Source organism: Saccostrea echinata, unplaced genomic scaffold (assembly GCF_033153115.1).
Source record: "Saccostrea echinata isolate AGI-Se365-2 ecotype Australia unplaced genomic scaffold, CSIRO_AGI_Sech_v1 ptg000002l, whole genome shotgun sequence".
In the NCBI taxonomy this organism is placed as follows: Eukaryota; Metazoa; Mollusca; class Bivalvia; order Ostreida; family Ostreidae; genus Saccostrea; species Saccostrea echinata.
The window spans coordinates 28,448,875-28,509,539 of NW_026889751.1; the positions used below are offsets into that span (position 1 = coordinate 28,448,875).

Here is a 60,665-nt window from a genome sequence, read left to right on the forward strand (position 1 = left end):
ATAAAATAAATTGCATATACATGACTGTACTCATCGTTATTTTCTTTCTTGAATTAAAATACATAATTAAACAGGGAAACCAAAAACATGTGGCTTGATAATTATAAAGACTGAGTTACACCAGTTCTATTACTCCTTAGAAAAGGGAGTTTGGAAGTACTAAAACAACAAAAATCAACAAATAGCAAAAATATTCAAAATTCAACTTCATCAGAGCCATCTTAGGTCACTCCAAAAATAATGAAATATATTTCTATTTTGAGAGGCAAAAGTGGTGAAATAAATAATATTTTGTAGTTCTTCAAATACTGAAACCTTAAAGTTATAACAGTAGTGAGATTTATTAAAATGTCTTACTATGTTAAATTAACAAGAGATTAGGGACTAGTTAGTTTAGAAGTACTTTGATTCGTAGAAGAGACAGGCTAATGGTGAGTTTACAAGTGGTGGAATCTGTGGATAGGGAAATGTAGTTTAGAAATACTGTAATTCATAGAAGAGGCAGGCTCTGTTGGTTTGCAAAGGTAACAATCTTTGCAAAGTTAAAAACATTTGAAGTATCATATTGTTTTGAGTATTTACACACTACGATAAATTTAGATAATATTCAGGAACTTGTCATGCAAAAGACGTGTTATAATATTTGTTCTAAGAACATGGTTGGGTTATAAGGGGCATTAGTAAGCTAAGTAGTACTGAATCAGATAACATGGTTTGCTATGTTTAATAAACGTTACATTTCGTCCCACTGTGTCCCTCAGATGACCTAGTTTTAGTATTATTTGGTCATTTTTTATTTGTGAGCTTTCTATTTGTCTTTAAAATAACAATTCAAATGCTGCACTTCTAATATGTTTTTTTTTTTAAAAGCTTAATAACTAGATTGAATCTCATATTACATCATTATATCCTAATGAGCCATTGTATCGGAATTCGTAATAAGAAGCAATTTATCTTCTATAGCTTTACTTTATTTGAACTATTTAGGTTTTTATAAATAAATTAACACCACATCCCCGACAAAATAACAAGAGTTTGACAAAAGATAACAAAACGATTTTCAGAAATCCTACAACATCTGAATATACTGAAATACTAGAAACAAAAAATTTCTTTACGAAAAAAAGACCTGGTTATATTATTTGAATACAAACGCGAAAAGAGTTATCCGCTGCCATTTTTTTAAAAAAAGAAATTAATTTTAAAACAACAAATACAAAACAAAACACAATTAGACTAGCCACTGTCTTCAATGATCATTGACGACAACATGAAATTTTACGGAAAAGACTAAATTTTTTCCCAAAACATTTATATGCCAAAATGACCAGGGACTTCAAAGAAAACTATATTGTATTTCTTCAGGAGAGAAGAAGGAGAGACTCTACAGTAACTGTGAAATGAAGCATACAGTAATGCATCATGAATATTTTATGTAATTTAAGAATGGAATCGACAAATGAGCTGAAAATAGTAAGGCTTCACATGCAAACTGCCGACCATCTTTTCTATTAAAGTCCCTTCTTAGAGAGAATGTTCTAATAAATCTCCATTACAAAAGAGTGCTAAATCGAAAATAATGCACGCAAACTGCTTGTAGGTTGTGGTAATCAAAACGTCTTTATTACACTCATATGACGTAATGAGGACGTAATTCTAGTCTACTTAATGACAAAGCTTTCCACTGATTATTTTCAGCAAATTGCTCTTTTTCACTTAAACTGCCAAAATAGAGCGAAACATCACAAAATCAACGAAATAACCATATAAACACAGCAAACACTTAACATTAACTAACAGAATTTATATGCTTAAATTGTCACATTCTCTCTGATGGATCATACAGTGTTCCATATTTTAAGAAGATTGGAAACAATTAAATTATGAACACATCAGTCTTGCTTTGGAAATGTTAAAATAGCTATTTTATTTATTAACATTTTCAAAAAGATCTTCATGCAAATTAAGAGGTAAAATCACAAGTTTCTAAATTTGATAAAATATTTAAATGAAAACTAAGCATGGTGCATGTTAGCAAACATTATATGCATTCTTGTACAGGTATATATTTTAATACGATATCTTTTAAATGAATTAAGTTTAAATGGGAAATAAGTAGATAAATTCTACAAGTCTAGTGGAAAAATGTTACAGTTCAATAAAATTATCTTGATAAGAAAAATCATATTTATAATATCTAAAAAAAAAAATTTAAAGAGCAAAAATGTTGGGAGCCCCATCTTTCATCTGGTGACAAAATTTCATAAATCATAATGAAGTATATCGAAAGTTATTCCAGACGGAGGTCAAATATGAAGTAGAAGACCTCGACACTTTGTCAGAATGGATTGTACAATTCTATTAAAATATTTTTAGAAAAATGAGTAGATGAATTCTACAAGTCTAGTGAAAAAGATGTTACGGATCATCAAAATTATCCTGAAGACCTTGACACTTTGTCAGAAAGGAGTAAACGTATGAGGTGGATGCTGAAATTTCATTTTAAACGGTTGTGGGGCAATATGAGAACCATCTATCCTGATGAGTTCAGTAATTCAGGAATTAAAAAAAATCCATTAGATTGATTACACGATCTATATGTACTGGACCAAGCTGACAAAGCAGGTTACAATTAACATAGTCTTTGTTTGTAAGACTAATTATTTCAATTAAATTTTAGAGAAACTTAATTCCCTTTTTCAGGAAGGAATTCTTTAAAATGATGAGAGTTTATACTTATTTTTAATATTCCCAACAATCGAATTGAATTTGAATTACCATAAATATACTGCAGGATTCCTTAATTCTTACAAACACATATACGTAGTGAGTTTTATTAAATGTGCTATTAAGCCCCTTCCTTTACTCTTCACGAACATTAACAGCAATGAAGGAAAAACTTCAAGAGTACAACATACTAGTATTCGAGAAGTGGTGTTAATCAAACGTGGATACTTAAAAACTCCAAGGACTTTTAGAAAATTTGAAATCACAACTTTTTACCAATAGCCAATAAATAGATAAAAACGTACGACATTTTAACACTTTATACAACCATTCCCCACGATGAGTTAAAGACGAGGGGACCTTTTCAACCACCCCCCCCCCAAAAAAAAATCTTACGACTAAGACAAAAATTTTCAATTCTTCAAAACCTATCTTCATTATTCGTATTAGATTAAAAAAAATCTTATATTTGTTTCATGGCATTATAGTGTGAAAAAACGTTCAGAAAAAAAAATATATTACCTTTATTAATCTAAGAAATTAACAGCGTTGTCAAATTTTAATCTTAGTCGTAAAAGTTTTTGTGAAAAGGGCTACAGGCTTTTATTTTTACATCATAGACAATGCCTCTTCAATAAAAAAATGAAACTGGTAAATTTGCATACATTGTCATTGGTTATCTGCAAACTTATTTTAAAAACATTCTGATTCTACAAAGAAGTATTCTGATGTTGACATGAAAAAGATGCCTGAGATTCTCAATGACAATATCTATGTAGTTTTAAGAGATCGGGTCTTCCTAGGTAATAATTGTGCTCCGTTATTAGCAGACCTGTTTTTGTATTTTTATGAAACGGAATTTATTCAAAAACTTCTACTTTAAAGAAGAAATCTTTTTTGTGGCCTTCAATTCGACATTTAGATATATCAACGACGATTTGTCAACTTTTCAACTAATAATATCATTTTCATTCCTATGTTTATTCGATATATCCAATTGAACTCAAAATAAAGACAACACAGAGTATGATACATCTGTTTCATATTCAGAAATTTTACTAGAAAAAGACATTGATGGCAAACTAAGAACGAAACTCAATGATGAATGTGATGATTTCAACTTTGATGTCATCAACTTCCCTTATTCATATAGCAATATACATGTACCATTATCACCTGCGTATGGAGTTTACATCTCGCAGTTGATTCGTTACGCAAAAGCACGTTCTACGCACGAACAATTTCTAAAACGAAGCAGGCTATTGACAAATAAGTTGATGATACAAGGATATCAACAGTCTCGTTTAAATTCTATGGTCGATGCAAATAAAATCTGCCGATGAGTCAAATGCATATGTTGACTGATATTTGCATTAAACTTATAAGGCCATTATTTTCACACTAAATTGTCTAAGGATTTTCCTGTTCACCAAATCATGACAAGGGGCACACGGCGGGTATGACTGTTTGACAGGGAATGCTTACTTTCCATGGCACCTGATCCCACCTCTGCTTTCAGAGGTTTATGTGGGCTCTGCTCACAATTAGACTCTGTAAATGGAATTCTGAGCACTAACACTGTTCGTTATATTCACATTTCAAGAAAAATATTGTAGAAGTGAAAGATTTTAATATTAGTACAATACGTATTCCATCAAGTGAAAGATCCGTTACTTTGGATATTTTTGTTGATGTTGTTAGTAAAAAATATAGATCATATTTGAAATTTTAAAAAAATCCTCAAAATTTGTTATGCACTGATATTGTTTTTATCAACATGTTTTCACATATAAAACCACTGTATGTTAAAGTATGTTCAACATTTGGCATCATGTGAATTTTCAGCAGTATGCTTACTATACGTTTCAATCATATATTGAGCATGTGTCAAAATATGTGTTCAACAAATGCTGAACACATTCATATACAAGACAACTTTTATGAATACCATTGTAAACATATATGTTGAATTTTTTTTATATTGCTCGTGTTTAAAAAATAGGTTGAAAAATTTATATATAAGTTGCTCGTTTTTTATGGTTAACAGGTTTAAATTATGTTTTGATCATATGTCAGACACGTCGCAATTTTACTTGTGAATCTCAATGTTTGTCTGAAAACTATCTTATTTTTGTACTCACACATACAGTTGCTTCCAAATATTGCTCTAAAATTGTCAAGATTTAAAAAATTACATTTTAACGAGCTTAAATTTTCCTTTCATTTATGAAATTCGATGTTTTAATTTTTGGAATTATAATTGAAAAATCTCCTTTGGCTCAGAAAAGATAAATAAACTTAAATCCTATGGTTTTTTTCTATCGAAATATACTCAGCTGAGGTTTATGCTAAATAAAAATTTGTTAGTACAAGAATTCTCAACATTCGTAACTTTAAAATGCAGATTATGAAATAGGTTAATTTTTAATGATTTTTTTAACAGAAAAACAATTGCTGCTGTTTTCAGTGTCGTCCTGTATTCCAGTGCTTGTTCATACATCAAATATTAGCTGTATATTAAGAATATTACACAGCATCAGTCCCAATAAATTGTCATTTTCCCTTCTTTTTTATCAGTTTTAGTGCTCTACTCTTAAATGCACAAACATTGCCTACTTTAATATCTAAATTTACTAGTATCAAATTATATTTCCAATAAAAACAAATTTTTTCTTAAACAAAATTGTAATAATTTTATAATTCTTTAATTTCTAAAAAAAATTTTTTTTTTGGAAAGCTAGTATTAATGTCATCTGATATCTCTACAGAATCTTACCTGAAGCCACGAACATATAAAGTTCCCATAACTGAAACAACACAATAAAGTTGGTCCAAGGTAACATAATGGCTGGTGTCAGGGTGTGACTTTTTCGCGGGCTTTGGGCTGACAATGGTTCCCTATTTTAAGTACCATGATGAGTAGAGAGAGAGCTGGTAGGACTCTCTCGCTTCTGGAGTTACCAATCAATGACCCTGGTATGATTACTCGCTGCTTTAAAGACCGATTCCTGGTGGCTGGGCTGTAAAAGAAAATCTCGGGAAATTGCAGGCTTTAACAATCTTACATGTAATCTCCCTCGAAAGTCTTAAAACGATATAAAACGGAAGCCAAACCTGATCGTAATTTTAGCATGTTATAATACGGTTGACAAAGTATTGCTGACGTATTAAAAGTATGATGAAATATAATGATCACATTAATCTCTTGTTAGCTATGTTGTCTAATCCTTTATTTATTTTTTGTTAATTTTGATATTTTGCTTTAATATACATGTATGCTCAACATTTCCTTCAGATTCAGTGTAGTTTGTAAATGAATAATAATAACTATTGAGATTTTATGAATGTCGGCTACAATGCAGATTGTTCTTTGTGCTATAAATAAAAAAAATGATTCTCTGTTAAATATTAATATTCTGTTCAACAAAGAGAATTTCAAGCGTTGTTGGTAACTATCTCGTACATAAAGGAATCATATGTAACGTCATATGTCGGCTTTGTTTATCAATGTATATTTAGTGCAGTTTTAAGCCTCTCTCTGATGATAGTCTACGTGTTTTTGTAGACTCCTGTACATGTACGTATATGTTTACATAGACTGCTTCCGCAATTACATTGAACATTGTAAATATTAAACCTTTTAATCTAAAGATCTTTACAGAGTTTTGATAGTTCTTTAATAGTTTCTTATACCTACTTAGCTAAATAGAGAAACAAATTATTGGAGATAAAAATCATGTATCTTGAAGTTAAATTTGATTAATTTGAGCTACTTTCTTAATCAAATATAGATTTGGTGTAGCTTGGAATGAGTTTATCAATATCATTTATAATTTAAAACTCTTGAGATCTGGTCTGGCATAACTCCTTGGTGTTTGTTCTAATTTTGCATCTAAGCCTCTAATTTAAACTAAATATATTTAAATTACAGTAAACTTATTTAGAAAAGTTTAAGGAAACACTTTGTATTATAAATGATTTTTGTTTATGATAATTGAAATTCAATTATATTAGAATTTTTTCATATAAACTCAATACAGGCATATGGAAATGAAAAATTGTTTTAGAATTTCACTGACCCATAAATATTATGTATTATCCATGATTTACTGGCACCTTTCTTTTCAAGAACTAACTATTCCTAAAAAAAAAAAGAAAACAGAGATGCAAAATGGGTTCACTAAGTGGTATATTAAATAAATATCAAACTATTGACCATTTCCCCTCAATATTAAGCAGTAGTTGACTGTCATTTTATTTTAGCATTACCTGAAAACGCAAATTTTAAATTTGCAAAGAATATTTTTTAAAGTTAAAGGTAATAAAATTGATCTATTTAAACTAGTTCTTTGGTATTTTTACAAGTGAAAAGTACAAGTCTGATATTGTTGTTTTCACGAACTCAGTTTAAACTTTTAGAACAATTAACTCCGTTTTTTTTTGACCCCACAGTTAGTATAATGAAGAATATTTTCGACCTATTCCTAGGAAATTTATGTTTTTTCTAAGATTTTAATTCATGCATATCTTTACTCTAATCATGTACATTCTTTCTTGCCAAAATTGAAAACAAAAATCGATGACTTTAATCTGGTTTCTTGCGATTAGTCTGTTTATTTTCTTTGATAAAGCACATCAAAATTCACAATATGCTACATGCTTCTATTTACCAATACATGTCAAACTCGTATTTTTCTCGTTTTAATCATTTGATAAATACCGCACAGTGATAGGTAAGTATCCCATTAAACCCAACCCTAAACACGTGACTAACACTCACCCAGTATTTATATCTGTAAATAGAAAGAACAACTTGCTATACAATGTGACTAACACTCAACCAGTATCATATCTAGAAAGAACAATTTGCTATACACTGTGAAGTGAATATATATTCTTCTCAAAACATAATGTCCTCTAGTAGAATATTACTGAATTTTTCATTATTTACTTTTTTCTAATTTAAATAGATAAATTCTTGCACTGACAACAAGTGTTCTAAATCTATCGGTTCAATGTTCTGTTTAAGAGTCATTTTAAACTTGCATCAAGAAAATATGACACCAAATTTAACTGTTAATGATAAAATTCTTACCTTCTTGAATAAAAAAACGAATACAGCTCATATTAAGAAAATGGTCTGCACACATTCTAATCAACACGTTAATGATTTTTTGTACAAATAAAAATATTTACATTAAGGAAAGGTGTACTAATTATGATGAATCAATCCCGCTTTATTTATTCAATGTGGAGTACGTCATTTACAAATTTATTGAAAATATCCATGAAAATCAGAAGAAGTACAAATATATATGAATCAATTTCCTTGTAAAATAACAAATATTGTTTTGGAACATATATTGCTTCTTCCATTAAGGTGAAATGTTACACGAAAATTTTATTTAATGGATGTTTAAGACATATCTTTCGAAACATGGTTTCTGCGTGGAAAGATTGATAATAGCCCTTAATTATTTTGAATTGTATTTTTTCAAAGAAAATGTAAAAATTGTTTTATTTATAAATAAAATGCTTTAGATCTTGAGAGATTTTAACACTAAGTGAAAGAAATGAAAAAAAAAACAAACCAAAAATTCATATAAAAAAATGAAGAGCTAATATTAATCGTTCCATGCTGATTATTTTAATTTCAAATGGAATTCGTATTTCAAATGGAATTCCTTAGAGATCCATTAAATAAGATTTTGATGTGGCATTCCTTCTATTAAACCAATGGCTAGAACAGCTAGATAATTTAAAAGCAACTTTTGCGATTCAATGCACAGAAAGAGTAAACCAGAGAGAGAGAGAGAGAGAGAGAGAGAGAGAGAGAGAGAGAGATTGTTCAAATAAACTGACATTCTTAACATGTGTGTTAACATGATGTTTAAATATCAATCACGTCGGAAGTACATGCATGTATAATAAATGTTTAAAAAAATTGAGTTTTTTTTTTTAATTTTTAGAGAAATTAATATTGATTTTCTTGAATTTATGTTTGAATCAAAGTCACCATAATCCTTACTGACATACATATATGCCGGTTTATGGTTAGATCCAGATCTCCAATATATTGATCTCCGAGTCCTGGCTTCTTCGCCATTTTTCTCACACACCAACTAACCTCAATAAAATCGTAATACAATAATATTGTTTGATTTCCTCTTACAATAAATAAGAAAATCTTACTTACCAAGCTTTTTGGTTTCCTTCTCTCTCTCTCTCTCTCTCTTTCACTCACTCTCTCTCTCTCTCTCTCTAAAGTTCCTGCAAAATCTTAGAATTTAGGCCGTCATTTAAAAATTGTTTAGTTGCCCTCTCCCGACCGACTTTCTAAAAATGGCCCGACTCAAACTTTTTTTAACCTCCAGGAAACAATTATTTTTTTTTTTTATACATTCCGGAAAATAGATTTTAAAAATTCAGCATTGATGTTGAAATTTTCTGGAAAAAAATATTTCTGCGAATGATGAAGCATTTTAAGGCTAAACATTGTAGGCATGTTCTCATTAAGAACTTATAATTGTAAATTAGTGAATGATAATAGATATGAATGCTGAATTATTTCATTTAACGGTTCTTTTTTTTTAAGTGAAACGGTATGGAGCATAACTTGTAGCTGGTAAATGTAAGAGGATAAATAATACATTCATTAATATTTTATCATTCAAGCACTGAAGAACCGTGAGGGACCTAAAATATTGCTATATTATCGATTTAGTTGTTTTCTCAATTAAAGTAATTTAAGAATGAAGCTTATCTGGAATATAAATTAAATTACTTTTTATTAAATACAAACTCTTGAATTACAATTTTACGACGATAACATTACTTGTAACAGTGACGTACTTAGCCAGAGGACTGCCGCATGAAAATCTTGTGTTCCCGAAAGAAAAAGCAGACAATTGACATATGATCAATTGTAACATTACCCAGCCCGAAGAAGGACATTGATCAGCGTATATTTACATTTCAAACTTTCTTATCCTTGACACTCTTTCAAAAATGAGTGTGTTAATTTTTCGTTGATTACAACTGAATGTAAATTTCACAAAGTGAAAGGTCATGTGCCTAATATGCATGTAAATTTCCCGGGCTGCCACTGTGTCTTACGTCAGTGGGCGGGTACTATTGAAATTTTAACATTGAATACTTCGTGAAATATGAAGTTAACGTGAAATATGAAGTTAACGAACAGTTATCAAGGTCAAAAGTCCATTGGAACGATAAAAATTGGGAGCAGAGCAAACACGGTCCTCTAAAAAGACCAGAAGTGGGATTAGGTGCCATGGAGGAGTAAGTATCTCCTGTCGACCGATCACTCCCGACGTGTGCTCCTTGTCATGAATGACAAACGGAAAAATCTATAGACAATTCAGAGTGAAAATAATAGCCTAACAATGTGTATAAAAACGTCAGTCAACATTCGCAGCACCATGATCCCACCTCTCAGAGTCTGAAGTTTTAGATGATTTAGAGGTCCGTGTTTGCTCTGCTCCTGATTCGTATTGTTTAATTGACTGTTCGTTATTTCCATATATTTCATTCGACTAAAGGATAGATTTTATTGGCTAACACGGCCACTGTATGAATCAAAGAATTTGCAACATGTTGACTTTAAACGGGACTGGTGATATCCTTGTATCATCAACATATTTGTCAATAGTTTGCCTCGTTTTAGAAATTGTTTGTACGTAGAGCATGCTCTTGCGTATCGTATCAATTTAGATGATAAGGGTATATTGCTATATAAATAAGGGAAGTTGTCAAAAGAAAAGTTGAAGTCATCAGTTTATCATAAAGTTTTGTTGTGAGATAGCCTTTAATGTCTTTTTCAAGTCTTGATCTCCATAAACTACATAGATGTGTCAATTAGAAACTCAAGCATCTTTTTAATATCAACTTAAAAGTATTTGTATGTACAATCAAAATGTTTTAACAAAATAATTTTGCAAATGACCAGTGACAAGGTATGTAAATTTACGAGTTCCATTTTTATTCAAAAAGCAGCTGTCTATGGTGTTAAAAAGCCTAGAATTTAATTTATCGTGAGGAAAGGTTGTGTAAATTGTTGAAAAGTCATACATTCGTTTTGATGCTATTGTTTTTGGTAAAATTTTGTGATTTCACATTTTCTAAAAGCTCCTTGCAGTTTTTAAGTGTCCACATCTGATTAACACCACTTCTCAAATAAATATTTGTACAGTAGTGCTGAAGTTTCTCCTTTTTTGCTGTTAATATTTTGGTGAGAAGTAAAAACAAGCTTGGTAGGACATTTAATGGAACCCGATATGTATTTTTGTTTGTAAGGATTTTTATGTAGTTTAAGAATCCAGTATAGGTACAGTAATTCGAATTCAATTTGATTGTTGAAAATAGTAAAAAAATGTTTTAAACTGACATAATTATGATTATGAAGAATTTCCTCCTAAGAAAGGAAACTATTAGTTTGTTTATTGTTTAAAGTCTCTCTTGAGATTTTTCACTCATAAGGAGACGCCACCACTTCCCAGTGGAGGGATGCAAATTTAGACTTATACTCGACATCAGGGCCATTGAGAAGTGAGAGATCTTTTTCATGCCAGCACCTTCCTCGGTTTATGTGGACTAGTCTCCACGTCCCGCAAAGGGATTCGAAACCACGACGTGTGGATCAACTCCTTGCGCCGCGAGGTTATAGCAAACGATCTATCTACTGCGCGATATGAGTATAAGTAGGATTACCACTTCCAGAATTAAGTCCGAGTTTCTCTAAATTGCAATTAAAATAATGAGCCCTACGAACAAAGACATATTGTTACCTGTTGTTTTGTGTATTTCAATTCAATTTCACAGCATTTTTTTTTTATCTATATTTACATTTTTATTTCACAAATAAATGTAAATAGGGTAGACTGGGGTAATTTCGACCACTTATGCTGATTTGTGGCTTTCAATCCACAAAACACGACTGTTTTCAAATGTACTAGTTCAAAAAAGATTCAAAGTAATTGAGGTTGATTTTTTCTTCAAATTTTTCTGCTTTAGGAGTTAAAAATGCATAAAAAATAATGAATTGGTTTAAAAATAAGTAAGCATGTTGCATGGGTTAATTTCGACCGGCCTCGGGGTAATTTCGACCACAACAAACATCAAGAAGAAAGATAACTCTTGCAATGCAAGTAAACTTTACCTGTCGCATTTTACTCAAAATTTATGGTCCGAGAAACTATATTGCCTTATTTAGAAAATTTGTGTATCTATCTCTATCTCTCTAAATAAAAAGATTGAATGGATAAGTACTAGTATCCATACAGTAAAGAAATGGGTTGGGTTACATAAGCTTTTCGAATTCAATGCTGTCTTATAGACATATTAATTCTTATTCTTTATTCTAAATTCTGCTTTTCATTCGCCAACTCTATATTTTAAAATTGTGATATATAGTTATGCAAATAGATAAAATTTTCTCAGATTCCACAAATAATTTCTTTGTTATGATTTTTAAATTGTCCAACCCAAAAGGGATTTTATTTAATATCGTCTTTTCACAACCGAATCATTCGAATTGTATATATATGTATTAGGTTTTGAGCATAGCATTAGAATTGCGTATATTTTTCTTCACTAATTTTTACCATATACACATTCATTTGGAATGCGTTGTATTACGTATTTTACGTGTTTTGTTAATTCTTAAGAGATAGATCCTGAGAAATTCGATCAAGTCAATTAAATAAAGATTTACAGAAGCAAAGTCCTCTGAAATCCCCCCCCCCCCCCCGTCCGAAGAAAAACTCAAACTCAAACAAATCATTTCTTTCGTATAACATCATAGTGGGGTTTTTTTTGGTTTCAAGATAGTTGCGGCTCTTTTGGTGTGTTGTTCTAATATTTTGGGTACTATTTGGATTTGTGTACCTGGACTGTGTGATACGATCTTAATACGACTGGTTCGTTGGTTTTCGATAGTCTCAGTCTCATCCGTCAAAGTTTACGCATTCGTTATAATGAAAAAAATTACAAAAACCTGATTTTTTTTTTTTTTTTTTTTTTTTTTTTTTACATATATTTAATATTGCCTGCATCCTCTCTTTTGTTAATTTGACGGGTTTTGAATCTTTTGGATGGCTCTCGTCATGTGATCATTCAAAGCCAGTGCCGACTCCGTGTTCTCTCGCATGCACGTCGATCAGTGATGCATATGTTGATTAATCCGACATATTTTTTTTAAATATAAAATATATAATATATAAAATATAAAATATATAGGTTATTTGTAGATAATATTGTACATATACAGTATAATCTTTTTTTTTTTGAAGATCTAACTCTGCATTGCATTAAACAGCTGTTAAAGACAACTTACACATACAGTGTATTTCAGGATAAGCGGTCGAATTTACCCCGCGTCCTTAAAATCAGTAGGGGTAATTTCGACCAAAATCAAATGGACGTTTCTTGTGCATTTTGAGAGAAATCCAAGATAAATTTGTAAAATTCTGCAACTTAAAGATATTTCAAGAAAAAATAAAACAATTTTAATTTAATTCGTGCTGTAGCCTGTTGAACAAGGTTAAACTTAAAAAGAGGTTGTACGAGTTGTCTCTCTTGCATTTCCTTGATCAAATCAAGCGCACAGAAGAGAGGGACTTCGAACGTCAAACTGGAGACATAAATAATAGTAAAAATATTATTTATATCTCTGATCAAGCAATATTTGCGATGAATAATTATACTAGGAAACACTATTTGAGGAATAGTTTTCTATAATTCCGAATAAATCAAACTTGTCTCAACACTTCCGTAGATCTTTGTGTGGTGTTGTGTTCCTGTGGTCGAAATTAAACGGTGGTCGAAATTACCCTGACTTACCCTATAAGGAATCACTGTTTAGTTTGATGGGTATGCCAGGAATATTAATGACAGTTGCATACTAAAAAGAAAAAAAGAATATACATAACAGGTATATTCGGTAATCGATAGAACTTAAAACAGCTTAGATGAAACACAAAACCAGTCAGCAAGTTTTACATATTTACGTCCTAGTGTTTAAAGGTAAAATGAAAAAAAAAATTACTACATGATACTGTTTGGCGTGTTCTGTCAGATTTTGGTAATTTTCCAGAAATGTTTCATTTTTGCACAAATGAATGATAGAGTACAGGTTGAAATTCATAACGTTGTTCTTTGGGAACAATTTTACCCTATGTTACATTTCGACATTCAGAATCATAAATATACATAAATATGCAAAATAGCAAATCACATTCATTTATTCTTAAGAAATTAAATTTCCGTGGTGTTTTGACCGTGTGTATTTGTGAATTTCTCTGACATATTCTCATACTTGTTTTGTGAATTCAATTGGCATCTTGTGAATTTCTCCTGATGAATACATTTCTGTCTTTTTGTCAGTGGTCTACTTGTTTTGTGAATTTCTCTTTTAATTTGCTAGTTTGCATTTCTTCTGTGAATTTTTCTGTTATTTTGTCAGTGTATATCTTCCTGATTTTGACCTATCAGCCTTTTTTTTCTAAATAGCTGTCGAACCACATGCGCAAATTGCACTAAAAGCAAATCTGATAAATATTTATGCTCCTTTATTAGTGGCTTAATTGACTGTTAGTTTCAACATATACATAATTTCTTTGAAAAGGTAGGAAACAGTTTGTCCTTCTTAAAGTCAGGAAGTTTTTTCTGACCTGTCTTCTTTTACACGCAGTGTTTTCACGATCCATAAAGCAATGATAGTGAAGAAGTATCGCAGCTAAAAGATTAGATTATTTGCTCTTTAAATTCACGATTGTTCTAAATTTCATTGTCAATTTATATCGTTGACCATCCAGGCTTAAAATAGGAAACAGTTAAGAAAGTTATCCACAACATAAAAAGTTAACCATTTCCAAAAAATGTTAAGAAACATTATAAGCCACATAGGATACAAGTTTTCATATCAGTAAGGTATGATTTTTAACCAAATTTTCCCCTTTTAATTCAAAACATATTACTGGCCTTATAAATAGCACCATAACATATTTTATAGGTATTTATAAGATTTGGCAAATTATAATGATGAAGTAAGAGGAAAAGATCTATGTGTAGCCGCGGATTGTCAATCTTCACAAAATGCAATCATGAATGTTGTCGGTAGTCATTTATAACCTGCACATTAAACAAAACACGAGACAGAAGAATGTCCCTTAGATTAATGGTTTAAAAGTGAAGGCCTAAGTTAATATACATGAATGGTATGGTGTTCAAAACATTGCATCTTTTATCGTCCTATAATATGTGTATAATAATCAAAAGAAAAAAAATAAAATAAATTAAAAACAACTGAGATAAACTTGTTTTATTTATCAATTTTAAGGTCAAAAGTTAAAAACAAGGGACATGTAGTTCTTTTTCAGCATAAAACATGATTTATAATGTTTTTTCATTATCCCTCTATTCAGGAAAAACACACTATTTCAGCATACTTCGCTTGGCAAAATTTGATAGAAATTTTCTTTAAGGCAGTCCGATCCTCAGGTTCTGAAAATCAACAGTTATAATAAGTAATTAAAATTATGTAAATGTATTTAGGTATGATATTTCTTCAAAGTTCATCATTAAAGTTAATCATATTATAGAAGGAAATTATCAAATCTAAAATGTGTTTTTCAGGAAATGCGAATAAAGGCACTAACTATTTGCATTTTCTAATTGAAAAATGATCAACAATTAAGTTATTTTACACATGTATTTCAATTGTATTCTAATACATAGTGTAAAAAACTTTTGCTATTATTGCAAGGCTCTAATTTCATATGCTAATAACCATCGGTATCTTAAGCTAGATTATAGGAAATTCGATTTCTCTAAAACTAAGAAAGTATTTATTTTTGTACTTTTGGGGTGAAAATGTCAACATGTTAAACAGTTTCTAAGACTTCAAAGAACCTAGAATCTTATTGCATGATGAAATGAAAATTGTTGCACAAAAAGATTTCAATTCCAAGCTTCGTTTTGAGGCATAATAATTTTGAGAGTTATCGATCCTGGCTGAGGAACGGATATCCTATAGCCAATTATCCAAGTGAGAGTTAACTCTCTTACCTGAGGGTCAATGAACCTTAATGTTTCTCATTTCATTTGCACACACCATAACATTTGTTTTAGCCAGAAAAATTATATTCATATAATGTTAAGACACAGGGCACAATAAATCTATAGATTCGTTAATTGTAAGGACAAGCGGACATTGGTTAGTAAGTGTGGAATTAATATCGACAAGTTTTTATCACCAGGCGGGTTCATCACGTGGTCAATGAAGGGCCTTTGGACGGGGATCATCGATCGATCATGTTTCACCTTACATAACGCACGTGGTGCTTCAGTTTGATTGACAGCTACATACATCAAAAGTGAGCAGGAGTTTCCCCCGAGGAGGTGTTCTCTGAAGAAGCTATAGATAGAAGTTTACAAACAGGTGAGGTGAAGAAATAATAAAATAGATGTTTTCAATTAAAACGAAGAAAAGCATTTGCTTTGTGCAAGAAACTTTACAGAAAGAACACGAACAACATTGCTGACGTTGCATCCTTGACAGGTTTCATAAAAGACGTAATTCTGAGGAGAAAGGAAATAATAAACAAGCTTTATTTTCATCCACTGAGCTGCCACTCCAACTTACTGCGCATTGCTAAAACAATCTACCTGGCACTTTTAGCAGGTGGTTGAGAATAACAGAGTCTTATTCAGGTATTCACTGCATTCAGACATCATTTATCCAATTTTCTTTAAAATTAAAAAAACCTCGAAGACACGATTGAATTTTTTCGATTAAGAGGAAACCTTTGATTTGATACTCGTAAATTTTTGCTTCTGTTGGCAAAAGCATGACAAAGATCGCCGTAGATATTCCTAGACATATTATGCTGGAGCCTTACTGGCAAATTCTCATTTGGTAGGAATAAACACCCCTATTATTTATGACAGAAACAATAATAATTTTATTATTCCTAATCATAATGAGCAGACAAGACATGTCTACGTCCACCATACATGAAACCAAGTAATTGTTTAAGGCAGTGTTCACTGGTTTCTTGAGTAAATTGGTCAATCGGGACACATTCGAAATGTTTTACCGTATAGTGATTGTCTCGACTTAATATGACAAACATCATGTCATTACATTAAACAAATTAGAGTGACGAATCGACGAAGAACGAGAGAACAACTGCCTAGATAAATCTGAAGAAACATTTACCATAAGGATCAAAATTATGTATAGAAATTGAAAGGAAAAAAGAAATTCAGCTGGCAAGTTCACGGAAGGGACAGCCATCATTGACTTTGGTGGACGTTTAAAAATATATGAAATCCCCGGATGTGATGCGTGTCAGCATGACGAAACAATAAGCTCCACGTCTCTGCGATTGTTTGATTTAAAATCTCTTCCCTGTACTCAGACACGAAAGGCACGTCACAGAGAGAGAGAGAGAGAGAGAGAGAGAGAGAGAGAGAGAGAGAGAGAAAGAGAGCGAGAGAGAATCTCTTTCTTTCTTTCTTTGTACTTTGAATTCATTTGAAATAAAAGTTAACATCCCAATCATGTATGGGCGACCATCGTATAGAGAAGCCATTGACTTTTCAGTTGATGGCCGTGTTATGATGTAATTGCCCATTTTTATGTTTTTAGTATCATAGTCCATTAACTCCCTTCAGACGATGTGAGTAGTTGTCTGAACTCGACGCTTTATGGGAATTAAAGTATCAGTTGTTTGTTTTGTCACTGAAGTTTCTCTGTTTCTCTTTATTTCTAGGATTAGAATAATCCTGCGTTATTTTAGCGATTTTGCCTCTAACGATTCGTTGTATTTCTTTTTGAAAGTCTAGAATAAAACAGATAAAATCAAGCGCAAAAATAAAATAATGCTCAGGTTTTACATGGAAATGACTTGTAAACAATTTCACATGACAAGTATGCCAATGAAAACGGTCAACATCATATGACTGAAAGCTTTAATTATGTGCATCTACACACAAGCATAAAGAAACATACTTAAAAAATGCGTATATAATGCATTTAAATTTGATTATATTTAATTCAATTTATTCTATAAACTTAGTTAGGATACTGATAAATAAGTTGATGTTACAGGGATCAGGAAAAAGGGCTCAAATCAGGTGTGACCAGTCGACGGGGGATGCTTACTTCTCCATAGCACCTAATCCCACTTCTGATGTTTTTCCCTGCTTTTAATTTGTGTCGTTAATTAAAATACAAAAATCCAAGTTTTCTTACTATGAATTTCAGATTGTTATATCTTATGTTGTCCAATTCATACATGCACACATTTGATATTAGATGATAAAATTACTTGTATATTTACATATTATTTCCAAATTTTACATCATTGGTATTGAATTTAAGAGATATTCAGCTTCAAAATCTCCAAAATACGTCCTGTAGTAAAGTTCATAGTAAATCAAGTATCAAAGTATTTACTATAGTAAACTATAGTTAACTATATTTCTCTATAGTAAATTTTTGTAAGGCTTGGACTTTTTAGCATGATTATACTTCGTTATCTTCACAATTCACAAATCAATTGTGTAACTCAGGCGGATTAATTATCCCAGTAATCCTTATTTGTATCAACGTAGCAATTTTTCTACTGAACCTCATTGTCCATTTTCATTGAGAAAAAAATCTAATACATGTAGCTTGAAAAAAAATCGAGCATTCCATTGTCATCGTCGTGCACATGCTTTGGAGAACGAGGGCGTTTCCCGATAATTTGATGTTTCTATTCTAATATTTATAGAGGCAATAATGCTTCCCAAAATATTTCTTTCTTTCTTTCTTTTTTCTTTTTTTTTTGAAATTTGCAAAATAAAAGTAAGAGAACATAGCTATACTTGTACATGTAGTATGTATTTGCCTTTTGCAATTCTTGAACAATGATAAAAAAAAATAATGTTTCTATGGTGACACTGTGATTGAAAATTGTGTGAAGCTATGGAGGGGATATTCATTCAAAAATGATTTACAGATGTCAGTAGTGTTAAACACAAAAATCGAACACACTCATGATATTTATCATACAGTACATAGCGATTATACGAGTACTCTGTAAGGCTTTTGACTTTTTCCAATGGTTGTATAAAATGGCTTGTAAATAAATGTTGTATCTGAAAATGATTCATAAAAACTTCGGTCTAAAGGTTGATTTAGGTACTTTATATGCAAGTCAATTGAAAATAGTGTAAAGTTTCCTCTCAGGGGAAATTTTTTGTGTCGATAATTATTGTTCGTCGTATTACGTTAATGCGTGCATCACTCTAGCTTCCAAATAACGCCAACAAAAAATTAATGAATCGTAAATTTTATATCTTTAAAGGATTAATTTTCCTCGATATTATTTGATTTGAGGCTCCCTGTGCTAAGAATGAAAAGAAACTAACTTTAAAATGAGACACCTAACAGGATCGGCTTTTTATATTCATTGTCCCCCAAACTATTGAAATGTACACTTACTCTGAAATAATATGAATTACAGTTGTTTAACTTTAATATTTTATTAAGTACAATGCTATTTTTTTTTTCGAAGAGAGAGAAATTGTCTCGAATAAAGTACCCCCTTGCAAAGTTCGAGTACTTTTTTGTTATTCTCACATTGTTACCAATCAAGTTTTGGTTTTTGGTAAGTATTCAGTCTATCAAAGTAAGTATATCAAATTTGTGGAGAATTCCAGGCCCCAGGATCATGAAACAGACTTAGACTTAAGTCAAATTTTCAATCGCCAGTAAAATGTTTAGTAACTATTGAATTAAGCTCTAATTTTGCAGTAAAACACTTTTGTAAAGCAATATTGAAAAATATTTTAATTTTGGTCTGCTTGACTTTTACAACATTTTAGTACAACACAAAGATTTTGACTTAAGACGTTTCATGATCCTGGGGCCAGGTCTGCTAAGTTAAGTTTCTTCTTCATTTTTATCTCTCTTTATTTGTTACAAAAGATACAAGTATCGTGTAGTGAATTTAAAAATAGTTATTAATGGTATTTGTATAGCAGAATGACAGTAAAATGTACCTTAAAATTTAGGAAAATTAATAAAATAAATGAAATTAGATAGTATCGTGACATTTGTTTTATGCAACCGCTAATATCAGATCAATTTTGAAACGTATAAAACTATACCTTTTCATTCTAAAATTCATTTCAAAGGGAAATCAAAGAAGGTTCTTAATTAATTTTGATCTTTTGGCTAATTTAACTAAGTTTTTGCCTCAAGTGGACAATTGTGAAACAAAAGAAACTTTACTCCCGTGCTTATTATTTGAAGGAAGTTATTCTGAATATGTCATATATCACATTTTTAAGCAGTCAGTTGTAGAATCAACATATGATTTTTTGAGATTGTTTCTCGAGCATTGAACATCATCATTTAGACAAATCTTAAATGGGATATACAAATAACTAAACAAAATGAGTATCGCTTCGCCGAAAATATGAAGCGAGGTAACAAAGAAGTAAATGTTATAATGATAAATAGTAGTTACAGAACCTTAGGAAAAGCTACGGGACCCAATAATCTTATGTCTTTCAATCAATATCTATTTTGTTGTCATCTAATTAGAGTAATTTATAATTGAATGAATAAAGGAATATTCTTATGATTTTCAAATGATGATAAATACCAGGGTCTGTTTATATATTGGAAAGAGACACAATTTCTTATTATTCTTTATTATTATGTATATTTGGTATGTTGTTATCTTGCAAATTGTCAAGGATTTATACCAAAATTATTTTCTTTTTCTTTTATTTCTTTATTTATTTTTGAAATATATTTTGTATTTGAATTTCAAATGTGACTATCCTTTTCCATGGAAATTGTCCGTTTTATTTACTTTTGTCATCGTGTTATCTACCTGTCTTAATTGACACTAAACCAAATACGAATATGATTTGTTTGCTTGAATGGAATTTTTAAATTCATGTCCAAATGTCCACTCGTCTGTGTACGTGGCTTTTATCGCATAGGAGATATAGATGACCCAGATTTGAGATTGATCAGCGTGGAGATGGCGGAAGGTAAAGTCATTCCTACTCGGGACAGTTTTGGTCGCCTGCAGGACGGCACAGAAATCAGCAGGTAAGTTAAGGGTGGTGAGAAAACAATGTCACTTTGTGCAAAGGATGCAGACGAAAAATAAAGTGGACAGAGAGGGCTTTGGGTCGTGTGATATGGTGGCCCGTTTAAATGTTAAATAAATCTCAGCATCCAGTTGAAATTAACAATTAGAAAATACTTATCAAATCACTGTTATCAAACATTTAATCAAAAAGAATCTTACAGGTAATACTTTATAACACAAATATTTTTTAGGTTTACATTTAAGAACAAAAATAACATAACCGTCCGGATAATTAATTATGGTGGAATTGTAACGGATATCTTAGTTCCTGATAAAAACGGAAAGGTGGTAGATATAAACTTGGGATTTGATGACATCAAAGGTAAAATTTATAATATCTAATGAGTATATAATAAAGGAAATGGAAGAAAATTACAATCAAAATAATTGATGATTTGACATTTATGCACAGGGTATGAAGCACGTCATCCTTATTTTGGAGCTATATGTGGAAGAGTGGCAAACAGAATCGCTGGAGGAAAATTTACCCTTGATGGGAAAGAGTATCAATTGGCGGTTAACAACGGTCCTAACCACCTACATGGTGGTGTGAAGGGGTTTGATAAGGTAGCTCTGATGGCAAGTTCACCTTTGATTTCTCTCTGACAAGCATAGGAGAGCATCATTTATGGGGGGTAGGAGAGGTATCAGAAAGTTCAGGTTCTCTATACAAATTAAGAAGTACAAGCTAATTCAATGAATTTCTGTTCCCCGCTTAAGGACAGAGGTTTATTCAAAATTGAAACCAGAAACAATCTATATAAGTTTGTGACCTTGACCTATGACCTTTTTATTTCAGAATCAAAAGGGGTAATGTTTTCATTATAGACAGAGTTAAAGTGGCTTTAGAAAACTTTTTAAGCAATATATGAATTTACAAGTGATCTTGACTTTAATCTTTCGACCTCAAAATCAGTAGGTGTCATCTATAAGGCATAAGGAGTTTTGATATGATTTTCATGGCGATATCCAAATTACTTCCAGAGATATCACCTAAAAACTAAAATGTACCATTTTATAACATCTATGCGACATTGACCTTTTGACCTCAAAATTAACAGGGGTCTTAGATAGGTTAAAAAGAGTGTTCACCGTAGTTTCATTTCAAAACCTCATAGAGAACCAAACTTAACATCTGAAAATCATTTTATATAATATATAATGTTGTGACCTCAGCCTTTGACATAAGAATAAATAGGGATCTTCTTTAAATAATAGGAAGTTATGAAATTTCATTACAAAACCTAAAGTACGTTCAGAGATATCATCCGTAAAGTGTACCATTTTACAGCATATATGGATTTGTAAGCAATACTTCTCACCTTTTGGCTCCAAAATCAATTGGGGTCCTTCTGAAAGTCATAGAGAGTATATAAAATTTCATTGCGAAAACTTGAGTATTGCAACAGATGGACACACACAGAGAGAAAAACATACACTAGTACCTTCTATATTTCTTCGACCATATAATAGATGCTGTTTTTAAAATTATGTACCGACAGTTTAAATTCCAAACTGTGTCTAGAGACAGTTGTCTTCTTTTCTTGACAAGATGGTATGGAAAGCAAGAGTGGACGACGACACGCTTGTACTGACGTACGTAAGTCCTGATGGCGAGGAACACTATCCGGGGGAGTTAACCGTAGAGGTTAGATACCGTCTGACCAATGAGAACGAACTTGTCATTGATTACACGGCAACCACAACAAAAGCCACGCCCATTAACCTTACAAACCACGCCTACTTTAATCTAGCTGGGCAGGTGTGTGAAAAGTTAATACTGTAGAAATCTATAAAAAGTGACACGCAAAATTATTTATACAACAAATACGTTAAATAATCTAAACCAGCTGAAAACATTTGTCTTTTTATTGAAGGGTTATCCAAACATAGATGACCACGTGCTTTGGATTGATGCCTACACGTACACTCCTTTGGATCAGAACATTATTCCAACAGGTGATGACCCCAATTAAACCTAATGATTTTCTACCTGTCGGTATCTAATCCCAATACGTCAGTCTCCATTACAATTTATAGTTTCTTTCAGTTATTAATGAGTGATTCAATAAACGTGGGTGCCTTGTAGATAATCCGTGATCGTTCTTCGTATATATCAAGTATATTTCTTATCAAATCTGCCGCTTTTTTCAGTGATTTATAAGTTTACCAGATGCCTTTGTTTGCTTTTCTGGGCTATCTTATATCAGTCATTTTGATGGTTGGATTAAGCAGTAGTTTTCCTAAATCTATCATTTGCTTAACAAGATGGGATTTATAGGCAGTTCATCCAAAACCACGTGTGACAGGTGCCCCCCGTGGAGAGGATAATCATTGCTGTTAAGTTGTTATTCATAAACATTTTCTACTCTTGTGCATGTAAATATGTCAAGAATTCTCCATACAGTTTATTCTGTGCGATATTTTCAACAATCAACTAATCTATAATAAAATAGTAATAAGATAATGTTATAAGGGCTTATATTACATGGTATGTAGATTTACAATTTCGCAGTCCTTTATTTGATGTTGCAATGTAGTCTTAATTAAAGTTGACAATTTAGACTCGCGATGGTATGTTTACCATTTATTAATTCATTCCATATTCCCTACTTTGGTATTTTCTTTTTCATCCTGACTAGTTAAAAATGAGATCAAATTAACTTTTCTTTTCTGATTTCCGATGTATTGAACAAAGTACAAATCTTCAAGCCGTTCTCTATTTTTGCAAAATGAGGGCATATGAAAGTTTATGACCCCCAAAATTTGTTTCGATCGAAACAAGAGCGCCTTGATGCAACGTATTTCTACGTTCTTAAATTCTGATCTGATAAAATAATGAAGGAAAAAATACTGAAACTGCTAATTTTTGCAAAAATTCAATTAGATTTTTAAGAGGAAATTTGATTCGCAATATGCAATACGAATTGTTCCCATAAAATAGATAAAAAATCTAATAAAATAAAAAAAGTCTAAGATCACAATTTTTCTCTAGATCTAAATTTATTTTTATAAGTTGATTTAAATGTGATTTCAATTCGAATCGGAATTCAGTCCCAAGATCAAATTAATACAATATTTTTTTTCTGTAATTATTTAGTTTACCAGGACTTTTTAATCTGGTAAAACGAAATCCTTTTTTCCCTAGCCTTTGTGTTTTTACATATTTTGATGCAAGATCATAAGACCATGAAGACAACATAACTTATATAGCGTGTTGATTTTTGTTTGTTGTTTTGGTGATTGCTTTGTCTCAAATACACAATCACGACAATGTACTGGTATTCGAGGAAATTTTTGTTGCAATTCAGGCGTCATTACATCTGTGGAAGGAACAGCCTATGACCTGAGGACGCCTACACGCTTAGGCGATCGCCTTAAATACGTAAACAACGGGAAAGGATATGACATTAACTTCTGTGTCGGAGGGCAGCTAGGGAAACTCACTCGAGTTGCTAGGTAAATTCATGTTTATCTTCGTGTTAAATGTATTCTATTGTCAATTAATGCTTTAAAAAAAAAAATATTTATTCAATACTTCGAACTCATTTATTGATATTTTAAGGATTATTTTGGTGAATAAGCAAATTGAGTATGGAAAGATGATTACAGAATTTCAGTTGTATTACTTGTAAAAATTCACATTTATAAGAATTATTTCTTAGAATTGCAGGTGGAAATCCAATTTACACCCATAGCTCTCTTTCTAAGGAGCAAAGTCTGCAAAATCATATGTCCGTTTTAGGTATTTTTAATATTCCCAACAATCAAAATGATTACCATACTTTTACATAGCGGGTTCCAGTAAATGTTCTACCAAGCCTCTTTCTTTACTCCTCACTAAAATATTTACTGTAATGAAGGAGAAACTTCAGGGGTACTCTACAACAGTATATTCTAGAAGTGGTGTAAATCAGATGTGGATACTTAAAAACTCACAAAATTTTACTAAAATCAATATCATCAAAAGGTACGACTTTTCAACACTTTATACAACCATTCCCCACGATAAATTGAAATCCAGACTTTTTGATGTCATAGACAGCTGCTTTTTCAATAAAAATAGATATCGTAAATATTCTTACCTTGTCATTTGGTCATTTGCAAAATTATTTTGTTAAAAATCATTCTGATTGTACACACAAGTACTCTGAAGTTAATATTAAAATGATGCTTGAGTTTCTGATTGACAATATCTATGTAGTTTTTGGAGATCAGGTCTTCCAACAATATGTTGGAATTTCCATGGGTTTCAATTGCGCCCCGTTATAAGTAGACCTATTTTTGTATTGATATGAAGCAGAATTTATTCAAAATCTTCTACATGAGAAAAAAAAAACCACTTGCTGTGGCCTTCAACTCGACATTTCGATATATCAACGACGTATTATCAATAAACAATAGTTACTTCCATTCATATGTCGACTGATATATCCCAGTGAGCTTGAAATAAAAGACACCACAGAGTTTGACACATCTGTTTCATATTTAGATATTTCACTAGAAAAAGACGTTAATGGTAACCTAACAACAAAGCTTTATGATAAACGTGATGACTTCAACTTTTCAATCGTTAACTTCCCTTACTTATGTAGCAATATACCCTTATCACCTGCATATGGGGTTTATGTCTCTCAGTTGATTCGATACGCAGGAGCATGCTCTACGTATGAACAATTTCTACACCGAGGCAAGCTATCGACAAACAAGTTGATAAAACAAGGATATCAACAGTCTCGTTTGAAGTCATCATTTCGCAAATTTTACGGTCGATACAATGACCTTGTCAGCACATACAACCTATCAGGTGTGACCTGTCGGCAGGGGATGCTCACTCCTCCTTGGCACCTGACCCACCTCTAAATTTTGAGGTCCGTGTTTGCTCTGCTCCAAATTTGTAGCGTTTCATTGGACTTTCGAGATTGAATACTGTTCGTTATCTTCTTATTTCATTCGCATGACATATTGCAATGTTTTAGGAGGGGACCCAGTATAAATTGTGAGAACATACTTCCAATCCTTTTGTTCAATAGAATATGTTCGAAACAAAAAGAGGATTACAGTAGTCTACATTTGCTTTGCTTTTCGCATTGTTTTACAAGCTATATGTATTGACATAAATGGCTGACTTATTTATTGAATTCTTAATCATAATGTTTCAAATACTTTTTACGAGAGAACAAATTTGAAGTTGCATCACTTATTCAGTCTAGAACATCCACCTTCCGGGCGTAAAATGGAAGTATTTACGACAGAGCCAGGAATACAGTGCTACACCGGATGTAATATGGCCACGGGGGTTTTCGGGAAGGGTGGCGTCGAGTACCAGAAGTTTGCTTCCGTTTGTTTAGAGACACAACATTACGCTAACAGTGTAAACCAGGCAAGTCATGAAAGACATTGCAGTCTTTCCTTTACCTGCTAATTGGTATATATCAGCCCAGCAGTAGGTCATAGTGACCTAACAGCCCAAAAGCAGGTCATTGTGACCTATAAAGGTTCTTCTGAAATTTTTGAGCTGTTAATTTTCAAATTGTTAAAATTAGTTGCATATCTTAGACTCTGTGAAGACAAGGATCGTCCAGCTGTAGTATAATTAATTGTTTCTTATCTTATGAAAGCGATCCTTTGCAATATTGTCCAGGTAATAATGATTTGTGCCAAGACGTTGAATAAGGACAAGCACTTGACATGCATGAATTCAAATTTCCTCACAATGATGTCTTCTTTTTTTACCAGCCAAATTTTCCAAACACGATCCTTCGTCCAGGAGAGACCTATCGCCATACAACTGTGTACAAATTCGGACTGACTGCTTAGGAACATTCTGAGGAGAATTCATGTAACTTTTACAAGTTCATGTAACATTTACAAGTTCATGTAACATTTATAAGTTCATGTAACATTTACATGTTCATGTGACAAAGATAGAAGACTTTTGCAATTGTCATTTGAAAAATCCAGTTTCAATAAATATACATATGCCTAAATTTTAAGTCTTTGATTAGTAGATTTACATTTTAATTGTCAAGAAATCAATTATTTCCGTGTCAACAAGAGTTTCGGGCTGTTAATACTAATTTCAATAGTCCACTTTGATGATTTTATTTCGCAAACTTTGAAATACGTTACTAAAACTTCCATTAATGTTGTGCTGAACCAAGGAATTAGTCACTGTGGTTTGAAATGAAAGACACAATCAAATACTTATAACCTATTAATTGTGCGGCTTTATTGTGTCAAACACAAGAGTGTTAACAACATTATTAATAAAAATATCATTTATACAATATAGCATGAAGTTAACCGTTCGTTAATATTTCCAAACTGTTGGCAAAAGAGCACATGTCAGGGTGACTTAAACCGTCCCTAACTTTCTTAATGGCAAGACAACAAGAATGTACACAGATGCTACAATCATCCCCAGCAGAAAAATAACGAACAGAGAACGGTCAATTATCAATGCCACTTCCTTCCATTCGTCATGAATCTTTTTCTCTCGTTCACCCTCTTCTTGTTTGTTAATAAGGCACTTTATAGTTTCTAGTAATGCGTGATTCGAATCAGAGTTATCTTCCCTTAGTAATCTCTCGCTAGGGGCCGCCCCTTCTTTGTGTACTTCGTCATGATGAATGACCGTCCCCTCACCCAGATCGTGCACAATTCGACCGTTCGAAGTGGAGTGATTTCCAAAAGTGGAAGACGCCGGGATTCTGTCCCAGTATGGTGAATTATTAAGTGACAATCCGTTCCTTATATGATGAAGCCTTATACACAAAATATTCGAAATTAAAAATAGGAGCTTACGCAACCAATTCGGAACAGGGTATGCGTGACCTCGGAGGTGAAGGTTTGTCACGCCCACTGCACAGATAACAGACAGAGAGGTGAAGGACATCGTAGTTATGAGATATATGCCTGAAAGAAATATATATTTCATTGTAATTGTTGCCTTTTAATTACATTTAAACCTTGTTTACTTTGATGTCTTATGAGGCAGAGTTGTAGCATTGACATTTTGGAAGGAAGCAGACAAGTAGAGGCTGATCATGAGTCAAACAGTTAAGAAGTCAAACATTGAAATACATGATTTTAGACTGAACAATAAAGAATAAAAGAGAGATACATACCTAAAAGTGGTATAAAGAAGGACGTGGCGGGAGTGTTTTCAGCAATTAACAGCATGAAGACAGAGAGAGCAAGCAGCACCGTAAGACCGAGGGTTACCTTTTCCCCAGAGTCAGGATTAACCCAGAACCCAAGAAGGGCTAGGCTAGACAACATGATGGAAGGGATGATGACGTTATACATGAAGTAAATAGTCCTTCTACGTAAGTGTAACGTGATCGTCACATCCGGAAATGGTTCCGGGCAGCACGTGTAGTATACATTATTCCGAATTGCCTCAGTGTTTATTATCTCCCATTCGCCGTTCTCTACAAATCTAGACATGTCAATGGTGTTTGACCGATTGAGGACGTCCACTTGAAAGCCAGTGTAGGCCCAGGATCCCAGTTTTAGCCTACAAATTTGGTCGTCAAACGGAAAGTAGGTCATATCCATCAGACAGGAGCTTCTAAACTTCACTATTGGTGGCCAGAAGACTGTGCCATCGTTACCGACCATTGCCAAGGCCTCCATATACTTCTCGTTATGGTCACTAGCGCTGAAAACGTAAGAATATTTTTTTTAATCTTTCATATAATAGAGGAGAGATTTTAAAATATCATTTTAGCCCTTTAATTACGACTGGGTATTTTCATGTCACGTTCGATTTTCAATAAAAATTGAGTGATGATGAGTATTTTTATTACTGGATAATTCAGGTGCGCCCGTTGTCTTAATTACAGTCTTAAGAATTCTAGAATATGAATGTGTTAGCTCAGAAGAAGGATTGATTGAACATTTAACGATGCTATACAGCAAAATAAAAAAAAAATATCCTTAGGCTCTACATATATATTTTGTAAAATTCAGAGCAATAGATTCAGTAGAACAAATGGATTTTCTCACGATCGATGGATTTCTTCATCATTCTCCAGCTTCATCAGAAAGTGACCTCATACATATTGTCATCAAATTATCACACGTTATATTCAAACGAGGTTTGTAGGTTTTTGTTTCAATGTCGACATGTGCATTGAGAAAAATTCAATAAATCTGTCGTTCGTTAATTGGAACTGACAAGAAAGAATCGCCTAGGGTAATATATGTAACATTTTCTGCTTCAAATCCAAGTAACAAAAATAAATTATTTCTAGTAATTATAAGGATTCTTAATTGATCAGTAAGAAATTGAGCTAATGGGCAAACTCTAATCATTTAGCGCATATTCTAACATTAACAAATGTTGTTGAATCATTTTTTCAATACAAATAAATCAAAGGAAAAGGAGATTTATTAATTGTAATGTACCTATTGTACAGAACAATATCCGGAAGCCATATTTTCCGGCATGGGATTCTCATCATCTCCAGCCCATTGTAGTCTTTGGGATCCCAGACCAACTTCTCGTCTTTCCATTCCTTAAATAAATCAAAAGAAATATACTTTCAAATATCTTTAATTTCTGCACTCTTATTTATAAGCTTCTTATGTAGTTCATTTACCGAGAAAAAACAGCTATCAATAGACAGATCTCTACATATAATACAACAATTATACCAATTTCAATCGAAATTGACACTATCTACACAGGACATTAAAACCTTTAGACATATTAATTTTCAGGATTAATTTCAGATGCATCCTGTAATTAATATTCCTATAAGTGAAGTTTCTCATCTATCTGAATTGGGAGTATAAATGAAAAAGCCGTTCTTGCACTATTTCTATATATAAAAGCCCGTTCCCGGTTTGTGAGAAGTTTATTAACCCTCTTACCTTTCTTGTTGTCGGCGTTTGTCAAAAATATATCAAACATCCCAATTAACCAAAAAATGTACTGAGATTGATCAAAATAAAATTCAATTTTACAAAAAGTGTGTGACTGCCAAGATTATGTTTGGCTTTTCATTTTTGTTCCAACCATACTGCTCTTTATGTCCCCGTAATCGAAGATTCGGGGGCATATAGTTCTTGGTCTGTCCGTCCGTCTGTCTGTTTGTCCGCAAAACTTTAACCTGTCGTAACTTTTGATTAATTGGAGCAAGTGCTTTCATATTTCACAGGTGTATTCTTTATGGCAAGACCTCTTTTTGGATACCAACATATTTGGCCTTAGAATTTGGCCCACTTATGCAAAATTTTAACAGATTTTAACCTTGCCCGTAACTTTTGACAAGTTGATCCTCGGGCTCTTATATTTCACAAGTGTATTTCTTGTGACAAGACATTTCCTTTCGTATTAAAAATTTTGATATTTTAACTTGACCTTGGTGCTTGACCTCCTTTTGGAAAAAAAATTTTTTGTTTCAAAACTTCACGTAATCAGTTTTTAAATTGCCTCGTACAAATGTAAATAATGAAAAAGCACAAAATTCTCTAGTCGATGTTTTCATTTCTAAACACAAACTTTACCTCCCAATTTTATAACTAAATGAAAATGTTATTTCTCGGTAATTCAATGATTCACAGGTTGCTGTTCTTTAAAATCAAGTCGCCAGATTTTAAGCTCTATTGGTCAGAGACCAGAAGAGATTTGAATAAGACTTAATTACTAATTGTTAGGCCATTATTTACACACTGAATTGCCGACGGATTTTCCCGTTATTTACCGATCATAACAAGGAGCACACGGCAGGTGTGACCGTTCGGCAGGGGATGCTCACTTCTCCATGACACCTGATCCTACCTCTGTTTTCGGAGGTCCGTGTTTACTCTGCTCCCGATCTGTATTTTTTTAATGGATTTTAGCTTGAATACTGTTTTTTGTCTCCATATTTCATTGGTACTAAAGTAGACCATGTAGACTGTAATTAAGATACATAATTCTGTGTATCGGTTTTTAGGTCACCTGAGTCACTCAGGTGACCTATTGCTATCTGTTTTCGTCCGTCGTCGTGCGGGTGTGCGTCGTGCGTAAACTTCTCACATTTTCGACTTCTTCTCAAGAACCACTGGGTCAATTTCCACCAAACTTGCCACAAACTATCCTTGGGTAAAGATGATTCAAGTTTGTTCAAATGAAGGGCAACGCCTCCTTCCAAGGGGAAATATTTAAGAATTAGTGAAAAATTAATGATATCTTTTAAAAATTTTCTTCTCAAGAACCACTGAACCAGGTAAGATGAAACTTATATGGAAACATCAACAGGTAGTGTAGACTCAAATCTGTTAAAATCATGACCCCCAGGGCTAGGGTGGGGCTACAATGGACGATCAAAGTTTTACATAGAGATATATAGGAAAAATCTTGAAAAATCTTCCTCTCAAGAACAGCAAAGTTGTGATGAGTCATATTTATATGGAAGCATCTTCAGGTAGTGTAGATTCAAGTTTGTTCAAATCATGACTCCCGGGGGTAGGGCGGGGCCACAATAGACGATCAAAGTTTTACATAGAGATATATAGGAAAAATCTTTAAAAATCTTCTTCCCAGGAACAGCTAAGCCCTGATTGGTCATATCTATATGGAAGAATCCTCAGGTAGTGTAGATTCCAGTTTGTTCAAATAATGACCTCCGGGGGTAGGGCGGGGCCACAATGGATGATCAAAGTTTAAATAGAAATATATAGGAAAAATCTTTAAAAATCTTCTTCTCAGGAACAGCTAAGCCCTGATTGGTCATATTTATATGGAAGCATCCTCAGGTAGTGTAGATTCAAGTTTGTTCAAATCATGACCCTCGGGGGTAGGGTGGGGCCACAATAGACGATCAAAGTCTTACATAGGAATATATAGGAAAATTTCTTCTCAAGAACTGCAAAGCCATGATTAGTCATTTTGGTATGATTCAAGTTTTACATAGAAATACATAGAAAAAAATCTTTAAAAATTTTCTTCTCCAGAACCACTAGAACAGCAAAGCCATGATTGGTTATATTTACATGGAAACATCCTCAGGTAGTATATATTCAAGTTTGTTCAAATCATGACTCTGGGGATAGGGTGGGGCCACAATGGACGATCAAAGATTTACAAAAGCTCCTTCTATCAGTTTATTTTATACTCTATGGATCTCCTATGGATTGTTGTTTTATACTCAGGTGACTTTAAAGGCCCTTGGGCCTCTTGTTGATTTCATTGAATATATTAGAAAAAGAATTTTTGTAAAATTCTTTTGAAACACTTCTACTCCTGCAGTTTTGATCTGATTTCAATGTATGACTTAGTACACAAGAAGACTACTCTATTATGAATAATATAAAGTTCTGTTCATTGGGTTTTGATTTATAAGCAGACCTATTTTTGTATTCATATGAAGCAGAATTTATTTAATATCTTATACATGAGAAGAAGAAAACGCTTTCTGTGGCCTTCAACTCGACATTTAGATATATCGACGACGTATTATCAGTTAATAATACCGTAGTTACGTCCATTCATATGTCGACTCGATATATTCCAGTTTGAAATAAAAGATACCACAAAGTCTGACACTTATGTTTCATATTTGGATATTTTACTAGAAGATGACGTTAATGGTAACCTAACAACAAACTTTATGATAAACGTGATGACCTCAACTTTTCAATCGTCAACCTCCCTTACTAATGTAGCAATATACCCTTATCATCTGCATATAGGGTTTATGTCTCTCAGTTGATTCAATACGCAAGAGCATGCTCTACTTACGGACAATTTCTAAAACAAGACAAGGTATTGAGAAACAAGTTGATGAAACAAGAACAGTCTCGTTTGTTTAAAGTAATCATTTCTCAAGTTCGATACAATGACCTTGTCAGCAAACACAATGTATCATTATGTCAAATGCTGACTGATGTTTTTAATACTATTGTTAGGTCATTATTTACACACTGATTTGTCTACGGTTTCCCCCTTTTTTGCGATCATGACAAGCAGCACACGGCGGATGTGACCGGTCGGCATGAGATGCTCACTCCTCCATGGCACCTGACCCCACCTCTGATGTTCTAGAGGTCCGTATTTGCTCTGTTCCTGATTTGTATTGTTTGAATGGACTTATGAGCTTAAATACTGTTCGTTATCACAATATTTCATTAGATGAACACTGTTTCAATGTTTACAATAACAGGATAATATTGGAAGACATTTAAAACATTTAAAAGGATCATAATTCTTATTTGTTGATGTTGTTATTGCTGGTAAGTTTTAAGTCCAGATGCTGCTTTTCCCTTTCTTAATATAATAACAAACCACTAGAGATACAGTCTCGTAAGAGACGTCGTGTCAAAGAGGTATCAGTGTTTGTACAATGTATGATGCCATCTGATACACTGTGTATTTGAAATGAACGTACGTGATACAGTGGGCATCTGGACCTAATCTACGTGATAAAGTAAACGTCTAGATTGACTTACTTGATACAGCCGGCATCTGAAAAAGTAGGGGTCTGGAGTAACCTACCTGATACAGAAGGGCATCTGGACTTGACCTACATAATGAAGTAGGCGTATTGATTTGATCCTTGTAAAAAACAAAATAGGCGTCCGGATTGACCTACCTGATCAAGCCAAACATTGGTGGTCAACACTTGATTCTTTTCATCCTGAAATATATCACAGAATTTTTAAACCTTGATGAGGACCATTTATTTTTCTTTTTATTATGCATGGCTCACCATTATCATAAAAATACTTGTATTAACATTAACATAAATGTTTACTCTCTGAATACAATAAAAATGATAAAATTTTGTTCTACACACATAAGTTCATTTTAGAGTAAATGTTATAATTTCCCTAAACTACGATAATATATTGCATGGTTATTTTCAAATTATTTTAATCTGATCTTGAAATATACTTTACACTCAAAATGTTAACCTTACCACGTCAAAAATTTGGGTAAGGGTAATTCCCACAGAGACTTTGACCGGATGTGACGCATTATATACGGGTCTTGTATCTTTGCTATATCCGGTCATCAATGCATCCAGCAGCTTCTGTTCGTCTGTTTTGGAGACATTGAGGGCTACAATCTCAACTGAAAGACATGTGTACCAATATCTATATCGAATACGTAGTTTCTTTAAGCAAAACTATAATTTTTGTAACCAATCACCTCAACATGTCTTTAAAAAATGCAATGGCTTTGCCAGCTTTACTTTTTAAAGATTTATTATATATTAATTAAACTCCAAAAATGTAGCTCATCTTGTGCATAAAAAATAATAATAATGTTTATTTTAGCCTTGTACTACAGTAATGCCCACTTGCGACCAATTCCTTTACCGACGACCGAATCATTTGAAACAAGCACAGTTAAATTTCTGTAGATCTACATCTTGGTCAGATAAATATATAATGAAGTCCTCATTTCAAAACATATGATTTCTTATTGTAAATAATATAATAAGACTCTCTCTTCTACCAATTGGCAGACAGGTCGATAAATAAATATGCTGCAGTTAGTAAGAGAAGGGTTTAAAAGCCACTATTAGTGAGTACAGAATTGATACTTTTGACCATACCTTTGATCTCAAGCAGAGATAGATGTAAAAGAACATGAAAAGCAAAGAACAGTAAGTCACGTGACATCCTTGCTGCGCGTGCGTAAAGTCATGGTTCGTCACTTCAGGTCTTTCACAATCTGAAAAATAAAGCAACATGATGATATTGATTAAAACGAAATTCTGTACGTTAACGTCAATTTCTCCAGCAAAGTGTTATCAGCCCTAAAATAAATAAAACTTTGGTTGCAGGCATTATTTAACCATTATGAATTTATTTATTAGTGGGATTATACAAATTGTATCGTAGGACTTGGAAATAGCTGAAAATTGATTTCCTAGAGGTTATAAAAATGGTAGAAATTTGGTTATCAAACATATTTTTATTAATTTATATAATTATTGAAATGGAATATACCATTTAATCATGAACGGCTGTAATTATTTATAACAATGCCAATTGATAATTTCATGTTGGGCCTTTATATTCAATGCATAGAATATTACTCACATAAGAAGAATATGCACTTAAAATAACTTATTACTATTATCTTTTTTTCTTTTTGCTATGATCCGTACTTTAGCATATTGTCGACGTGATAAAAGTAAAATTAAAATATGGTTATAAAGTTACACAAAAAATTTACTTTGTCTCGAAAATTATTATGAGTTGTATACTTTAAAAGACATGCATTACACGAGCATGTTGGTAAACGAAGATTTCTTGAATATCTATTATCAAAAAGTCTCTAATGTCCATATATGATAACGTTTCGTACATATTTACGTAAAACAGGTGTTACATTTTGTTCCTAAATGGGTGTTTTTATCTGTTAACAGTTTATCCTCATATGCTCACACATTGTTTTGCTTTAATATATAGCTAACCTACCGACATCTCAAACCGCATTTTTCCTTTCTGATCTTAAGGTTTATTTTGCAATTTTTGGAGTCAGCATCACTTTGGTAAAGAGGTCTGTATACAATAATATTTCATGTAGTATTTTTCTCTAGCGAAATATAATAATTGCTCTTTTGATGGTTTGGTTGGTTTGTATATTCTTTAACGTCCCTCTCGAGAATTTTTCACTCATTTGGAGACGCAGCTACTTAGATACATCTTATCTTAAAAAGAAATGAAATATATGGAGAAAACGAACAGTACTCGAGCACAAAAGTCCATTAAACAATACAAAGTAGGAGCAGAGCAAACACGGACCTCTAAGACATCAGAGGTGGGATCAGGTGCCATGGAGGAGTGAGCATCTCCTGCCGACCGGTCACACCCGCCGTGTGCTCCTTGTCATGATCGGGAAATAACGGAAAATCCGTCGAAAATTCAGTGTGTAAATAATGGCCTAAAAATAAGTATGAAAAACGTCGGTCAGCATTTGACTCAATGATAAATTGTATTTGCTGATAAGGTCATTGTATCGACCATAGAACTTACGAAATGATGACTTTAAACGAGACTGCTGATATTCTTTCATCAACTTGTTTGTCAATAATTTACCTCGTTTTAGAAATTGTACATACGTAGAGCATGCTATTGCGTATCGAATCAACTGAGAGACATAAACCCAGTATGCAGGTGATGAAGGTATATTGCTGCATAAGTAAGGGAAGTTGACGATTTGAAAAGTTAAAGTCATCACGTTTATCATAAAGCTTGGTTGTTAGATTACCATTAACGTCTTTTTCAAGTAAAACATCCAAAAATGAAACAGATGTGTCAGACTCAGTACCTTTTATCTCAAGCTCACTGGGATATATCGTATCGACATAAGAATGGAAATAACCATTGTTAATTGACAATACGTCGCCGATATATCTAAATGTCGAGTTGAAGGCCACAAGTGGTTTCTTCTTTTCACGAATAAGATTTTAGACAAATTCTGCTTCATATGAATACAAAAATAGGTCTGCTAATAACGGGGCGCAGTTGGTACCCATGGAATTTCGAATAGATTGTTGAAGACCTGGTCTCCAAAAACCACATAGATATTGTCAATCAGAAACTCAAGCATCTTTTTAATGTCAACTTCAGAGTACTTGTGTGTACAATTAGAATGTTTTTTAACAAAATAATTTTGCAAATGGCCAATGACAAGGTAAGTAAATTTACGAGTTCCATTTTTATTGAAAAAGCAGCTGTCAATGATATCTAAAAGCCTGGACTTAATTTATCGTGGGGAATGGTTGTGTATAAAGTTGAAAAATCGTAAGTTTTTGGTAAAATCTTGTGATTTCAAATTTTCCAAAAGTTCCTTGGAACGTTTAAGTATCCAGATCTGATTTACACCACTTCTCGAATATATTGTTACACAGTACTCTTGAAGTTTCTCCTTCATTACTGTTAATATCTTAGTAAGGAGTAAAGAAAGAGGCTTGGTTGAACATTTACTGGAATCCGCTATGTATCTTTGTTTGTAAGGATTTTATGAAATAAAAGGAACATTACATGTATCGAGTTTTATTGCAATTGTGAAGGTAGAAATGTTTCCTATAGGATTCTTATATTAAATAGTTAGAGGAACTCACTTTTTACATATCCTGTTTATGGTTATATGACGGAAATTTTATAGTTGAACATGTTTTTATACCATAACTGCATCATTGGTTATAAATCTCAGTGGATTTAATCAAAGAAAATTTGGTTGAAATATATTTTCCCCATATTTGTTGTATGCAATATCTTTTATTTTACAATTTAGTGAGCAATAGTCACATGTTCTCTAAGAAAATTATATATCACCGATTGCGCATGCCTATAACTTGATCTTCCTCTGCTTATTTATATATCAATTTAAAAGAAGAATCAAAAGCTTAAAAGGCTTCAGTGACATTGAGCATGTAAAAACAATTTCATAAGTTCTTTTAAAATAAATATAAATTACACATTGTTAACAAAATATCAAAATTATAATTGTGGGACCTTATGCAATAGTACGAATTCGCCAAACACCTTCGGAAATTAAGAAACATTGGCGTTTGTTCATTTTGTTAAAAAATTAACGTATATCTTTTTAGTCAGTTGAAGAACCTGGAAGGATTCAATATTATTCTAGTTATTAAGATCTGAGCAATAATGTTTTAGTATTTTTTGGCAACATTTTCAATAAAAGCGTCTGTTTTTATTGTTTGAAATGCATCCGCAGCAGTTATAAATATACTACGACCCCACTTTTTTTCTTTTGTAAGAATAAACACAGTAACAGTGTTTTGTAACAGAATTAATTGTGCGTATATTTTAATGTTATTTTCAAGATTTTATTCATTGGCGCATGTATGTACTTTTTTCTTTTACGGATCCGCAAATTATTTGCGACTGACATCTTCGGTTGGGTAAATTTCGGTCGGCTGATCCCTAGATGGATTTTGAGCACTCCTCTTAGCCATTTAAAATAACACTGAATATACACATATATTACAATATAAGTACAGGTTTTAAGGGTACCTCCAACTATCAATAAACAAGCTCTGTACCTAGTGTAAACTACAAAAATGATTTGAGGATGAGCTATGCTCTTTTCTTCTGATTCCTGATTCACAATTTTTCTGTTTTCACTTCAGTAATAACATACTTTGATGAATACCCGGTACCTAATGCTAGTTACACTGTATTTAAGGTTCAATGATACTCAGATAAGAGAGATAACTCTTAATGACATAAATATCTATTATTCCTTTGTCAAGTTGAAATGTCTTTTTTTGTCCAATTTTGCCCCGCAATTTATGGTATTGTTTGTATTTTACTTGTAAAATTCATTACTTTCGGAAAATCATAAAAGTTAAAGCAAGATTTTATATGATTGAGCAGAGGGTTCATGAAACTTAATCATACTGAAAAAAAGGATAATAAAATTCATTGTGGAAGATTCTATACACTGAACTCAAAATTAACTCACCATGAACATTAATACTGCCCTAATTGATACCATGCCCTTACTGATACCATGCCCTATTTGATACCATGCCCTAATTGATTATACTTTTGGGATTTATATGAAGTAAAAGAAATTTCAATCTGAATCACCGCAAACATTCAGTAGGAGGAAGCATTTCTATTGTGAAGAACTTAATTAGAATTATTAAACACAACAATAATTTGTGTTTTGGACTGTAAAAAACTTATGTTTCTTTTATGGGGTCTTGATATTCTAAGATCTTTTTGAATTATTCCACTCATGTTTTTATTGCATTTTTTCCGATTGCAACCTTAAATGACCAAAAAGTTATTTGACAGAAGTCTTTTGGGAATCTATTAATAAGGTTTACTATAATTAATTGCTCATTTGGCAGAAGTCATAAAGAACTTCATCTGAGTTTGAGAAGTTCTAGTATTAATCATCTGCGGAAGCCAATATATAATTGATCTGATGAACAAGTATCGGATCATTACACAGAACATTACACAAAGCATTACACAGGAAACAGAAATAGAATTAAGTATATTCATTGGATTTTAACAATGTTTAAGAAAATATCATCGTCATCTCGTCTCTTTAAGTAAAACGTTGATGCTTTCATTTGAATAGAATGGTCTTACTAATGAGAAATAAAATGACAGAGCGAGGTTTCACTAAAAGGAGAAAGTAGTGTGTCCGACTGTCTCTTACACTAAGCTTCAGTAAAGAAGCTGTAAATGTTTTAGCGAAAAATTACTGTCCATTTGGGCTTCAAACGTAGAGATGGTACAAAGGCAGATATCTGATAACGTATAACTATCTCACAACACCAAAATAAAAATCTACCCAAACTGGTCTAATGTACCTGTGTTAAATGCAGAACTTTTTTTTTACAATGTAAATAAATGTAATGAAGATAACAATTACAGTGACCAATCTCATGAATCTAGAAAATAAATCGTGCACGGTGCAAAATCTAGGACCCCTGGAAATACCAAAAATATATTATGACCAGAGAATACAACTTTCTTCATTATCTAAATTTAGTTGGCATATTTTAGTCATCTTTAATATTTGTTACAGCATAAATTGTGGATTTCCTACAGACATTTAGCTATGTTCCCGGCTTTTAACTACGATTTTAGCTTTGTCTCCTTCATTAGTTATGTTTTGTTTGTTTGTATATTGTTTAACGTCCCTCTCGAGAATTTTTCACTCATATGGAGACGCCACCACTTGCCGGTGGAGAGCTGCAAATTTTGTCCTATACTCGGCACTTAGGGCCATTGAGCAGTGAGGGATCTTTTTCGTGCCAGCACCCACTGCAACACTGGACCTCGGTTTATACGGTCTCATCCGAGTTACGTCCCTGGCTTTTAGCTATTTTTTCGGCTTTTAGGTACATTCCTGACTTTTTGCTATGTTGCCGGCCCTTAGCTTTGTCCCTTGTTTTAGCCAAGTTCCCGGCTATAAGCTAAGTTCCCGGCCCTTAGCTATGTCCCTTGTTCTAGCTAAGTTCCCGGTTATAAGCTATGTTCCCGGCCCTTAGCTATGTCCTTTGTTCTAGCTAAGTTCCCGGTTATAAGCTATGTTCCCGGCCCTTAGCTATGTCCCTTGTTCTAGCTATGTTCCCGGCCCTTAGCTATGTCCCTTGTTCTAGCTAAGTTCCCGGTTATAAGCTATGTTCCCGGCCCTTAGCTATGCCCCTTGTTTTAGCTAAGTTCCCGGTTATAAGCTATGTTCCCGGCCCTTAGCTATATCCCTTGTTTTAGCTAAGTTCCCGGTTATAAGCTATGTTCCCGGCCCTTAGCTATGTCCCTTGTTCTAGCTAAGTTCCCGGTTATAAGCTATGTTCCCGGCCCTTAGCTTTGTCCCTTGTTTTAGCTAAGTTCCCGGCTATAAGCTATGCCCTCGGCCCTTAGCTATGTCACGGCTTTTCGCTATGTTCCCGGCCCTTAGCTATGTCCATTGTTTTAGCTAAGCTATATTCCCAGCTTTTCGCTATGTTATTTTGGGAAGGTGCCCGTCCCAATCATTAGCGGAAGTTGTTTTTGGACAATCTTTCTGCCACTAATCAAATCCTTGTCATGTTTTGGTGTGGTGCCTTTTAAAGTGGCGCGTAACTTAGCTGCTTCTAGATTTTACCTCTCAACAAGACGTCTAATATCGATATTACACAAGAGAACGACCTATGAAAGCGTACGAAATGAAAATTAAACTTAATGTATATAATAAACACGTTTTTATCGTTTGATCCACCTAAATGAATTCACAGTACAAGTGGATATTGCCCAGTGCGCTGTATTAATAAGATAATTCTTTATTCATCCGTGTGTAAAAATGCCACCATATGCACAGGTTTGTTGATGTACAGCGACTTTGATATTGCCAGCTCTCGGGAATTTTTGACGCTACATCTTTAAATCACTTTGATGTCGTAATTAAGGTACATTTTTACAGTACATAAACTGGATTATTCGTGATAGTTAAACCACAATATCGACATGTTCTGGTGAAGAATTAAATCACTCAAAGCGGGGTGTAGTGTATCATGGCTTGTAGCTACAGTAGAAATACTGCGGTTCCTAATGAATGACTGGCAAATTCCCTTGCCAATTATATGATAAGAAGAAAAAAAAGGAAACAAATTATAACTCATGTACAGAAAACTTAGCATAATTTGGACAAACGAAATGAGAAAAAACATACGATATACGCCCAATTGTAATAAAATTGTAAAACACTTTTAGGTATATATATCACTATTACTGCTAAACTAGAACATTAAATGCATATTGAAAGTGCAATACCAAGCTTATAAAATGAAAACTTCATGACGAACTCATAGTGATATTTTTGAATTTTCTAATTGATATATTAAAGATGTTCATATTAAAATATCCTTTTCATAACATTTTTTGAACCAATTCACATGGAGACATCGTTGAAGTACAATGCTTTTCATTTATACATATTATTACTTCTAAAAGTCCTAATACAAATCCATACATATAAAATGCAGCTCAATGCATTTACATGTAGCTGCATTTATTGTGTCTGATAAAAAGGGTAGAATTTTAAACTCAGATAAAAATCAAAATTTGTATTAAAAAAAAATAAATGTTGGTTGTCACAGCTGTGAAGAGGATTTAAAAGAACTGATCATAGAATTAGACACATAAAACATTCTGAGAACTATGACAACACCTTTATCTAGCTCTAAAGTTGTTTCGTCCCCAAATCATCTTTGCTTATCATGAACCTACTGAATTGAAGAATGCTTTTCAGAAAATAAATAAATTAATGCTGTCTGGTAGAAATAAACTACAAAACTTTGACGTCGATCAAATTACAAAACTTACTCTCAACTAGTGCATATTTTTTTCAAGAAATTTAATTTAAAAAAATCAAACTTATAAATTTTCGCTCTTACCTTTATGAAAAATTTATGGAAATTTTTATCTTTGCTTGAAATCAAGCATTATTTGAATATCGTTTCTTTTTTTTTCTTTAATAAACACCTCTGTTTTAGAATATAATTTGCATCAAATCAGAAATCATCACATACCTCATTTCCTTCGTTTCGTTTATTATTTACCCCTCGATTAAAAAGCATGTCCGTTTCCATCAATAACGAAATCCAAATTGTGAAACCCCATCTAAATACCTGATGGACGTGGCCCTTTTGAACAGCTTCCAAAAATACCAGAATAAAAACACATTACGGTTCACTTTGTCCTCAAATCAAACAAATAAATAAAAGCCATATTATCATCTGTCTCTTAAATCCCTTGCAAAAAACAATACACAGGTGGTCGAGGGGTGAAATATTAAAGGTATATAGGGGTGGTCTTTACTCCAATTATCCACATTTAAAATAAAACAGGCGTAGTTTATTAGGTAATTATTTGCAACCGATACTCATCCTGTACAGACCTATGTCTCGTTAATCAGATCGACAAATTACTTGGGACGACTAGTCCATTACGTCACGGTGGAATCGGAAACCACGTGGTATGAGAGTTGCTGTGCAATGCTGCACGTGTCAACATTCCATTTTCTTTCTTGGTTTAAAAGCGTGAATTCTTGCTAGTGAAGAGTATGGACTTTGATTTATTTGATTTTGGAAATACGATTATTTTTGTCAATTACTGCATAAAGCCAGAGAACATTCAATGTGTCAAAAGTTGATATCGTTTTAAGTGAAATGTTGCTCTGGGACTCCTAGCATGGAATTGTCCAGTATAAGGAACGGTGGTTTTTGTTAAACGAAAAACTTATTAGCACAGTATTACCACAGATGACACTTTGAAGTGAAGCCATTTTTCCATTATGGGAACACAACTTATACTATATACCAAACATTTTTTCAAGCAGAAACGCTTTTCATTATGACTTATTTATTAAAATTAGGTATAGAATTTTAAACTCCATTTCAGAAATTTCTTGCTTAACAGTTTCCATGTTAGGCAGAACATATATTTTTATAACTTATAAGCTGTAACTTATAGCTTAATGTGATGCACATTGACCAATAGCCGATGCCAAAAACTCTGGACAAGCAGCAAAATACATGTACCTATTTATGAGAACTTGGCAATAAATACATCAATGACTTCTCATTATTATATGAACAATAAACCAAACTTAGATCAGTAAAACATAATCATAACCACCGAAAAGCGTAACGGATCATCGAAGGATTTAGCCATAAGTATTTATATAAAAACATTTCCTGACACTATAGTGGTGACTGAGATGAAACAAATTGTTAGTATCAATTAATTTGGTATTTTTACAGTCTCTATTTACAATAAAAATGTTAGAGAAATGGAGATATCTTTTTCAAGAAGAATGTATGTCTCCATTTTATTTTCATGTAATCGCATCCAGGAAATTTTTTTTGGTCGCAAACTTCTTTTTCTCTTTTGGATTAAATTGAAACAATGGAAAACTTCCTCATAAATTTTCGTTTTTCTATTTCTATAAGCAATATAAAAACAGTAAATTCTTTTCACACTTTCTATCATTGGTATTCCTGTTTCTTGTCACAGAAAACTTATTAAGACAATAACGATGTTATCTGTACACAGTGTGATGTTTATTTATTTTATCTGACGTGTAATCTTGACCTCACACTGATAATACATTCTGTTTACACTCGTACTCTCTGGCCAGTATCAGCTGAGAACAGAACAATAATGAAGCCCTGGGATAATTGTCTAATATGCTGAGATATTTTTAGTCGCATGCAGAACGACTAAAACATGAAAGACATCAATGACATGTCCTTTAATATTGTCAGTTTATTATTTTAAAAAATAATAGACTTTGTAATTGAGCTTTACATCTAGATTTGGAGGTGGTAGATAAATCTTTTTTTTTTTTAAAAGATTTGATTATTTATAGAATGATGAATATCGCAGTCTCTTGTTCATCAGATTAAACAGATATTTATGTCACCAATTATAAATGAGTGCCTATTAAAAAAGTTCATTCATAACAAATGTTCTAACTTCACAGCAGAAATTAATTATATTACTTTCTACCATCATGTGTTATATTAACTATTGGATAATCAAAATTAGTAATCTTTTTTCAAGCACTAGACCACTAGAACTCAAATTTCCCAAAACTATTTTGAAAATTTATTGTTATCTATTTTTTTTTCTTTAAAAAATATTTGTAAGAAAAGACCTACCCCATCGTTATGTTTTTTATCCAAGGATTGAATGCGGACTTAATTCGGACCGTACTTTTGTTTACTAATTGGAATTCACGACCAGCGAGGCACCACGGAAATTATTATAAGTAATTGTTAGTTTTAGGCTACACGTGCTCTTTAACCATGATTGATGTTTAGATAGAAACAAAGCGAAGATTGTACGAACATTAGAACCATCAAAAGATTTAGAGGAATTTATCAAAACTTTTATCTAAACGTTTAGCAATGCAGATTTTGTCTTGATATGCAAATACAGCAGACAGTAGTATAAATATTGCAATTCACAAAATGGTCTGGATCGGGGGATTTATTGAAGAGGTGGATCGAGTTTCACTGTATAGATAACTGGTCGATCAACGTTCTGATGAGGAGGTCTAAATATATAACGCTTTAATCAGTGTCATTGATAAGCTTGTATGCGTACGTTATCTACTGGGATACGTCTTTTTAATTATCGTGATATGATTTAATTACTTTGTATTCTTTCGCTGATAGCAAACTATTTTTTAATGTTAAACAAAAAAATCAAGAAAACAATGTACCTTTGTACATAAAAGATAAAAATCACAGTTAACGAGTCGTTGATTGATGCTTAGATCGACTGAACGATACTACCAATGAATGATGAAATAATGCTCTAAATTCTAAAATACTACATAGACTTACATCAGTAATATGTTCAAGAATCATGATCATCTGATAACAGAGTTGGGATCAGTTGCCATGGAGGAGTAAGTATCCCTTGTCAAGTAATAAGGAAAAATCTAATTAAGCCTGTAAACAAAACAAATCTCTCAAGAGCCCTCTCTATTGATCAGGAATTATTCGTAGTCAAATTTATCATAAAACGGTGGTCTAACAATTGGTATGAAACACATCACTCAAAATCCGATCGAATGATAGGTTGTTTCTGCAAACTAAGTCATTATAACTACTATTGGATTTCTAATTTCATGACTTAAAATAAAACTATTGAGTCCTGTAAAATCAGCTTAAATGTTAGTAACTTGCCTCGGTTTTAAAATTCATCGTGCTTAGAACATGTTTTTGCGTATCGAATCGATCAGTTGGGAGACATAAACCCCATACGCAGATGATGGTGGATTGTTAAGACATTCAAAGGGGATGTTGAAGGAAATGATGAAGTCATATCATTTGTCATATAGTTAAGTTGTTAATTAGCCAATAATGTTAGAAAGACATTCAATTATGAAACAGATGTGAATGACTCTGTGAAATACTATCTGGTGGACATATAAAAAAAGACACTTAACAAAAATTCTAAGTGTTCACTCTATTAAATGTATTTATTTAAAAACTACATGATAGAATAGTATGATATTTTCAAATTATTATAACCAATGAGTCTTCTCAACAATTGTCGAAAGAAAATCAATTAACACCGATGAAAACCAATATCCCGGGACGAAGACTAAAAACAATAAATCTGTGCTTTGCGGCACGTGTTTTGTGTAATCAGCTTCTTTTTGTGACCATTATCAATTTTTAACAACAGGTTAAACTAAAAAACACAAAACATGGGCAAAATGACCATTGAGGAGGGAGGGAGAGCCGTTGGAATGTTGATATCTGGGTCATCCTTACGACACGTTTTACTCACTTTTATTTTAGTGTTAATTTGTCCTTGATATTACTTTTAAAAATTAACAACCAGTACAAAAACCCATTTAAACACATTTTTCTATAGGTTGTGCGTCATTTTCATCGCCAACTTATCACAATTTGAAGGCTTTGGATAAAAATTAACCAAACCGGAAATGATCTGGATCTTCGTCTGAGACCATGGTTTCGCGTCTAACCCAGGTTAAAAGATTGTTACATGGTCCAGAACCACTTTAGAAACATTTAAATCAGCAACTTCAATTGTAAGAAAATGGCAACAAATTGGTGCTCCTGGTGCTCCAATACCTCCTCAAACAGTCTGAATCATCCTTAAAGAAGTACACTTACGTGCGAAACGCCCAAGGAAGGTCTAAGGGTTGATCAAAAGGCATCTATGTGATGCACTGGTCTCCCAAATACCCGGATCTGAATTCCATTGGACACATTTGGGACTTTTAAAAGGAATGTCAGAGCCCTCCCCCCTCCACACAAATTCAACGGTTTAGAAAAATCTATGCTGTAGGTGTGGCAGCAGATAGGTCAACCTCCTATTCAGGGGTACATGGCATCCATGAGAAAAGGATGTCTTGCAGTAATTAGAGCGAGTGGTGGTCTTACTCCATAGAGATTATTTTATGTGAAATATCATTTTGAGGGTACATCATGTCCTTGACACTTTGCTTTAAAGTCTGACAAGATACTTAAATGATATTTTCGCTACATCGAACTGAAATATGCATCATTAACCATGAATTAAAGAAAGTATTCATTGTATGCCTTTGTGCTTTATAAATTAAAAAATGTTAGGTGAACACTTAGAACTTTGGTTCAGTGTATTGTTAATTGATAAAACGTAGTCTATATATACCTAAGCGTCGAATTGAAGGCCACAACAAGAGTTTTTCATCATGTAGAAGTTTTTGAATAAAATTTGTTTCGTAAGAATACCAGAGCAGGTCGGCTTATAAAGAAATACAATAAGTGTCCACTGGAAATCCAACTTATTGTTGGTAGATCTGGTCCTCAAAGACTACTGTACATTGATGTTCTCGATGGGGAAATCCAGTATTAATATCAACTTCAGAGTCAGAATCTTAATTTCTCGTGAGAGTGTTGTAAAGTCAAATGTAATGGTAATGATTTTAGAATCTGTGTGTTAATTCTAAACGTACTATAAATCCGAACATTATAGCCACAGAAAAAAATCAGATTATCTTTATACAGTCATGTATTTCCAAGACCGATAGACACCACTGATGAACTTTAAGCTGTTTCCTAAACTACTCCAGACTCTCATTTATCGTATTGCTTTTCTCATTGAGTGAATTGCTCCTCTAAGTGGACCCAACAGAGTTGTTCATCTTTTCCTTTAATCTGAGATCTGGTACACAAATTAATGCATAGCGTACAAACAGCTGATCAAACAGGGTTGTTTACACACGGAACAAGATTAGCGATCTTTTTCTACTTTAACAAATTAGCGGAAATGAAAAAAAATTGATGTCTATAATTGAAATATCTGTTAATGTTGAATATATCCCAGTGAACTTCAAATAAAAGAATTAAACTACAGGGTATGTCATATTTTAATACTAGGATGTTTTACTGACTTTAAACATTAATTACCTTCTAATAACTAAGCTTCATGACAAAGTGGATGACCAGTTTTTCTTTCGTCAACTCTCCCTATTTACCATTACATGTATCACCGCATATAGTATATATGTATCCTAACTGATTCGGTATACAAGAGCATGTTCTGATTGCGGTAATTTTTTAAATTTAGATAAATAACCTGATGTTACAGACCTTTCCAGTATTCTTGTTAAAAGTTAGCATTTTATAAATTCTATGGTCACCTTGTTCACAAATATAACCTATATTTAGGTCGAATTTTTTTAGACATATTTCCAACCCACGCGAGGCCATTGTTTTCAAATGCCATTTTTTACTAGATATTAATCCTTTTACCTGATCAATATAAAGGTCTTACGGTCGATGTGACAGGTTGACAGGGAATGCCTTCTTCTCGTAGGTACCTGATCCCCGTGTTTTTGTGGGTCGCTATTTTTGCCTTGTTTAAAATTCATATTGTTTACAGGATATATGAGATTGATAACTGTTCGTTTTCGTCACCTTTTTCACATTAATTTATGTACCATAATATACACTAGACAAAATTGCTAATGCACCACCAAGGAAATTTATATTTTACTTTTAAAGACTTGTTTATGATGTATTATATATACAATAATGTTACTTATTAAAAAAAAATCAGGCATTTAAATGTCTTAACTGATAAATAACTACAATGTTAACTGGAGCGTAACCATTTCATAGAAAAAAAAAATGCTTTTTATGCCCTGTATCGAAAATTTGGAGGTATATAGTTTTTGCCCTGTCCGTCCGTCTGTCTAGCTGTCTGTCTGTCTGTTTATCTGTTTGTCGGCAAAATCTTTAACATGGCTCATAACTTTTAATTTCACATGTGTATTCCTTGTGATAGGACCTTCCTTTGGGTACCATCATATTTGACCTTTTGTCCTTGGAGTTTGACCCAGTTTTACAAAATTTTACCCAAATTGGCCAGAACTTTTGAACATTTGGAGCTAGAGCTTTCATACTTCACATGTGTATTCCTTAAGATAAGATTTTTCTTTGGAGACCAACAAATTTGACCTTTTGACCTTGACCTGGGAGTTCGACTTACTTTTGAAAAACTTTAACCTTGGACATAACTTTTGAATAGTTGGTGCTTGGGCTTTCAAACTTCACATGTATATTCCTTTTGACAAGACCTTCCTTTAAATACCAACATCTTTGACCCTTTGACCTTGACCTTGGAGTTTGAACTACTTTTGATAAAAAAACTTTAACCTTGGCCATAACTTTAAAACAGTTCTAGGACTTTCATACTTCACATTTGCATTCCTTGTGACAAGACCTTTCTTGGATACCAACAACTTTGACCTATTGATCTTGACCTTGGAGTATGACCTTTAACCTTGATCATAACATTTGAATGGTTGAAGCTAGGGCTTTCATACTTCACGTATGCAATCCTTGTGACAAGACCTTCCTTTGGATACCAACAACAATGACCCTTTGACCTTGGTGTTTGACCTAGTTTTGAAAAAACTTGAACCTTGGCTATAACTTTTAAACATTTGGTGCTACGGTTTTCATACTTCATATGTGCATTCCTTGTGACAAGACTTTCCTTTGGATACCAACAATATTGGCACTGAGCTTGACTTTGGAGTTTGACCTACTTTTAAAAAACTTAAACCTCAGCCAAAACATGTGAACGTTTAGTTCTAGGGCTCTTACATTTCATGAACATGTGTATCACTTGTTGCAAGACCTTCCATTGGGGCCCCATTTGACTTTGACCTTGACGTTTTACTTACTTTTAAAAAACTTTAAATTTTGCCATAATTTTTGAACAGTTAGTGCTAGGGCTTTCATACTTCACATATGTAATCCTTGTGACAAGACCTTTCTTTGGATACCAATAACTTTGACCCTTTGACTTTGACCTCCTTTTGGAAAAACTTTAACCTTGGACAGAACTTTTGAACAGTTGATGCTAGGGCTTTCATATTTAACATGTCTATTCCTTCTGACAAGACCTTCCTTTGGATACCAACAATTGTGATCCATTAACCTTGATGGTTGACCTACTTTTGAAAAACTTTAACTTTAACTTTTGAACGATTGGTGATTTGGCTTTCAGATTTCACCTGTGTATTTCTTGGAAGAAGGCATTTCCTTGGGGACCATTAATTTTGACCATTTGACCTTGACCCTGATGTTTGACATACTTTTGAAAAAACTTTAACCTTTTCCATATTTTACAGGTATATTCCTCGAGACAAGACCTTACCTAGGGTACCAACCTATTTGATTTGCATTTGAGAAAGTTTAACCTTCGCTATAAGTTGCCATACGGTGGCATCAGTGTTTCACAAACACATCTTGTTTGGGGAATAAATTTGTATTTTTTTCTTTGTGTTTGTGTCTTTTATGTTTGTACCAATAAAAAACTGAGAAAAAACTACACCGTATGCGGCGTTTGACCCTAGAAGAATGTGCTATAGCAGTTGTTATGGTGTCTGCATTGGGTTTCTTTGAAGAAATTTGTAAAAACTTAACGCAATTGAAAGATTATTCATTCTTCTCGTAAAAAATTGTTGCAAATAAACTAACAAATATAAAAAAGTTTACTTTTGATAGCTACGGCTTTAAGTCATCACCACACGACAATTTCAAGATTATTCCACAAAATTGGGGCAACCGGAAGTTGGGTGGCCTGGGAATGGACACCAAGGCACTGGATGACTACTAGGCTATTTGATAGTCCATCGCTGTATATTATTTGATTTTAATGGGAGACTGCTTTTGCAACCTCATGGACCACCATCGGTAATCACCAACTTCATATCTGATGAAAAACTATGCACAGTGCACGTCGGAAAATTGGTTTTCAGACAAGAAGGTCATTTAAGGGTCATGTTATGTCACCAAGACATTTGAATCTCACTGTATTACAAAAGATGGTATATTAGATACATGTTTAGGCAAATGTTAATTCACAATTAAGAATAACAAGTGGCGCGTTATAGCAATTTTGTCTAGTGTATATAATTGTGTAAAGTAGGATCCATAACATTCATTGTGTTTTTATGATGTCGAGCTTCATGCTGAGAAATATCATCATAACCATCTTGCTAAAACGCCATTATGATATGTTGTTTTCAACGCTTGATTATGTTTTTCAATCTCTCTATATGAATTCTATTGTCAGCCAAATATATTCTGATATGTTCTGAGCAATGGTCATCATACATTAGCAATAACTCTCATCACGGTATTATTCCTAGGATGAAATATATATGCCTGTTATCTACAATTCATTAAGTAAGCGGGGTCTCTTTTCCCATCCCCTGGTACAAGATAACTATTGTCACTAGTTGTCTGTTTGCTCATTTGAATGTCAAACCTCTCACAGCTGTCCATAATAAATAAAATCCAGAAAATTTTTACTTTCTGAGAATCTCATTAACAAGACATGTCTAAAGGCCTCTAGGAGTAAATGGACTCTTCTGAAAAATATATATACTAATGTTTAAATGCAAGGTCAGGTCATCTGAAAATTTCTGTATATCGTACCGGTATTTATCATTTGTATTGACCATTAATATACCAGTAATTTAATGCAGCATTCTGGGTATAACTATTTTTTAACTAATCATATCAAGCATTTTGATAGGACACACGCCTGATAAGATATTTAAATGTCAGCAGTCTGATAATACTTAATGAAATATGAAGATAACGACAGTATTCAATCTCAAAAGTCCAATGAAACGATACAAATTTGGAGCAGAGCAAACACGACCTCAAAATTAAAAGGTGGGATCAGGTGCCATGGAGGAGTAAGTATCCCCTGCCGACCGGTCACATCCGCCGTATGCTCCTTATCATGATCAGGGGAAAAACGAAAAAATCCGTAGACAGTTCAGTGTATAAATAATGATCTAACAATTGGTTTCTTCGGCAGAAATTCTCATAAAAAACTTTCTTTTTGTTGTTGTTTTGGACATGATACGCATGACTGATTTTGAGTTTTCTTTTTTTTTCAATTATGATTTGGTAAATTTAAATGTAGGGGACGGGGTTAGTTGGAAGTAGGAAAAAGGATGAGGGGGGGGGGAGAAATGAGAGAAGAATTTAAGGAAGGGGGAATAAAATAAAGGATAGAGGGAGAAAGGGGGGACAAGACATAAAGAGAGGAAGGGCTTCCCTCACAGCCTTAGTAGTACATACATTTTTGCAAAAATGTTCTTTTCGAAATCTAATTTACGTCATCGCCTTTCAATCAAAGGATTTCATATTTAAAAAAGCTTAAGAACATGCTTTTCAATTCTTATTTTGTTAAGTTTTCTTTGATGCACATTTTTGGAAATGATGCTTGTACAATTTTAAGTCATAGATATTTGTAGATGAACATTTGAAAGGAAGTTTCTAACATTTTTGTTTCTCCATGTTTCATTTACTGGTGTACAACCTATACGCAGTTAGAATAATTTTCCAATAAGGTATAAAACGGACCAGCAAAAATACTTTTAAATTATTTTCATAATTATATGCTGTTCCTCAAAATTCTTATTTTCACTTTAATTGGGTGCCTAGTTCACTAGTTTAGAATGACTTCATTTGTAGAAAAGCCGTTCTGGTAATGGTATTTTGCGAAAAGCGCTGACTTTTACAGTCGACAGCTAACTTTGGCATTTAAACCTGCGTTATATACGGAGGCACAATATTGATAATATATAATTAAACGTTACTAGTGGTTAAAATATGGTATCGGGAGCGCTAACATAATATATCGGTATAAAATCAACCCAAGAGATGATGGGAGGCGGAATAACCATCTTAATTCGCGAGGGATAGTATCTTCTTTCAATCTCATTTTCTGAAGGAATCAAGTAGGGAAGAAAATCATTCCAGAAGGAAAACTTGGCGGGAACTGATGAAGGTGGGAAGAGAGGGGGTCGAGGATAGTTGTCGTTCCCTTCCTAGACAACGTAATATGTGCTCTGCAATGGCCCAATATTACCTTTTAATTAACTTTTAATCAAAATATTTATATTGCAAAAGGGTTTCCATATAATGTCCTAGTGTAAATGTAAGCTGTCTGCAGTAAATATCAGCGCTTCTCGCAAAAGTCCATTTAGAGTACTTAACAATGGCATGTCAAGATTTCTCACTGGTTTTCAATCAGTGATACCAATGTCTAACAAACATATGCGCACGCTAACTCTCGATTCCCACCTATATTTTACACCCATTTAATTCAATATAAATGGCGGTTTGGCCATTAAAACTTGATTTAATGCAAAAAGAGAGTTCATTTGTAATTGATTAATAATTTTAAAACCAGTGTCAAAAACTTAATTGCTCTTATTTACGACTCTTTTCAAAAGGGGGGTTAATTTTTTTTCCACTGAAATCAGGTTATAAAAATCGCTAGATTTTCAAAAGCGCATGGGAATCGATAAATGACCCTTAAAACTTTTTGTATGTTTATGTAAAATTCAACGTAAAAGATTGATAAAAGACCTATATTCACTTATTTAATTTGTAATCTCATTTGAAATTGGTAATAAAATGACAATTTTTGCAGGTTTTTGTCTGTAAACATATGCCCCCCCCCCCCCCCCCCGCGGTGAAACAACAAAAGCTTTGGTATGAATTTGTGTAATAATTCATTAAAAAAACCCATAAAAATCTATGGTGAAAACGCTTCTTTTTTTTTTTTTTTTTTTTTTTACCAAAAGAGTTATCTCCCTTTGTTTTCCGAAATAAGTTATGTTTTATGTAAATTCACATGAATATCTATATAAATATGAAAAGTCATTCAAATATGTTAACTTTTAAAATTTGACTTGGAGGTAGGCGGCAGAACAATACTATTGTTCGCAGTTCTTTCTCCAACATAATTTGTTTACCAAAGCCAAACTGCGAAGTAAGATTTTTGACTTATTAAGCTGTTTGTTGTGGAACTATACCTGAAAATTTTCAATTAAGCTGTGTACCAGTCAAGGTAGCTAGTGGTAGGGCATTTCGGTTCGTGATCGTGAGGCCCGCGGGTTAGGTTCTCGTTCTCCGCGCCGCTTCAAACTAAAGACGTAAACATAGGTAGTGACTGTTCCTTCGCCAAGCGCCAAGCATTAAAAGTGAATATCACGGGTCTTACGGAAGACCTTTAAACCGAGGTCCAATTTCAAGGGAGGAATTGGAATTATAAAGAACCCTCACTGCTCAATGGCCTTGAGTGCCGTGCATAGAACTAAATTTGAATCCCTTCACCGGTATATGGTTGTCTCTATATAATTGAAAAAATTCTTAAATGGGACGTAAAACAACATATAATCAAGCAAGACAGTGCAATAGAGGAGATCAGTTTTATACCTCATTGTTCGAAAAACTATTATTAATGGAAAAATATTTAGTTAATAGTGTCTTGAGTTGTACTGAATGATATGTTGCCTTTATTGTTTTCAGCAATCTTAATCTCTCCTTTACTTATTGCTGAGACCTAAAGGTAAGACAGAATTGTACACTAATGTACTGATCTGGATAAAGAACGTGTCACGCCATTAATTTAGAGCTGATACCCTTTTGTCTAATAAGAATTTGCTTTTCCCTTGAGTAAAACGATTTGGCTAGCATCTTGGCTTTTATGCCAGCTACCTTCAACAAGCTATTGAACTCTGTTTGGCCCCACTATTATTTAACATTTTATATAAATATTTAATATAATTATATATCATTGAGAAACTTCAAGCTTCATTTTCAGACTTCTTTTGATTAAATAATAAATTTAAGAGTTATCCTTCCTGGCTGAGGAGAGAATATCCTTAAAAAACTGACACAGGTATTTTATCGGATCATCCACATTATGATGCCCCAAACTTGACAGTAATTTGACAAACGACACCTTAAAGAAATGTCAAATTAAAGAAGAAATATTTGTGTATCTAGAAAGTGAAAAACCTTTCTGTTTTGATACCCAAATAAAAGCATCACGAACCTCGCCCTGTGTTGCACGATATGCCGTCTTGTTTAGAGAAACAGCTTTCACTTTGACAGCATTCTAGATTGTTATGTTTATGACCATGCATCATCTGTTGGCCGATTGGTATAGTAATACAATCTGAGTTTTATACAGAAGTTTGCATCTTTAAGTTAACATTGTCTTACACTACTGAAAATTAAGAAATAAAGGATATGCAATGTTTTGTAGTTGGATATGGAATTTATTTCACGAATAGAACACGATTTTTTGATATTTTCACGAGTGCGAAGCAGAAGTGAAAGTATTAAAAAATCCTGTCTCACGAGTGAAATACAATTATTATTGAAATCAAATCACAAAACGTTGAATTTTCTGTTTATTACATTTTCGTTGATGTCTCTTCTTCACACAGTGTTATAGGCTGTGACGTCATAGTTAAGCGGTTGAGACCTCATAGCTAAGCAATTGTGAGATTGAAAACACTGTAACATGGACTTTAGCGACTTTATTTGGGAAGAAATTGGCAGTTTTAGTCTCTGTCGAGATGGTTTAGTTTCTTATCTCTATCTTATGACAGGCCAAAATCTTTTTTACCTCTTTTGATACACTTTCACACTGTAACAGAATATCATTTTGATATCTTTTCACACTGTGGCAGAATATCACTTTAATTCAATAAATAAATCACAGTATTTCACTGTTGAAAATGTAATAGAAACAGGTATACTTCACTTAAATCCTTCATTAAAAAGTTAATTTTAGGCAAATACTGAGTATGGGTTATGAACAACATAGTGTGGTAAACTGCTTCTTAAAAAATGTACTTATAAAAAATCATAACTTGAGAAAATACCTTAAAAATAGAGTAAGGTTTGCTTTAACTATTTAAAAAATCTGTTAAAAATATTCTGCCGACCTTTTTACTAAAAATTTTTGAGAGATTTTTTTAAATAATAAGGACAAAAATAAAATTAATTTAAAAAACAAAACACTATCTATACAGTAAAAATAAGTATCTTCATGATCTACTGATCTGATATTAAACAATCAAACTCTTAAGATTAATAATTAAAAAAAGACGATTAAATAAATAAGGACTTACTGGCTCTGGTCCACCTGGCGTCACATGGTCCTATTAATCCAGAGTCGGATCGAACGTAATAAGAAGCCGTTACTGAATTAGGCACCAGATGCTGCTGTCACAAAATAAAAAAAGTATAATAATGAACCTACAAAACGCCCATACATTAAATAAATTAAATACTTTTTATTGCCTTAATCGGTCATCAAGTTTATAGCTTATATTTCAAGACTGACAGAATTTTCTGCGAGATATAATCTGCCCAAAAGTCGTACAGTATATATTGTTAGCGAGCTCAGGATGTGTCAGTTTACGCTAGAAATGGCTATCTGTTTGTTTTAAATTTTTGCTTTATTTTTGTAGAAACAGCGTAGAAAGGTTCATGTATATAAAATACACGCGAAAAATAACAATGCAGTTGTAGCTGTCTCCTAAGCGTACATTAATTGAATTGGAAAAGGGGTTTCCTTATTCTGAACCCTGAGCACTGGACCCAAATCGTGCCGGAGGTTTAAGTGAAATGTTTCTGAGACAGCTAATTGATTCCATTTTTGCATTTCATCGTGCTATAAATCACACACATTGAGCATACAAATCGAATTAAACGTTAAAAAACTCATTTAAAGTTTATTTGTTACAAATTACAAATTACTCTGTATACTAGATTTTAAATTTTGTCACGTCATCTGTAACAGCTGTGTTTGGTGTACTGAGTATAGTACATATGTGATGCATATTTCTAACTGGAAGAACTCTTCTATTGGTGATCGGTTAACATTAGATAAAATGTTTTACAGTTTATGAAGCCAACTGTAAAAATATAAATAAGAGTTGAGAAAATGTGTAGATTGTTAAACACTGTTACGATTTGAAAATGATTGATTTTTTTCATTTTAAAGTTATACCCGTATGCTTCATCTAATTTAGCTAAGAGAGAAAAAGTTATTTCGAGGGAAACTGTTCATGATTAATGCAAGTATTCAGTGTTTCTTGTTTTTAATGCTATGTTTTTGCTGTTTTATTATACCTTTAGAAATATCAGTTCTAACAATACAAGTGGAAGTTGAAAATTTAAACTCTCAATTGTATCTTGTACCACAGTATAACTCAATTTGGCTGTGTATAAAACTAAACTAACAAGCATTCTGAGAGTATTGCATTAGCAATACTAGTCCCCTACCGGCAAGTGTAATCTGGTTCCCGTTAAGAATTGAAAATGCCATAATTCCTTCAAAAATCAATGAAGTGGAACGAATTGCAAACTTAATCTATAACTAATCAAGGTAAAGCCACATACCAAAAATCAGCTCAATATCTACAAGCGTTTAGAAGAAAATTGCGGAAAACCCGTAAAAATTGAAAAGACCGTAATTCTGTCAAAAATCAATGAAGCGGAACGAAATGCAAACTTGATCTGTAACTCATCAAGATACACCCACATACCAAAAATCAGCTAAATATCTGCAAGCGTTTAAGAGAAAAGTGAGGAAAACCAAGTGGGACAGACTGACAGACAGACAGAGGGACAGACAGACAGACGGACAGACAGACAGACAGACGGACGGACAGACGGACGGACAGACTCAGAGGAAACCTATAGTCCCCTCCGGTTTCACCGGTAGGGGACTAATAAATAAAACAGGGACATCTTCTACTATTCAAGTACAATCTCTGAGAGCGAAACGATGTATTGTTAACTTCTTTACTTAGAAGGAGCAAAACTTTGTCTTACTTTTGGCCTTTTAAAATAGAGCATTAGCACTTATTCTACACTGTAAATGTTTAGCAGAGGTTTAATGAAAAGCAATACAACTGGGTCAGGCTTTTGTAAACATAAAGGATTTTTCAGAACATTTTAGTATACTATCTTATATTAAAATCATAAACAAACAAAACCATGACTGTCTCCATCAATTTATCAGCGGATGGGCATAGACAGAAACCTCTATGTTGGTTATATTTTATCAAATTTTCCCTGGTTAATAAGGCGTAAAAGACATTCAAAAATCAATCTGGGTTTTTTTTCAAATCATTTAAAACTGTCAATATGTTTTAAATACAAGTTTGCTTTTTCGTAAATAAGCTCAACAAATCTTATTTAATTCAATTCTAACGTTCTTATGTCATTTAGAAATGAAAGCATTTGTATTTGAAATCGATGAGAGGGGAAAATCTAAAATGTGTACCTTGTCAATTTTATTTTTCATTCGCATAAAATGAAAAAAAAGTTATTGTGATAACATTTATCTGCCAATTATTAATTAATTTTGATTTCTATTACCTACTGCATTTCATTCCAGTCACAAAAGAGTCAACAGTTGAAATGATTCAAAAAATTTATATACAAATGACAGCCGCATTCTCAATAAATTACAAGAAAAAAAAAGATGGCGGACAGTGATTGGCGGGAGTTAATAAGTGTAATCAACGTCACAGTAAGAGAGCGTGTGGATTCAATATAGTTCTTCTGGGCAGCTTTAATCTCCGGAAATCTGTATCCTGTTGCGGGAGCTTTTATTTTATTTGTGTGAAATTTGCCACATCTAGCAGAATAGAAATGATTAAAGGAATTTTTTTCGCTCACATTTCTCTCACGATATGTACTGAAATCTGAGAAATAACTTCACAACAGCAACACTAATTTACTTTAATATAAAATGGTGGCAAAACACGTGATTACACGCAAGAAAATGGTGTTCAGGATCCGAGAGCATAAGCCGAGAAACACGCAAGAAAATGGTGTTCAGGATCCGAGAGCATAAGCCGAGAACAGACTTCAGTCAAAATGTAGATTTTGACTATCATTTGATTTTTTTTTTTCGACAATTACTTTAAAAAATTGTAAATTTGTTTGATATTCAAATGATAACACGTGCTGAACATTATCTTTTCTAAATCATTTCAAAAGTTTTACTAAAACTGAAATTTAGATTGAAGTCCGTCCCAGTTTATAATTTTTAGACCCGGGCTCCACCATTAACTAACCGCAATAACCCATAATTTTGTCAAATATTTGCAGACAAATACCTTATTGAGGAAAAATTGTTTTATTCCATAAAAACATGAAAAATATTAAATACTGCAGAATTTTCTTTTGAATTGGCCCTATGTTGAAAATTACATTATTAATGCAACATTTTGACCGAGGATATATATTAGTAAAAAATGTTATTCCATTCTTCCTTTTCTCCAAACAATGATGAATGAAGAGAGTGTTAACATTAAAAATATGTAGTAATGAGCAACTTGTTTGTACGCAAAACATGTTGCACTAATTCTCATACAAAATTCCTCCCTATCACTTCAGGATATGAAACCACTATACATGATTTCTCTAGAGAAACAACATTGTTCTTGGAGAATCCATTGTGTATTTTCTCTAAAATTCATATTTTCATGTGAAGTCTATTTTTGCATGTTATAATGTGTTCTTTTGCTTCATGAAAAAAGATTTAAGGAGCCTTTTGCATGGAAACTCTTAGATAAGAGTTAATTACTATCATTAGATTTCTCCTGTCTTACAGAGGGTCTCATAGATCTGAAGCGGAGGATAATCGTTTAAAGTGGAAATATATGAGATGTGCGATTAAGAGTCATTCACTAGTAATCTGAATCACAGCGGAGGTGCCCGCCACGGTCAACTCTCCGAAGGAAAATCGTTTTATCACGACATAAGCGACGATTTTTTTCACGTGACTGCTTTCGCGCTTCTTCCGGAATCGGCAAATCCGCTTAGATCCTCATCTAATGCATCTGATGTGATTATTTTATCACCTATCTATTTAAAATTAACTTGTGCCAAAGTGAAATAACAATAAACATGGAATATTCAAAGTGAATCCTTTTCTTCCACTTTCACGCTTGGGAATCTTGGTAGTTTTGAAATAAGAGAAAAACCACTTTAATGGTAAGTAATTAAAAACTGTATAATGTTGTCATTTAAAAAAAAAGGGTTTTCTAGCAAGGTTTTTTGTTTTCAATTCGATAATGATTTTTTAAAAAACCCTGAAATCATTGTGTTTTTGTTTCTTTGTATGTTTTTGTTTTTGTTTTGTTTTTAACTTTTGTATGTGTAAAATTGTTCTATGTTTTATTATGGAGTTGCTAATAAGGATTATTATGGCGATTTCCTTGACTTTTTTATTTGTTTTGATTATATGTCAGAAGTTTTAATATATTTATGCTAGTGAATCGCTCCGATATACATTAGCTGCACGCTATTAAGGCATGCACTTAAACTGTTCTCCTATACATGTATCAATAAGACAGATTAAAGATAATGTAGTAGTCTGATTTTATTATCTTTGCTTGCGAACGTCAATAAACAAAACAAAAACCTGCCGTGATTGCGTTAAGGTTTGTCATGCCTTAAAAACACCAATTTTACAGTGAGATGCGCGAATTATGAAGGAAAATAAGGCAACAATAAGGAAAAAGCCTTCTTCGCGGGAATGCAGACATCTGTCCTGTCGTGGGAAAACATCTGGTATTTTGACACACCTGGAGCCATGGAGTTTTTGTTGATTTTATTAATTCGATGTAAAGGATTCATCCAGGATCCCATCCAGAAAATAAAAAGTAAAAGACCAATGTAATTACTACCTGTTAGCATTAGCGAATGAAAATAAAATCTAGGCAATGTTATGACGTGTTAGTATAAATGGCTGAGGTCAGTATTTGATTAATAGAAAGTTTAGTAAAATGTTTGAATTAAAAAAAATGTTTTAAGGATATATTTGCTCAACGATAATTTATCTGTTAAAATAAATAATGTTGGATTTTGATTATTATATCTCGTTCAAGATTTATGTTTATTTAATTTCGACAAATTGCAAGTAACGAAAAAGTTTTAAATTATTTAGTTTTCAACTGATTTATTACTAAAGTAGAAGATTTTACAGTGAAAATACAACTTGAAATCGACATTACCTAGATTTATTAATTTGTTTAACATGCTAAGGGAAAAAAAGCAACCATGCAATGCAAACAAAATTGACTAAAAATATTGGGGTTTTCATTCTTGTGATAATATGTAGAATAATTCTAAATAGAATATCACCCATAACAACTAAACTATGTTACAGATTTGTTGATACATTTCAATATGTGTCCCCTTCTCATTTAGTTCACTCATTTCCAAAACAACTTTTTTTTTTTACTTTTCCGAATTACCCTTCGAGTGTCTGTTATGACACATGACGATGAAACAGATGACCTCAGATGGTTTTAGAACTCAAACACAAAGGACTTGCGTCTCAGAAGTTCTGCATTTTGGTAGCGTGACTCAAGAATGCAAGAATTCT

At 32.8% G+C, this 60,665-nt stretch overlaps 3 protein-coding genes across 4 annotated transcripts in view; 1 reads left to right on the plus strand and 2 right to left on the minus strand.

The window, feature by feature from the left end:
• Positions 1-8,833, minus strand: part of LOC133178227 (neuronal acetylcholine receptor subunit beta-3-like) — a 25,503-nt gene extending 16,670 nt beyond the window's left edge. The window contains exons 1-3 of the mRNA XM_061312973.1: positions 8,764-8,833; positions 7,508-7,520; positions 5,504-5,625 (exon numbers count right to left, since the gene is read on the minus strand). Of these exons, the coding sequence (XP_061168957.1) occupies positions 5,504-5,625; positions 7,508-7,520; positions 8,764-8,833 (205 nt within the window). The remainder of the gene's footprint in view (positions 1-5,503; positions 5,626-7,507; positions 7,521-8,763) is intronic.
• Positions 8,834-20,757: 11,924 nt separating this feature from the next.
• On the plus strand, positions 20,758-26,896 carry LOC133202345 (galactose mutarotase-like). The gene is made up of 8 exons (XM_061338154.1): positions 20,758-20,863; positions 21,098-21,228; positions 21,319-21,473; positions 22,459-22,668; positions 22,784-22,865; positions 24,218-24,365; positions 26,115-26,289; positions 26,646-26,896. Exons 1-8 carry the CDS (start codon positions 20,793-20,795, stop codon positions 26,724-26,726), a joined length of 1,053 nt encoding a protein of 350 aa, XP_061194138.1. The 5' UTR covers positions 20,758-20,792; the 3' UTR covers positions 26,727-26,896.
• Positions 26,897-27,110: 214 nt separating this feature from the next.
• LOC133202354 (neuronal acetylcholine receptor subunit alpha-10-like) lies at positions 27,111-55,461 on the minus strand. Of its 2 annotated transcripts, none has more exons than XM_061338166.1 (7): positions 55,384-55,461; positions 34,463-34,581; positions 33,821-33,975; positions 33,494-33,538; positions 29,322-29,431; positions 28,037-28,572; positions 27,111-27,824 (listed from the first exon to the last, which is right to left on the minus strand). In XM_061338166.1, the coding sequence occupies exons 2-7, from the start codon at positions 34,527-34,529 to the stop codon at positions 27,265-27,267; spliced, it is 1,473 nt and encodes a 490-aa protein (XP_061194150.1). In that variant the 5' UTR covers positions 34,530-34,581; positions 55,384-55,461; the 3' UTR covers positions 27,111-27,264. The 2 variants fall into 2 exon arrangements, with proteins under 2 accessions (XP_061194150.1, XP_061194159.1); XM_061338175.1 differs by lacking the exon at positions 55,384-55,461 and adding an exon at positions 44,051-44,122.
• Positions 55,462-60,665: the final 5,204 nt, after the last annotated feature.

Bases quoted from the DNA above. Each gene is read 5' to 3' on its own strand.
- LOC133202345 (XM_061338154.1), top strand. From the start codon at position 20,793: ATGGCGGAAGGTAAAGTCATTCCTACTCGGGACAGTTTTGGTCGCCTG. The intron at 21,229-21,318 runs GTAAAATTTATA...ATTTATGCACAG, and splicing joins GGGATTTGATGACATCAAAG to GGTATGAAGCACGTCATCCT. The intron at 21,474-22,458 runs GTAGCTCTGATG...TTTCTTGACAAG, and splicing joins GTGTGAAGGGGTTTGATAAG to ATGGTATGGAAAGCAAGAGT.
- LOC133202354 (XM_061338166.1), bottom strand. From the start codon at position 34,529: ATGTCACGTGACTTACTGTTCTTTGCTTTTCATGTTCTTTTACATCTA. The intron at 28,573-29,321 runs GTACATTACAAT...TTACGTTTTCAG, and splicing joins GATATTGTTCTGTACAATAG to CGCTAGTGACCATAACGAGA. The intron at 27,825-28,036 runs GTATGTATCTCT...TATTTCTTTCAG, and splicing joins CTTCTTTATACCACTTTTAG to GCATATATCTCATAACTACG.